Here is a 72,089-nt window from a genome sequence, read left to right as displayed (position 1 = left end):
CGTGGCCCGATAATGCAACAGCGTCTGGAGGAGGCTGGTGGTGAGCGTGCACTCTTGTGCCAGGTGGGCCCTGATGCCATTTTTCAGTGTTTGGTTCAGCCGTTCCACCCCCCCGTTCGCAGCAGGGTGGTAGAACGCTGTGCGGATGTGGTGGATCCCTTTACCCACTAGATAGGAGGACAGTTCATGGGAAATCATTTGAGGACCGTTGTCAGTCGTGATCCTCTTGGGCAGGCCCCAACGTGCAAACATAGCGTCGAGAATGCCGATCAGCACCTTTGCTGTGACCGAGCCCACAGGTGTCACCTCTGGCCACTTAGAGTGGAGGTCGTAGGTCACGACGAGAAAACGCTGGTGATGCTCGCCGCAGATATCAAGTTGATAACCAACTTATGGTTCTTGTGTTCAGTTGTATTTTCATTATTTGCCAAATATATATGTAAGTTGTTAATTAATTTAAATGTTTAGGACCAACAAAAAAAACCTACTAACTGTAATATGTTAGCATTTTATACTGCTGGATAAGGGATGTATTTCTTCTGCTTTGTAGTCAAATGGTTTGTACTTCTACTAATGATACATTTGTGGTAAGGATAGTTTTATACTCAACAGATGTATTCAGTATTTCTTTATTAAAATGTGTATACTGTAGAGTTGTTCTGTCTCTGATCCTCTCAAAGTCACAACCATAGTTTTTTTTTGTGCTCAAATTTTTCTTTATTTTCCTTTAAAACACACATAATGACAAAACAAGACAACAAGTTAATGTCTACCTTCTCTCGTCTCTTTCCTATTAGCTATATCAATTACGACACATCCTGGAGTCACTTTTTCATGACCTTTTGTTGTCCAATGTCCATTTTGTGTCTCTACAATTTAGTTTTTTAAGCATTCTTTAATTCATTATAATTATGCCACCTGTTCTAACAGCCACTATGTGTGTGTGTGTGTGTGTGTGTGTGTGTGTGTGTGTGTGTTGGGGGGCTGTCTCAGTGGTCTTCTTGTTCTATGCAAGAGGAGCACTTCATCATTTTGAAAATGCGGCTGAAGAACCTCCGAACTCCTCCCTTCTTCTTCTTCGTCTTCAGTTTGATGGCTTCCTTCTGCAGCACCTCCTTCTGCAGCACCTCCTCCTTCTGCAGCACCTCCTTCTGCACTGCCTCCTTCTGCAGCACCTCCTTCTGCACCTCCTCCTTCTGCAGCACCTCCTCCTTCTGCACCTCCTCCTTCTGCAGCACCTCCTTCTGCACTGCCTCCTTCTGCAGCACCTCCTTCTGCACTGCCTCCTTCTGCAGCACCTTCTTCTGCACCGCCTCCTTTTGCAGCACCTCCTTCTGCACCGCCTCTTTCTGCAGCACCTCTGCCAGGAGAGCTGTGGTGGAGCTGTCGTCGTCTCCGATGAGCTCGAAGAAGATGATGACATCCTCCATCGCCAAACAACTCACCCGGTGCTCTTCTAGGCTGGATGCGTACCTGTCTGGGACACACTTCCCTACGGCGATGCCTACCAGAAAGGCGGGGGGGGAGGGTGGGTGGGTGGGGGTGTGTGGGGGGGTGTTTGGGTGTGTGGGTGTGGGGGGGGGGGTGGGTGTGTGTGTGTGTGTGTGTGTTGGGGGGCTGTCTCAGTGGTCTTCTTGTTCTATGCAAGAGGAGCACTTCATCATTTTGAAAACGCGGCTGAAGAACCTCCGAACTCCTCCCTTCTTCTTCTTCGTCTTCAGTTTAATGGCTTCCTTCTGCAGCACCTCCTTCTGCAGCACCTCCTTCTGTAGCACCTCCTTCTGCACTGCCTCCTTCTGCACCTCCTCCTTCTGCACTGCCTCCTTCTGCAGCACCTCCTTCTGCAGCACCTCCTTCTGTAGCACCTCCTTCTGCACTGTCTCCTTCTGCACCTCCTCCTTCTGCACCTCCTCCTTCTGCACTGCCTCCTTCTGCAGCACCTCCTCCTGCACTGCCTCCTTCTGCACCTCCTTCTGCACCTCCTCCTTCTGTAGCACCTCCTTCTGCACCTCCTCCTTCTGCACCTCCTCCTTCTGCACTGCCTCCTTCTGCAGCACCTCCTCCTTCTGCACCGCCTCCTTCTGCAGCACCTTCTTCTGCACCGCCTCCTTTTGCAGCACTTTGCAGCACTCCTTCTCCGTCCTTTGCTCCTCTCTCTGCTTTTTTGTTCTAGCAACCTCTTTTAGTTTTTCTTCCTCTTCCTTCTGTCTCTCCTTTTCCTTGTGTATTCTCACTTCCTCTACCTTTCTTCTCCTCTCTCTTTCAATTTCTCTAAATTCCAGGAACATCTTCTGTTTTGCAGGCATCTCGTCTCTTACCAGGGTTACCTGGTTTCTCTTCTCTTTCTGTTCCTCATCCCCTCTCTCTCTTCTCTTTTGTATCGGTCTCTCCCAATAATTCGTAACTGCCTCTTCAGGCTTTTTGTCTTTCTTCCTTTCCTCCTCCTCCTCCTCCTCCTCCTCCTTTCTCTTCCTCTCCATTTCTTGCTCTGCCTCTCTCTGCATTCTCTCTCTCTCTAACTGTTTTTCTTTCTCTAGTTCTTTCCTCTTTTTCTTCAGCTGTTCAGCAACCTTCTTCATCTCCTCTTCCTCCTCCTCCTCTCTCTGTCTTGCAATCTCTCTCTTCCTCTCCATTTCTTGTTTTGCCTGGATGGTCCCCCTCTCCCTTCTCTTTTGTATCGGTGATGGTCTCTCCCAATAGTTCGTAACTGCCTCTTCAGGCTTTTTGTCTTTCTTCCTTTCCTCCTCCTCCTCCTTTCTCTTCCAATCGTTCTCGATTGCCCTGTTATTTTGCTCTTCCAACTGTTTCATCTGTTGCTCCTCCTCTTTCTGGATTCTCTCTCTCTCTAACTGTTTTTCTTTCTCTAGTTCTTTCCACTTTTTCTTCAGCGGTTCAGCAACCTTCTTCTTCTCCTCTTCCTCCTCCTCCTCCTCTCTCTGTCTTGCAATCTCTCTCTTCCTCTCCATTTCTTGTTCTGCCTGGATGGTCCCCCTCTCCCTTCTCTTTTGTCTCTCCCAATAGTTCGTAACTGCCTCTTCAGGCTTTTTGTCTTTCTTCCTTTCCTCCTCCTCCTCCTCCTTTCTCTTCCAATCGTTCTCGATTGCCCTGATATTTTGCTCTTCCAACTGTTTCATCTGTTGCTCCTCCTCTTTCTGGATTCTCTCTCTCTCTAACTGTTTTTCTTTCTCTAGTTCTTTCCTCTTTTTCTTCAGCGGTTCAGCAACCTTCTTCTTCTCCTCTTCCTCCTCCTCCTCTCTCTGTCTTGCAATCTCTCTCTTCCTCTCCATTTCTTGTTCTGCCTGGATGGTCCCCCTCTCCCTTCTCTTTTGTCTCTCCCAATAGTTCGTAACTGCCTCTTCAGGCTTTTTGTCTTTCTTCCTTTCCTCCTCCTCCTCCTTTCTCTTCCAATCGTTCTCGATTGCCCTGTTATTTTGCTCTTCCAACTGTTTCATCTGTTGCTCCTCCTCTTTCTGGATTCTCTCTCTCTCTAACTGTTTTTCTTTCTCTAGTTCTTTCCTCTTTTTCTGCTGTTCAGCAACCTTCTTCTTCTCCTCCTGCTCCGCCCTTAGTTGTGTCTCCATCTCTATCATTTGTTCTTTTTCTCTTTTCAATCTAACGATCTCTCTCTTCCATTCCTCCTCCTCCTTCTTCTCCTCTTCCTCCTCCTCCTCTCTCTGTCTTGCAATCTCTCTCTTCCTCTCCATTTCTTGTTCTGCCTGGATGGTCCCCCTCTCTCTTCTTTTTTGTATCTGTTTCTCCCTATAGTTCTTAACTGACTCCTTTCTATTCCTCTCCATTTCTTCCTCTCTCTGCATTCTCTCTCTCTCTCTAACTGTTTTTCTTTCTCTAGTTCTTTCCTCTTTTTCTTCAGCTGTTTAGCAACCTGTGTGACGTTAGAATTATAAGGTTCTATCTCAATTTTTTTACATTCTGGTCCATTAGGTGTTCATTAATAACTGTGTGGTGTTATTTTTAAAATGTTGAAATTTTTGAGTTAGTAATTAATAAAATACAACAGTTCCATCTCACAAAACATAATGGAATGTAAAAACTTTGACGCTCAATATATATGTTTATGCATGTATACTGTATGTATTATATATATGTATATGCATGTATACTGTATGTAATATATATGTATATGCATGTGTGTACATACATCTACTGATGCCTCTGGACACATCTTCAGTGATGTTCCTGGAATCATCGGGCGTTTCGGGTCTTTCAACATCATACACCCTCCTCCAGGTGACCCAGCCGGGGCTGATCAGACCCCAGCTTGTGTCCAGATGGCTAACTAGCTACCATGACTCCATGGCTCTCCTCTTTTGAGCCACAGCCATCTAGAGGCTCTCTCTGCCGCATTGGTGGTACTGCGGATGGCTCTCCTCTTTCTCTCTCCATCGATGCCCAAACTGCTGAAGGCTCTGGCCAAGGAACGGGCTGCAAATCCTCTGCAACCAACCTCTACTGGGAAACACCTTGCTCTCCAACCAGCCTGCTGGCAGTCACTGACCAGTCCCGCGTACTTGGAGAGCTTCCTCTCAAAGGCTTCTTCCAAGCGGTCTTCCCACGGGACTGTCAGTTCCAGCAGCACTGCTTGCCTGGTGGACTCAGACAAGAGAACAATGTCTGGTCGCAGGGTGGTGACTACAATGTGGCTGGGGAACTTCAGCTGATGTTCAAGGTCAACCAACAGCTGCCAGTCTCTTGCAGAGGTCAAGATGCCTGCAGATGTTTTCCTGGCAGGGGTTGGCTGCTCCCCAGCTCTGACAAAGGCGATGGTTTTCTTGGAGGGTCGGAACTGCTTTGCCCACACAAGTCCTGCGCTGATGGCTTCAGCAATGGTCTTCAGGACTTGGTCATGCCTCCACCTGTACCGTCCATCTCCAAGGGCCCTTGTACAGCAGCTGAGGATGTGTTCCAGGGTTCCTCGCTTGGAACACAGTTGGCATGCTGGTGTCTCTGCTATGCCCCATGTGTGCAGATTTGACGGGCTTGGAAGCACATCATAGACTGCCTGGATGAGGAATTTGATGCGGTGAGGCTCGGCTTTCCAAAGCTCAGCCCAGGTCACCTTCCTCTCAATTGCATTCTCCCATCTCGTCCAAGCTCCCTGTTGCTTCATTCCCACTGCCTTGCAGGTTCTTGTCTCCTCCACTGCTGCTCTCACCTCCTTCTGAACAAGGCGGCGCTTTTCCTTCCCCCTGGTGTTCATTTGGGGAGTTGGAAAGGATCCAAGCCCAGCTCGACCTCGTGTGACCACTCCCACCAAGCTCCTGTGACGCAGCCTCGCCTCTGCCTCTTGAACAGCTTCCTCTGCCCTCCACTTCCTGCCAGTCCTCACTTGGATCCCTGCATTAGCCACCTTCGGATCACTTGAGTCCCTGTACTGAACCACTTCTCTGGCTCTTGTCACCTTGAATTCCTCCTCCAAGGATTTGAAGGGCAGTTGCAGTTTGTTGGTGTTCCCATAGAGTGCGGCAGGCACGTGCCGTGAGCTTTTAGATTGGGTAAGCATAAAATATAGAAATACACGTAATTACACATACACGCTATCAGTGAACGCAGTTTCAAGGAAATGCAATTTTGATGCCCTAGAACCCGCTAATAAACGGTAGTGTCACTTTGTGATCAGATTACCAAAAACAAAAAAAACAGTTGCCAGTTTCGACTATATCAGGGGTGCTCATTGTTCAATCTTTTTTGAACCAAGATATTTTCAAGTAGCCAGCCTGCTAAAGATCGCCACCAGCCTCGCGAATCATATAAATCATATAAACCAGCAAAGTAAATTTAAAAATGATATCTTACCTTTACTTGAAAACGAGGTCCATTCGCCTCTCCTTGGGAAGGAACACCTCTGTCACTTTAGTGTAGAAGTCACTCGCCTGTTGCAGTTTTGAAAGTCTCTCTTTTTCAATTGAGATCAGGGCCAGTGATGAAAGGCGTCCTTGTCCAGTGCGATTTCGAGTGAGGGTCTTCACTCTCTTCAAAGTTGAAAATGACCTCTCAACAGATGCCGTTGTTGCTGGTATGGTTAGGACTAGTTTAATCAAATTTGTTGCCTCTGGAACTGTTTCAGCCAAGTCATGCTGAATGATCCATCCAAGCATCTCCTCAGGTGTTTTCTCCCTCACCTCTTGGATTTGGTAAAGTCCAACTAAATCTGCCTTAAGTCTAACGAAATCGAAATATTTATGATACAAAGCCAGGCTCTCAAATTTGGCTTTGTCAAATTATTTTGACATTTGGTTAAATTGCTTGCAGTCAATAAGGCCAATGAAATTCAAACATTCGAAGTTGCTAAATCTAGCCTTCATCTGTGTGAGCGTGTCAAAAAAAATCCTGTTATAAAGTATCTTCCTCTGGTCTTTGATGGGTTGGTTGGGTTTCGCTCGCCCCTCAGTGAGATTTAGCTGGCTGCGTTTCTGGTCAAATTGAGCGTAGCGCGCATCGAAGTCCTGAAGTTTGTTTTCCAAAGCGGTCATTGTATCTTGGATCCTAGAACAACAATAACCAATGTCCATTCCCTTCTTTTGCAGCACATTAAACAGCACATCAGTGATGTTGAAAATCTCCTCATAAATGTCTAGGAGAAAGCACGTCGAGGCCTTTGCCAGCCATGCATCATAGCCTGTAGCCATCATTAGGGTTTCATTATCCCAGTTTGTAGGATTATCGATTATCGACTGAAACATGGTCCGCAAATCCGAATATTGATTCTTGCTTTGCTAGGAAGCAGGTGGCATCTATTAATTTGTTTAGAATATCTCTATTCTCTTTTACCTTTTGGTTGTGAATTTCTGTGGCCAGTCTCGTCTGCTCATCCAGAGCTGAGTCGATGCGCGTCGTGGTGCCAAAGGTTTTCAGGGCTACTTGGCTTCTGATGTGTGTTGCCGTCTTCTCGTGTTTATTGAGCGCGTTGGTAAGATTGTTAAGGTCCTCGTAGCCTTTCTGAATCCACACACTATAACCTGTAGAAAACAGTGTACAGGAGTAGCAAAAGAGGCGATTGGTCTCTGCACAGCCACATAGCCATTTCTTCCGCTCATACCAGACTTGTTGGAACCCCCTAGCGACTCTCCCTTTCTGGGTGTGCAGATCGTTGAGCGGTGGCTTTGGCCGGCCTTTAGCCAGTAGTTCTGTTTTTGCAGTCCAGCCCAGTCTACAAAATCCCTTTAGGTCGCTGACACTGACAGTAATGTCCATATTCGCAAGTTATCCTTTGTTTGAGCTAGCATTAACTATTCTGCCGGGAAGAGCAGAATAGTGTGAACTTGATGAACTTGTGACCTTGTGAACTTGAAAATGATAGCCAATCAGTAGCTCTTATCGGAATGAAAGAACTACTCTGATTGGCTGAAAGCATGCTTACCCTGGTCACGTTACACAGCGGGCTGAGGCATCGGGAAAAAAAATAAAAAGGACATTTTCACGCATTCGAATGTACGCAAGGGAAAGCAAAGAGAGGAGTGCTTGCAGAGTAGGAAGTGCTTTACTCCTACAGGTGGCGCTAAAAATGCAACATCAAAATGAATGACTCCTGCTGCCCTGGGACCTAAAATACGACTCTTTTAATGAAAACAAACAAACGGTTACAAGCACTTTTATTTTAATATTTTCACGGTTTTCTTTTTTTCTTTTTTCGTTGGGTAAGCACTGCTTACCCTGCTTATATGGACGGCACGTCCCTGGAGTGCGGTGCTGCTCAAACTCCTTGGTAATCCAAGCCATCTCCGGAGGTGGTTGCTGACCCTCCTCTCTAAGGTCTCCACTGTTGAGATAGGGACCGCATAGACAAGGAGGGGCCACAGGATCCTGGGAAGAATGCCATGTTGGTAAACCCAGGCTTTAAACTTCCCGGGTAGGCCTGACTTGTCCACGGATTTCAGCCAGCCATCCAACTCAGTGCAGGTCGACTGGATGGATATTGTGTCTCTCAGAGAGCAGTCAAAAACCTTGCCCAAGCTCTTGACTGGCTTCTCTGTGATAGTTGGGATGGCTGTGCCTGTGATGGTAAACCGGAACTTGTCCTCCACTTTCCCTTTCCTCAGCACCATCGATCTTGATTTGGCGGGTTTAAAACGCATCCGGGCCCACTCCACTAGCTTTTCGAGTCCCTTCAGAATCCACCGGCAGCCTGGGACTGATTCTGTCGTGACTGTGAGGTCATCCATGAATGCCCTGATGGGTGGTTGCCGTTGTCCGGAATTCGTTCGGGGCCCTCTGCACTCTGGCTCAGCAGACTTGGTGAGCATGTTCATGGCTAGGGAGAACAGTGTCACAGAGATGCTGTGCACCCTGTGATGATACCGATCTCCACCTTGTGCCAACTGGATGTTATTGCTCCTGAAGAGACCCTCATCCTGAAGTTGCTGTAGTAATCCGCGATGAGGTCTCTACACCTGCTGGGGACATGATGCTTCGTCAAGGTGAACTGAACCAGCTTGTGTGGAATGGAGCCGAATGCATTTGCCAGGTCAAGCCACAACACTGACAGGTTGCCTTTGTTCTCTCGGGCCTCCCGAATGAGCTGTGTCACCACGCCAGTATGCTCCAGACAACCTGGCATTCCTGACACACCGCCCTTCTGGACGGATGTATCGATGTAGGTGTTCTTTGCCAGGTAGGTACACAGCCGTCTGGAAACAGTGCTGAAGAAAACCTTTGCCTCAACATACAGCAGGGAGATGATGCGGAACTGGTCTAGCTGAGTGGAGTTTTCCTCCTTCGGGATCCAAACCCCTTCAGCCACTCTCCATTGTTCAGGTATCCTCCCCCTTCTCCAGAAGACTCGCAGGATTTTCCACAGACGCAGCAGGAGTTTGGGACAGTTCTTGTACACTTTGTATGAAGTGCCACTCGGTCCTGGAGCAGAGCTTGCCCTTGCTTTGCGGACAACCTCCCTGCTCTTCCGGTTCAGGGGGGTCTATGAGGATGTTGCACTCTCCCAACTCCTGCTCTCTTGCGGGATCGCTGTACGTCTGCTTCAGATTATCGTCTATCTCTTCCTGCGAGGAGGCCAGTTTGCCACTGCGCTTCTGCCCGAGCAAATCCTTCATGAACTTGAAGGGGTTGGCTATGAATGCAGCACGTTTACGTGCCCTCTCACGCCGCCGCCTCCGATGCCACTCAGGCCGGCGGAGAATCCTGATGTTTTTCCGTAGGATGCACATTAGCTGGGCCAGGCCAGTGCGTTCCTCCTCTCCTGCCACCTTGTACTGGGACTTCAGCGCTTTCATCTCCTGCCTGATGTTATGGATCTTTGCAGCTCTTTGGTTCTTTACGTAAGATGTTCCGGAGCTTTTCTTCTCCTCCACGCCGAACCGTTCAGCTGCAATGCTGACAATGATTGTTGTCATCGCCTGTAGCTTCCTGTCAGCCTCGCCCTTCACCGTTACCTCCAGAATTTGGTCGACATCGTCATCGAACTGCTTCCACAGTGAAGTCATGCTAGCTGCTGGCCATTTGATCCGCCTCCGGTCGGACTTGATGCTCGAGGGGTTAGACTGCAACACTTGGAGGTTCTGGGCGCTATGGGGTGACTCCGGGCCTGGCACCTCCTGCGTCTCACCAGGTTGAACACCTGTGCGTTGTGTTACTTCTACTCCTAACGGGCATTTCATCCTCGCTCGGTGGATCTTTAAGCCATGGATGTTCTTGCAGATTTTACCGCATGTACACTGCTTGCTCATAGTCGTTTGTCCATTATCATGTATACTGTATGTAATATATATATGTATATGCATGTATACTGTATGTATTATATGTATATGCATATATAGTGTATGTATTATATATATATGTATATATACAGGGGTGCACATAACTGGTGCGCCAGTGCGCATGCGTCGCCAAAATTTATGATGCGCTGCAGATCAGCCGCTGGAAGGCGCTCGTGCGCACCAACAGCTGGAAGCAATCAAGCTGTCAAAATCCATGCTGACTGCTGCATCACTGAGGCACCCGACGAGCCGTCAAAATGTCCAAGAAGCAAGCCCCGCTAAGTCATTATTTTGGTGTTCCGCCACCTCCTAAAAAAAAACACCAGACTGAGCCATTACCTGAGCCGCACAGAAAACGTGGATTTGTTGAAAAGTGGCTGCAGGATGTCGGCTGGCTAATGGCTAATGATGAGCGCACCGTGATGTGGTGCAAAATATGCCGTGAGCATCCCAATCTGGCCGATAAAAGCAACGCTTTTTATTTGGGGACAAAGAATTTCAGTCATCCACCGTTTGATAAGCATGAGAAAAGCAAAGAGCACGTTAAGATAGTTGAAACTATTGATAACAGGAGCAGCCAGGATCGCAGTCGCCCGCTTGACAGGTGGCAGGACAAGATTAGTGAAGAACAGCGTCAAGGACTGTGTAATATATTTCTCCTGGCCTTTCACAAAGCGAAACATGCACGCCCAATGCGTTCATTTGAAGAGGACATTCCTCTATTCGAGAGGCTTGGAGTTAATGTCGGGAGTGCATATCATACACGAGAAGCAGGGTCCCGCATCGTGCAGACTATCGCACAGACAATCAGCTCGGAACTGTTTAAGAAATTAAAAGCAGCAGAATTCTGGGGTCTGCTCTTTGACGGATCAGAAGACATCAACAAAACCGAGCGGGAAATCGTGTACATTGTGTCGGTGTCGAGCAACGGAGAGGTTAGCTCAGATTTCCTTGGATTAATTAATCTGGGGGTGAAGCGATCAGCACAGGACATAGTGGATGGACTTGTGCAACTATTCCAGGAATGTGGTCTCGCGGAGGAGTGGCAGACGAAGTTAGTCTCTGTGTGCACCGACGGAGCGGCTGTCAACGTGGGAGTATACAACGGCGTCATTCCCAAATTACGTCAGAAGGTGGTCATCGGGGATTCCCTGGTGCACATATTGTGCACGGCCCACACCCTGGAGAACACCGCAAAGTCAGCTGATCGCATGGTACCATACTGTGAGTCATTCAATCGTTCTGTTGTCAAGTTGCTTAGCTTTTATTTGCAGAAGGGGGGTGCAAAAAGAACAGCACAACTACAGAAACTGTGTGATGAGAATGGCATTGCCTTCCTAAAACTAGAAAGTTTCACAATATTAGATGGTCTGCATGGAGACAGAAGACTCTCTTGAAAATATGGAGACTATTACCTGCCATCAAAATTCAACTGGCTACAAGTGATGACAGTGACCTGAAACATGTCTGCACTCAGCACTTTCACTGTTTCCTAGCCAACATGCTCGACACTGGAGGAATCTTACAGTTCCTCTCCCTCAAGTTCCAGCAAAATAAGTTGAGTATTGGTGAATGCAAAGATGAGCTCATGGTAGCTATTGGACAGCTGACACTTCTGCTTGACAGTGATGGCAAGTACAGGAAAGAGGCTGTTGCAAATGCAGATGCTGACAGGGACAAGATTCATGTACTGAGAGGTCTAATTGAAGAGTTTGAAACCCGATATGAATCCCTCAAGTCATGTGATCAATTTCTAATTTTTGATCCTTCAACTTGGCCTCAGGAAATGAAAGGCCTCCACAGTTTTGGCAACACCACACTTGATGGCATCCTCCAGAATTATGAGGCCAGCATGTCTGTTGACAAAGACTCCACTCTAAGAGAATGGATGAGGTTAAAGCAGTCAGCAAAACGGTTAGCAGCCTCCTCAGTGTATGACTTGGTCAACATAGTGAAGACAAGCAACCCAGAGACTTACTCCAACATTTGGAAAGTCATTCTGTTGTCCCTTACACTGCCCTTGAGCAGTGCTGCATGTGAGAGGGGATTTTCACACCTCAATATCATAAAAAACAAGTACAGATCCGCCTGTCAGACTCTCGCCTCTCATCCCTGATGCACATCCACCTGTCTGAGATGACAACAGAGATGTTTGACCCAAAGCCAGCTGTTGACCTTTGGATGCAAACAGCTGATCGCAGGCTCAACCAGGGGGGGAGGAGTAAGCCTACAACATCCTCTACCATGGTACAGGTAGAGGACAGTGATGATGACAGCAGTCAAGGGAGCAGTGATGATGATGAGCTTGTAGCTGCAGCATAAATAAATGCTTAGGCTGTAACTTTTTGTTGAAAAGTTTAATTGTGTTCATTGTGTTTAAAGGAGTCTGACAGACTTTCATGCTTAAAGAGCAGTCATTTGATTTTGCATTTGTTTCTTTTGTTTTGCACACAATCATTTGTTCGTTCATCTTTATTTATGAATAAATGTCGTTTTGCTATTATAAGTTATCTATGTATCCCTTTTTTATCCATCCTGTGGGACGGGTCGTGACTCGCGAGCTCATGGAGCACCAAGCAGCATCCCTAGGTGCTCCTCTGAGCACTGGCCCCAAAAAGTTATGTGCACCCCTGTATATATACTGTATGCATTAATATTCAACAGTTTGACACATTGTTTACAATTTCTATAAACAGTTCACAAGGCATATACAGATTACTACAACATTGTATAGCTGTATTATAGAACATCAAGCATCTTTACAGTTAATTTACATTAAACTTCACTCAAGTGTCAGTCTACACGCCATGCAACAGCATACTTCAAGACAATATCTTCATTAAGATGCATTGCTCTAATAGCTAACAATAGCTATTGTTGTTGTTGTTATTGTTGTTATAATAGCTGTACAACATACCGTGTCACTGTCAGAGTGAGACATGGTGGTCTTCTCACAGTATTTCTCACTGGATTCCTCACTCTTTTTTGAACATGTGAACATAAGAACATGTGAACATAAGAACATGTGAACATAAGAACATGTGAACACGTGACGTTAGAATTATAAGGTTCTATCTCCATTTTTGACAAAATTGAGTTTTTTACATAATCTGATCCATTAGGTGTTTATTAATGTCTGTGTGGTGTTATTTTTAAAATGTTGAAATGTTTGAGTTAGTAATTAATAAAATACAAAGGTTCCATCTCACAAAACATAATGGAATGTAAAAACTGTGACGCTCAATATATATGTTTATGCATGTATACTGTATGTATTATATATATGTATATGCATGTATACTGTATGTAATATATATGTATATGCATGTATACTGTATGTAATATATATATATATATGTATATGCATGTATACTGTATGCATTATATATGTTTATGCATGTATACTGTATGTATTATATATATGTATATGCATGTATACTGTATGTATTATATGTATATGCACATATAGTGTATGTATTATATATATATATATATATATGTATATGGGATGACCTGGCCTGGAAGGACAACACAAAAGGCACCATCAAGAGGGCACAACAGCGGCTATACACCCTGAGATGCCTCAGGAAACAACACAACAAGCAGGAGATACTGGTGGCCTTCTACCACGGCGCAGTGGAGAGCATCCTCACCTTCGGCATCTCCAACTGGTTCCACAGCTGCACAACAGCGGAGAGAAACGCGCTACAGAGAGTCGTGAGAACAGCACAGAAGATCACCGGCGCCCCCCTCCCCTCTCTGGAGGAGCTGTACAAAACACGCTGTCTCAGGAGTGCCTCCAAGATCTCCAGGGACCCGACCCACCCTGGGCACGTACACTTTGTCAAGCTGCCCTCGAACAGGAGGTACAGGACCCCGGCCGCTAAGACAAACAGACTGAAGGACTGCTTCTACCACAGGGCCGTCAAGGCCCTGAACACAGAAAAGGCCTAAGTTCTGGGCCCAGGACAGTCCGGACGGATTGTATGGCAGCTAGTGCTGAGGCACAAACATGTACATTTTCAAGCCTGCAAACTGTGACACTTTAAAATAATGTGAAAAAATACTCTTTGTGCAATATGACAACCCTAGTTGACTATCTGTGCAGTATAGTACAGTGGATTGTGTACATAGCCTTTATTGATGTAAACCAGCTCCTTACCTTCTTGTGATTTTATGCATCTATGCTTTTTCTATTTTATTTTTATTTTTTCCCTTTCCTAACACCAGGGGAGCCACCCCTCCTAAATTTCGTTGTTTGGTACCTGTACTGTAGCAATGACAAATAAAGTCCATTCCATTCCATGTATATATACTGTATGCATTAATATTCAACAGTTTGACACATTGTTTACAATTTCTATAAACAGTTCACAAGACATATACAGATTACTACAACATTGTGTAGATGTATTATAGAACATCAAGCATCTTTACAGTTAATTTACATTAAACTTCACTCAAGTGTCAGTCTACACGCCATGCAACAGCATACTTCAAGACAATATCTTCATTAAGATGCATTGCTCTAATAGCTAACAATAGCTGTTGTTGTTATTGTTATAATAGCTGTACAACGTACCGTGTCACTGTCAGAGTGAGACATGGTGGTCTTCTCACTGTATTCCTCACTGGATTCCTCACTCTTTTTTGAACATGTGAACATAAGAACATGTGAACATAAGAACATGTGAACACGTGACGTTAGAATTATAAGGTTCTATCTCCATTTTTGACAAACGTTTTTTTTTTACATAATCTGATCCATTAGGTGTTTATTAATGTCTGTGTGGTGTTATTTTTAAAATGTTGAAATGTTTGAGTTAGTAATTAATAAAATACAAAGGTTCCATCTCACAAAACATAATGGAATGTAAAAACTTTGACGCTCAATATATATGTTTATGCATGTATACTGTATGTATTATATATATATGTATATGCAAGTATACTGTATGTATTATATATATATGTTTATGCATGTATACTGTATGTATTATATATATGTATATATACTGTATGCATTAATATTCAACAGTTTGACACATTGTTTACAATTTCTATAAACAGTTCACAAGGCATATACAGATTACTACAACATTGTATAGCTGTATTATAGAACATCAAGCATCTTTACAGTTAATTTACATTAAACTTCACTCAAGTGTCAGTCTACACGCCATGCAACAGCATACTTCAAGACAATATCTTCATTAAGATGCATTGCTCTAATAGCTAACAATAGCTATTGTTGTTGTTGTTATTGTTATAATAGCTGTACAACATACCGTGTCACTGTCAGAGTGAGACATGGTGGTCTTCTCACTGTATTTCTCACTGGATTCCTCACTCTTTTTTGAACATGTGAACATAAGAACATGTGAACATAAGAACATGTGAACACGTGACGTTAGAATTATAAGGTTCTATCTCCATTTTTGACAAGATTGAGTTTTTTACATAATCTGATCCATTAGGTGTTTATTAATGTCTGTGTGGTGTTATTTGTAAAATGTTGAAATGTTTGAGTTAGTAATTAATAAAATACAAAGGTTCCATCTCACAAAACATAATGGAATGTAAAAACTTTGACGCTCAATATATATGTTTATGCATGTATACTGTATGTATTATATATATGTATATGCATGTATACTGTATGTATTATATGTATATGCATATATAGTGTATGTATTATAAATATATATATATATGTATATATACTGTATGCATTAATATTCAACAGTTTGACACATTGTTTACAATTTCTATAAACAGTTCACAAGGCATATACAGATTACTACAACATTGTATAGCTGTATTATAGAACATCAAGCATCTTTACAGTTAATTTACATTAAACTTCACTCAAGTGTCAGTCTACACGCCATGCAACAGCATACTTCAAGACAATATCTTCATTAAGATGCATTGCTCTAATAGCTAACAATAGCTATTGTTGTTGTTGTTATTGTTATAATAGCTGTACAACATACCGTGTCACTGTCAGAGTGAGACATGGTGGTCTTCTCACGGTATATCTCACTGGATTCCTCCCTCTTTTTTGAACATGTGAACATAAGAACATGTGAACATAAGAACATGTGAACACGTGACGTTAGAATTATAAGGTTCTATCTCAATTTTTGACAAAATTGAGTTTTTTACATAATCTGATCCATTAGGTGTTTATTAATGTCTGTGTGGTGTTATTTTTTAAATGTTGAAATGTTTGAGTTAGTAATTAATAAAATACAAAGGTTCCATCTTACAAAACATAACGGAATGTAAAAACGTTGACGCTCAATATCTCTGAACTGTCCTAAACGGAGATGGAACCTTCTCATTCTAAACGGAGATAGAACCTGATCATTCTAAACGGAGATGGAACCTTCTCATTCTAAACGGAGATAGAACCTTATCATTCTAAAAGGAGATAGAACCTTATCATTCTAAACGGAGATAGAACCTTATCATTCTAAACGGAGATAGAACCTTATCATTCTAAACGGAGATAGAACCTGATCATTCTGAGCTCACGAACATAAGAACATGTGAATGGCTCATGAATAAAACTAGCAGCAGCCTGTCCTTACAGACAATAACACACCATTGAATCTGTCTCATTAGACTTGAAGGGGCAATCTGGGATTGGTACATGCAGAATTATTATTATTATTATTTTTTTCTTCTTTTTTTTTTTACATAAAACTTCCAATGAGTCCCAGATTTAATTTAACCTTTATTTTAGCAGGGAGTCTCTTTGAGAGCAAGGTCTGAGTTTACAACCATACAGAATACTGACCAGGGTCTGAGTTTACAACCATACAGAATACTGACCAGGGTCTGAGTTTACAACCATACAGAATACAGACCAGGGTCTGAGTTTACAACCATACAGAATACAGACCAGGGTCTGAGTTTACAACCATACAGAATACAGAGCCCAGGGTCTGAGTTTACAACCATACAGAATACAGAGCAGGGTCTGAGTTTACAACCATATACAGAATACTGACCAGGGTCTGAGTTTACATCCATCCAGAATACAGACCAGGGTCTGAGTTTACAACCATACAGAATACTGACCAGGGTCTGAGTTTACAACCATACAGAATACAGACCATGGTCTGAGTTTACATCCATCCAGAATACAAAGCAGGGTCTGAGTTTACAACCATACAGAATACAGAGACCAGGGTCTGAGTTTACAACCATACAGAATACAGAGACCAGCGTCTGAGTTTACAACCATACAGAATACAGAGACCAGCGTCTGGGTTTACAACCATACAGAATACAGACCAGGGTCTGAGTTTACAACCATATACAGAATACAGAGACCAGGGTCTGAGTTTACAACCATACAGAATACAGAGCAGGGTCTGAGTTTACAACCATACAGAATACAAATACAAAATGACAACATTATAAAACAATCAAGACAAAAACAAACACATAGAGGTCCTCAATCAAAACCAACTGAAACGCTCTCTGCAGATTGGCCCAGCAGAGGGGCATAGATATCCATACTATATATACATTATGTTACGGTACATGTGGGAACAGTTTTATAATACGGTACATGTGGGAAAAACTAGGGTTAGGGTTAGGTGCTACGTAGACTTGGTACATGCTGGCATGTCTAACCGTACCCCTAGTTTTCCCACATTAGGGTTAGGGTTAGACATGCCAGCATGTACCAAGTCGACGTAGCACCTAACCCTAACCCTAGTTTTACCACATGTACCGTATTACCGTAACATATACATACTAGCCTACATATTAAAACTAAACCCCAGGACACCCGGCGTTAGGTAATTAGGTAATTAGTTAATGAGGTAATTAGCTAGGCACTTGATCAATTGATCATTGATGCAAATAAGCGCCTTCCCCTACTAAATGCTGGGTCAAAATTAATAGTTTAACGGTATGCATGTATACTATATGTATTATTGACACTGGTATTTACAGATCGTTTATAATTTCTATAAACAGTTCACAAGGCATATACCGTAATACGGTAACCGTATACACCTTACTACATTGTATCCACTGCGCTTTGAGTTGCATTCATGTACGAAAGGCGCTATATAAATGAAGTTGCACTTCACTTCACACTTCACTTCACAGTAGAACATCAAGTATCTTTACAGTTCATTTATATACATTAAACTTCACTCAAGTGTTAATCTGCACACCATGCAACAGCATAATTCAAGCCAATATCTTAATAATAATAATAATAATAATACTCCTTATAGCAGACTTATATAGCGCTTTTCTACACTGTAAAAAAAAATGTTATTTCACAGAAATTCACTGTATTATTTTATAGATGTCTTTTGTTTTTCTACATTAAATGTAAATGCCATAAAAATACAGTAAACTACTTTTATTAAAAATATTAACCATTAAATAAATGTTGTAATCTGTAAATTGATTTAATAAGAAATTGCCTTTTTTTACAGGATTTTTCTATTTTTTAATTGTCTTGAATGTTAATTTACATTGAATTCTATGTAAAAACACATAAAATACACATACTTTTACTGTATATAAAATGAAGGCATCTTTCTGTTTTTTTGCTGTAAAACTTTAAATTGACTGTTAAATCATGTTAAAAAAGAAAAAAATATAATTTAAAAAACAGTAAAAACCTTCTATTATTCTACCGATAATTTATTTTTAAATACTGGTATTTGCTTAATTGTCTTGAATGTTAAATTACATTGAATTCCATATAAAAAGACATAAAATACACATAATTATACTGTATACATACTGTCTGTATCTATGTATACATCATGCATGCATTGTGTGTGTGTGTGCGGGAAGATGTCAGAATCAGTGTGTATGTTTGTATGTATGTGTTACGTTTTGGTATAAAGTTCTAGAGGTAGCTTTGTGTTGGATCCATGTGCGGTGCAGCTCGGATGAAAGGAGGTCGAGACAGTGATAAAAGGGCATTGAAGTCTGCTGAGGAAGCCCTCTCCAACTTGCAGGCAGACTTCAATGCCCTTCAACATGCTTTGTTTGGACTTAAACTCTGCCTCAACTCCTCAAAGACAATGTCTTTCACCTCCGGGAGGAAAAAGGCCAGTGCCTTCTTTGGTTGACATGCCTTGTGGGAAGAACAGACTCTTTCCTTTTTGTAGGATATCATCCATCCCACAGTTTACATCCATTACTACACTCCTTGTGCCCCCACCTTGCTTTGTTCGAATTTGCTTCATTTCATAATTTTCTATGTGTAGCCAACCGATTTCTATTTTTCGAGTACTTGCTCTTGATCTCTGGCTTCTGGTAGGAGTTGCTCTTGATCTCTGGCTTCTGGTAGGAGATGCACTGTTGGGACCAATGGGGGGATTGAGATCACCTTCATCCTGGTTTGCCCCCTTTCTCAATTTAAGCCTCTCACGCAACCTCTCAAAAAGTCCCAATTTCCTTTGAGATATAGGCTGCTGGTTTTTGGAGAAGTTGAACAGTGCTAGTCTGTCACCATACGAGGGAATGTATTTTGCCAGGTCTCCATCCTCCATGAGCAATATAACATCTCTGTCTATCTGTGGAGTGAGCACAACATAAGTTCAGTGAATTTCTTCATAGCCTAAAGGTAATCTAACAATTCTATATCATAAATGCTTCATGATGTATCTTCTTTTTTCTATAATCTATTTTACAGATTAGCTTGGTTAGGTGACTGTTAGGTCATTACATTACACATACTGTATATTGCACATACTTTACATTACACATACTGTATATTGCACGTCACTTAATACAGCTTCCTTATACCCTGCACATTAGATACGGTACATAAACTACCACATTGCACAAGCTACCTAACTGTATATCTTATAACTAGATATAGCCTAACTGTATACTACTGTTTACAATACCACTTATAACTAATTACCACTGATGTTTACAATACTACCTCTGCACTTACTGTACATTGCATAGTTTTGTTTAAACGTTTCATCTTTCATGATTATGGTTAAAATCCTGAAGAAATACCATGGACCTTTTCCTCCTCCAGGCGAGAGATGGCTTCGTCAGTGACGCCACGGTCACGAAGGAAACTTGCCACATCAATGTGTGATGCTGTAAAGAGCAGTAAAACAGGATCCTCTCATCCATTTCGCTAGGTTGCTGATACAACATTGGCTGCAATTAGATAACTAACTAGCTATTAACCTTCGTTAGCACACTTGTGTGGCCTCATTGTGGTAAACACTGAGTACTGCACAACACCAGTCTCGCAAACACTAATGAACCCATGTTGATAGCTAATCCAACTGGCTCATTTAGCTGTAACGTTGTAGCCAGCTAGCCTAGTCTTACTGTAACAGCAACAAGAAGAGAGTGACAGACAGCAAATTGTTATTATACAAAAAGTTATTGTAACGTCCGTTCTATTTTATTCGAAATACTGTAAAGGAAATGTTGTAGAAACGTTAACGTCCAGTCAAAAGTGAGAGGCAGAATCTGATCTTGAAACAGAAGTTAAGCCTACATCGTATTGGTGAAAAAGCAAAAGGGCTTCAGATGGGGGAGGTGAGGAAACTACAGAAGAAGTTGAGACAGATTGCGAATCTGGACATCAAAATCACTCTCACACCAGAAGAAAGAGTTAAGGTACAGAAGACGACGTCTTCATGATCTTGTTTTAATATTAGCTGGCAGCGAGAGCCCCCCACCGCTTACACCACAATCCAGAACAGAATAGATTTCCCCTAGGTATAGTTCCCCTGGATATCACTGTGCTAGGGTTCCCAAGCGTGGAGACCTTGATTTAACACCCTAATTCAAAACAGTGTAACTTCCTTCTTTGAAAAATATTGCTGTTAACTTCATTATTGCACCCTCGATCATACAAGTTTGTGCCACTCTCAAACTCCAATTGAGAAGAATGCAATTCTACCATTATAAGCGAAGAGCAGTATTGTCCCACTTAGTGATATCTGCAGTTAAGGCCAGATATTAGTAGGCCTATATAAAAGTAAAATCAAAGAGAATAAAGAGAACAACAAAATAAGAATTTAAATCGAATTGACTGATTTGTGTCTTTTTCCTAGAGATACACTAGCTACGAATCATACCATTAAGCCATGATAACCTCTTCAAAAGATAACAGAAGTGTGTATCAGGGTAGAAGACATTAACATTTACAGTAGATATCACTTGACATTTGACGATTTCAGTGACATTACCATCAAAAAAGGGAGGGACTACTTTGTCAATCTGAATCATAATCTAACCCAGAATATGTTTTTCATTCATAATAGGCTTATCATTCATTCATATATCTTCAAGTACAGCCTAGATTTAGTACAGCCTAGACACGAGCAGCGTCATTCGAACGTAGCGTTGTAACCTCCTGAATTAGCCTAGTCCATGGAGATTCCCATGGTCATGCATGTTTATCAGCCAAAAAGATGTTCTGGCATGTACAACCAGAAGCCCTCCTCCCCTCCTCTTCCTCTCCCCCTCTCAGATCTCCAGGAAGGCGGAGCTTCGCAGCAGATTGGCTGAGCTGCAGCTTTCTGGCCCCCAGCAAACTCCGGGGATTGTGGGAGAGGGAAAAAAGACGAAGATGAAAAGACAAGTGTAAGGAAGTGAGGGGAGAGGTGTAAAGGAGGGAGGGAAGTGAAGAGAAGAGAGGGAGGGGAGGGAGGGAGGAATCACTCTTCAGAAGCTGTAACATTGGCTTTGATCCTGAAAGGCTTTGATCTTATCTTGTGTATGTCTAGCCAAAATACTGTCTTTTAAGGTGGGAGACATTTGTGCTTTCAAGAGATTCTAACTTCTTTCTGGTAGAGGATTAATAATACGTCATGTAGGGCGTCACTCATTCCGTTCCTCCGTAGGCGTGTCTGTATAGTGACAGTCTGTCCCAGGGGGTGTCAAACCTGCAGCCTGATATGTCCTATTAACATGTCACAATGTTCAATAAAGAGAACGATCATGTGAACAAACAAACACAATCTGTTTCTCACCGCTGATTACTTGACAGCTTGCATGACATGTATGCTTGTATATCGTGGTCTATCTTGGCACTTAGTAGGTTAGCGTTGATATACAGTATGTGGTGACTGTTTCCTCCTTAGTCACCGCGACTGTTGAACTGTAAACTTTAGTTGACTCGTGATACCAATACCGACGACTTCTGTACGTTGCAATCATTTGTTTACTTTATTATAAATTACATGATGCACTACAAAGTATCGCGTGTGGCAACACCAGTTCAATCAGTAACACCTGTAGCCTACCGGTGAGCTCACCTATATACCTATGCCCTCGCCACTCAGTGGTCAACAGTAAAAATGACATCCAGCACAGACATAACGGCTGCAACACAGTATATTTGCATGAATGTGATTCATTCATGCTAATTTCTGTTTTTGGGTACAGGAACAGTCAGGAGGAAAGCTCGGAGGCTGTTCCATCGCAGTCCCCTCGGGCCACTAAGATCCCCAGAGGAGAGCCGGCGCAGGCAGCCCAACAGATGGAGACAGTAACACTGGCGGAGACAGACAGACGTGATGAGACACAGGTGCGGGGAGGAGGGCGGGGAGGACCGCCACCAGCCAGCCCCTCCTGGTGCCCGGTGGTGACCCACACCAAGGAACAGCGGGAAGGTGTGTGTGGTGTTTACCGTGAAACTCTTCTGGAGTTGTGGAGATCTGTGATCTGTGTACTCTGAGATTGCTAGCAAATATACATGAATTTTAATGGAAGGCAAAACCTGGCACAACTACTGTAGCTTTTCAAAATGATTAAGTAAAAAAATAAATAATGTCACTACCTTCGTCTGACCGTGGCTGGTCCTTGAGACAGAACGAGGTCCGTAGACAAGAGCTGACTAATGACAATTATTGATAAACAAAAATTTGGATAAATGAGGAGTCAACAACACTACTAATTGCAATTTGTCTCTTGGCCAAGACGCTGAGTTTGCATCTCTCAAAGCATCATGGGAAAAAGCCAAGTTTCGCTTGATACCACTGGAGGGACACAGTGACATCATCACCTGTGTCGTTGCCATTGACAACATAGTGATCTCAGGCAGGTAAGTGAGTGAGTCTGTCTGAGAAAAAGCATAATAGACTCCATCACTGTGAATAATTAATAATTCAATCCATTTTCATCCATTACTCCTTCTTCTTCCTCTCTCTCTCCAACTCTCTCTCCATGTCTTTATGGCTGACATGCCAGCTGCTCCACCCTGCACTGAGTACTCTGTTTTAGACCGTGTCTGCACTCAATCTGTCTATATCTGTCTCACACACTCTGTCTCTCTGATACCGACTTTCAGTACACTCTCTAACCCACCTCTCTCTCTCTCTCTCTCTCTCTCTCTCTCTCTCTCTCTCTCTCTCTCTCTCTCTCTCTCTCTCTCTCTCTCTCTCTCTCTCTCTCTCTCTCTCTCTCTCTCTCTCTCTCTCTCTCTCTCTCTCTCTCTCTCTCTCTCTCTCTCTCTCTCTCTCTCTCTCTCTCTCGACACAACAGTGAAGGTATGGTACGTCCCCACAGCCACAGAGAAACGGAATCTGGGGGGTCATAGTGGCGCGGTGACCTGTCTGTCTGCCCCTTCTCCTGAATACTGCAGCCAGGCAACTGCCCCTGCCCCCAGCAGGATGCCCCCGCCCTTCGCCCCGCAATATGGACTAACTACAGCACCTTATATTTATGATAGATGTTAGTATATTCACTATGCGAATACTAGGGCTGGGTATCGCCACTGATTTCCCAAAACGATTCGATTCCGATTCACCAGCTCAGTGAGCTCACGATTCGATTCGATTCACGATTCGATTCGATTCGATTCCGATTCGATCTAGTTAAAATATACATTTTTTGCTTGAATATGAAAGAGATTCTCAGAATTAATGCTATAAATGGTTCAAGGAACCCTATAACATGTAGCATTGTTAAACATATCAATGAATTGACTCCAAAGCAGTTACATGAATGTACTTTTTATTGGAACACATTTTATTGGAACATATGAACATCATTGACCAACATTTTGCAACTACAAAAAGTGTTTTTTAACGTGCTTTACTGCAGCCGATGTAAATAAAGGGGCTACAAACATAGCCTACCGGTAATAATCAACAAAAAAAGCGTTTCCGAACGTTTTTTGAGGGGTTTATATATAAAAAATAAATTTTTTATTTTTTTTTTTTTTTTTTGAAAGATCGATCTCGGGACTTATGAATCGATAAATCGCTCATTTAATGAAGATCGATTCAGAATCGGGAAATCGATTTTTTGAACCCAGCCCTAGCGAATACCCATAATCTGTACATAACCCATCATCTATACACTATGCTTATATCCTGTAAATCATTGCTATTTATAAAACTGTATATATTGATTTCTTTTTTTTTTTTTCAAGTATTTTTATTCAAAAGTTACACAGTACAATATGATTAAACATTTTACAAAAAAAATTTTTTCCCATACATTTCTGCCCACCCCCCCACCCAACCCCGAACATTTCCTGCAGGGCCCTAAAGTTACATTGGCATAGTAATAACATTAAAAAAGGAAAAAGAAAATAGATTAAAATAAAAGTTCACATTAGACAATGATAATGTTGTTGTATCACAGCTGCAACCAGGTAACTACCAAGACAGTACATATAGGATCTACAGAGACATAGACAGGTCATCGCAACATTACATGGACCAACACTAGAGAGGTGACATGTCAGAAGCCTGCATCCCTTAGGTTGGAACTTCAGGGAGAGTCTTAAGACCATCAAAATATGCCAACACAGAGCCCCATGTAGAATACAATTTGCTTGTGGAACCTCTAATTGTGTATTTAATTTTTTCTAATTTAAGATATAGCATTAGGTCTCTCAGCCATGCTGAAACTGTGGGCGGTTTCGGTGATTTCCAATCAAGCAGTATTCTCCTCCGAGCCAATAGGGAAGCAAAAGACACGCTATACTTTTGGATGTTAGTCAGTCGGTCGCTCTCTGAGACCCCGAAGATGGCAGTCAGGGCATTTGGTCGTACATCAATACCCAGTGCCTCGGACATAATTTTAAAGAAATTTGACCAATATCCAGTCAGTTGAGGACAGGTCCAAAACATATGGGTAAGGTCTGCTGGGGCATTGTGACACCGATCACAAATATCGTTAAGCTCAGGGAATATTTTGGATAGTCTGTGTTTACTGAAATGGACACGATGAAGAACTTTAAATTGTATAAGTCCAAGTCGGGCACAAGAGGTGCTCCTATTCACTCTGTCTAATGCATTGTTCCATGTTTCATCTGCTATTTGTTGACCAAGTTCTTCCTCCCAGCTTGTTCTAATCTTATGAATTGACTCTCCTTTAAGGGACATTATGATGTCGTAGAGTCTCGATATATGACCTTTTTGACTGGTGGGAGTATCGAGGATTGTGTCAAGTACAGATAATGGAGGCATGTTAGGGAAGGACGGGCATTGACTTGGGATGAAATGACGGATCTGGAAATAGCGAAAGAGGTTCGAGTTAGGTAGATGGAATTTATTTGAGAGGTCACGAAAGTTTGCAAATATGCCATCTATGTATAGGTCTCCAAATTTTACAAGGCCCACCTGTCGCCAAAGAGAAAAAGTTACATCTTGCTTTGCTGGAATAAAGAGGTGGTTGTGACATATTGGACTCTGGATTGAAAAGCTTTGAAGTTTGAAATGTGCTCTAAACTGGGACCATATTCGGAGAGTAGAGACAACAACTGCACTGTTGGTGTATTTAGAGGGAGATAATGGCATCTTAGATGTGACCAGGGCGTGAAGAGAGGACGAGGAACAAGACTTTGCCTCCATCAGGCACCAGCCCGCATTTGAAGAGTGAGTCCAGTGGACGACTTTCTGTATGTTAGCGGCCCAATAGTAGAAAAGACGGTTTGGAAGGGCTAGGCCCCCCACCTGTCTATGCCTTTGAAGTATTTCTTTGCGGACCCTCGGAGATTTACCACCCCAAATAAAAGATGATATAAGCCTGTCTATAGAATTAAAGAAGGATTTTGGAAGAAACACGGGTAGACATTGGAATAAATATAAGAATCTGGGTAGGGCATTCATTTTGACCGAATTTACTCTGCCTGCCAAGGACAAGTGGAGAGCATCCCATCTCTGAAGGTCAGATTTAAGTTTGTTTACGAGAGGTTCGAAATTATGTTTGTAGAGGCCTGTGAAGTCCCGGGTAATATTAACTCCTAAGTATTTAAAACCAACTTTGGATGTTTGAAAGGGCAAGCTGCTCTGGGGGATCTGAAGCGCCAAGGCGTTTAACAGGAAGCATTCGCTTTTAGAGAAGTTCAGCTTATATCCAGAGAAGAGGCCAAAACTGGAGAGTAGCTTCGTGATGTCAGGCATACATGACACAGGGTCGGACATGTATATAATAACAGGTCATCCGCATACAAAGATAGCTTGTGTTCCGAGCCCCATCTCTGTATCCCATGCATAAAGGCTGCAGATTTGAGTGCTATTGAGAGGGGTTCAAGTGCCAAGACAAACAACAAAGGGCTCAACGGACAATCTTGCCGTGTTCCCCTTGACAAGGGAAAGTACTGAGAGCGGGTCCCATTTGTGACCACCGATGCCCTAGGGGAGGAGTAAAGCAACTTAATCCAGGAGATATATTTGGGCCCAAAACCAAATCTTTGTAAAACTTCAAACAAATATGTCCACTCAACCCTGTCGAATGCCTTCTCAGCATCCAGTGAGACAACTACTTCTGGTATAGTATCAGACGCAGGGGAGTGTATCACGCCTAAGAGACGACGAATATTCGAATAGGAGTGGCGGCCTTTGATAAAACCAGATTGGTCTGTCGATATTATATCAGGTAGGATGGGGTCTAATCGGGTAGCCAGAGCCTTCGCTAGTATCTTGGCATCCACATTCAAAAGTGAGATAGGCCTGTAGGAACCACAGTTAGAAGCAACCTTTCCTGGTTTAAGCAGAAGTGTAATAGATGCCTCTGTAAGTGTTTGTGGTAAGGTTCCTCTGTCCATGGAGTCCTTAAACATGTCTAGAAGCAAAGGGGCCAATTTAGTGGTGAATTTTTTGTAAAATTCGATTGGATAGCCATCCGGGCCTGGAGCTTTCCCACTCTGCATTCCCCTAATTGATTCAATTATTTCCTGCATTTCCACGGGTCTATCTGAAATTTCTTTCTGAGAGTGATTCATTTGGGGAATATTTAATTTATCAAAAAACTTCAGCATAGGTGAACTGTCAGAAGGTGTTTCAGAGGTATATAACTTTGAGTAAAAAGTTTTGAAAGTGTCATTAATTGCAGTTGGATTAACTATGTGTTCGTTTGAAGTATTTATAATCTCTGATATATATTGAGTGGCAGACCTGCATTTGAGTTGATGGGCCAGAAGTCGTCCTGCCTTTTCTCCATGTTCGAATACTAAACCTCGTGAACGAAGTAATAGTCTCTCAGCCTGATCAGTAGAAGACAAATTATACTGTGTTTGAAGACCCAGTCTTTCTTTGTATATCTCTGGTGAAGGGGATATAGAATATTGTCTGTCCAGTTCAGATATGGAGTTCAGGAGGTTAATCTGTTCATTTTGTTTTGCCTTCTTTAACTGGGCCGAGTATGCTATGATCTCACCTCTAATGACAGCTTTTAGTGTTTCCCATAATAAAGATGGGGATGTTGAATCATTTTTGTTTGTTTCAAGAAAATTGTCAATTGTCACAGAGATTGTCGAACAGAAATATTTGTCTGCAAGTAAGGCTGTATTTAATCTCCATGGAGGCCGTTCTCTTCGGTTAAGAGAGAAGGAGAGATCCATCAAGACAGGAGAGTGATCGGATTCAACTATGGTTGAATATTTAATTTTCCTTATTGAGGGGAGAAGTGATTTGTCTATAAAAAAATAATCGATCCTGGAGTATGTGTGGTGTACATGAGAGAAGAATGAAAACTCTTTGCTTTGGGGAAAGCTGTATCGCCAGGGGTCCACACATCCTATCTGGGATATAAAAGTGTTCAAAGCTGCAGCCATTTTTGAAGGGGACCTAGATTTAGGGTGAGACCTGTCTAAGCTTGGGTTGATGGCACAGTTAAAGTCACCTCCCAGGATTAATGTTTGTGACTGCACATTAGGCATGGACGAAATAAGCCTTTTGATAAAATGTTCATCATCCCAATTTGGAGCATATACATTCGCAAGCAAAACTCGTGTGTGAAAGAGGGAGCCAGAAACCATAATAAATCGACCTTGTGGATCAGAAATGATATCTGTTGGAGTGAATTGTATTTTTTTGTTAATTAAGATTGCTACTCCTCTCGCCTTAGCACTAAAATTAGAATGGAATACTTGCCCCACCCAAGATTTCCTAAGTCTATTGTGATCCTTGACTACCAGGTGTGTTTCTTGCAAAAAAGCTATATCAATTTTATGATGCTTAAGATGGTTGAAAATTCTAGTTCTTTTAACTGGTCCATTAAGGCCTTTTACATTCCAGGAAGCAAAGCTCACTGGTGATCCAATATCTGTCACTGTGCTATTTGGTATATTAGCCATTTAGCATATTTGGTACTGTATACAGGACTTGGAAGGATATAGGCTGTATACCGCATTGAAGGTAAAAGTGCAAAAAATTATGAGAAATAATAAACGTTAACCAATGATAACCCCATAGGACCCTGCACCCCCTACCCATTGAACTAAATCCCGATGACCCCCCTCCCACCCCCACCCCTCCCATCCCGAAAAACACCCATGTTCCTATGCTCGCCTTCTGAACACTGACGAGCTGCAGGACCTTAAACTTCTCTTGTCTCTCCCGGTAGGACATCCTACCTACAAAAACCTACAAAAACCTCCCTCTTCTAAGAGGTTCCCGACATAAGTATATCAATTGAAACATGTAGGCTAGTAACTTATATGAAGTGTAACAATACACAGCAATTAAACACACAGTTTAACCTAAACAAAGCATAAACATATTTGTATTATTAACATGACCAACTTGGCAAAGGGCATTGTTAACTATGGTAAACATAAGACCGTGGGCAATAGAACAAAAAACAAATCGAATCACATCACCGTACTCCTCCGTGTGTGCTTTGCTGCCCTCTGGTGTTGAGCAGCTGATCGTCAGTACACAGTCTGTAGTTCGCCTCCTCCGTGTCTGCTACGCTGCCCTCTGGTGTTGAGCAGCTGAACGTCAGTACACAGTCTGCAACTCGCCTACTCCGTGTCTGCTATGCTGCCCTCTGGTGTTGAGCAGCCGAACGTCAGTACAAAGTTTGTAATTCGACTCCTCCGTGTATATGCTATGCTGCCCTCTGGTGTTGCGCAGCAGCTTGTAACAACAGTTCTTGACATTAAACTTTAAACTAGTCTTCTCCAGCTGTTGCAGTGTTGATGCGACGATCATAGAACTCTTTAGCCTCTTCGGGTGTCTGGAATTCGAATGTTTTGTTCTGAAAGGTGACGCGGAGTCTGGCCGGGTGGAGCAGACTGAACTGAATCTTCTTGTGATAAAGAGCTGATTTGATGTCGTTAAATGCTGCTCGTTTCTTGGAAAGGGCCGCGCTCAAGTCAGGGTAACATCTGATGGTTCTGTCGTGGTAGCGCAATTCGTGCTGCCTGGCCCAACGCAGCGCGCGTTCCTTCTCCTGATAGCGAAGGAAACACACCACGAACGGCCGTGGCGGAGCACCCTCCCTGGGCTTGGGACGGAGCGGTGCGCTCTCTCCAGCTCCGGTGGTTTCTCAAATACTTCCCTTCCCATAACCTCCACAAACATCTCAGATATGAATTGGATCGGGTCCTGGCCGTGTTCGCTGCCCTCAGGTATGTTAACAATGCGTAGATTAACCCGGCGAGATCTATTCTCAAGGTCTTCAATTTTATCCATAAGGGACGTGTTGGCTGTTTGTAGTGTCTCCACTATTTTCTCCATGGCATTGACCCGTTCGAAGTTTTCACCTGTTATGGCTTCCATCGAGACCAAGCGGCTTTGGAATGAGTTAACAGTGGTTCGCAGGGAATCGACAGAGTCTTGTAATGGTTTCACAGAGTCTCTGATCAGAGTGGACATATCTTCATAAAGGCTGGCACGTTGTTTTGCCAATTCCGAAATTAACTTCGTCATAGAGAGCGTGTCTTCATTGTCCTCCTCCGCCTGGCTAGCATTGGTTGTAGATGCAGCGGCCATTGTTGCTAGTTTGCTGCTCAGAGATCTAGTTTTTGTCGCTGTATCTGGTTGTTTTCCTTTATAAATCGGCATTTCTTGTTTGAAACTGAACTATATCTTTATGCCCACAATTCGGGAGTGCTTCGTAATAGATTAGCTACATGTACAAGTTAGAATAGAAGTGAATTGTCGGGAGCTCCTCTTTCAACCGTCTTCCTTCTACATAGCCAAACCGGAAGCCGTATATATTGATTTCTAAATTGACCTGTACACACTGTTGCATCTCTATATAGTCCAACCTAATAGTATAGTTTTACCCAACCTGCAAATGTCATCTGTGCATACCCACCCCCCCCCCCTCCTCCCTACTGTACATATCCTTTGTTTTTCTGTGTGATTTGAGTTGGATTTTGTGTGATTTGAAACCTGCTCGTGTTATTTGTAAATTGAATTTTTGTATTCCACCTTCTTACTCTTGTAGCACATCTTAGGAGCCGGCAGTAACATTTCACTGTACATTGTACCTGTACGATATGCACGTGACAAATAAAATTGACTTTGACTTTGGATACGTTCTTTGATGATTATATATGGTGAAGTCATGTGTTCTCATATATGTTCTCATGTGTGATGTCACCAAGGTGCGACTAATCTATAAATAAGCATGTGCAAATAAAGTAAGCCTCTTTCCGGTGTTAGCTAAACTGAAGTGAGCAGTGTGTGTGTTTTTCCTCCGCGAAATGGTTAGCTGTTGCCGGTGTTCCTGCCCTAATTAACGCAAGCTAGAATGGCAAATCTCACAGTTTGTTTTTACTATTAAATCTTACTATGAAATCAGAACCATTTTTTTTCTGACATAACAGGTATAATTATATTTAACAATTCCATATGTTGGTTTAGAGGGGATCATGTGTGTAGTAAAAAAACTAAATTGTAAAGAAATAAGTGCAGGTGCAAAAATAAGTGATACCCAGGTTGCATTGGTTAACACTTAATCAGCTTGTGAGTAAAATAAATGTTTATATCTTTGCACTCCATCATATTTCAGGACCCTCCTTTCATGACTTTTCCTAGATATGTGAGTTCTACCACCCAATATCCTTACATTTTCAATATCACTTTAGGATAATCTAGTTTAAAGCTATTTTGCAGTTTTTCTGTGTAGGAAGCAGGCTAATTTACAAGCGGCCAACTAGTGGTCGTTGTGTGTAAATAGCAGGATAGCATTTTAAAGAGGCGGTTCTTTAAGCAGGTAAAAAGGCACGGCTGTTCTAGTGTTAAATCAAGTAGGTAAGTAGAATCTGGTGGGTAAATAATTGGGTACCAAATGAACCAGTTGAAGGAGAGATCTTTAGGAAAGAGTTTGGGTGGGAGATAAGAAACCTGGTCAGTTTTGTGTTATCCATACAGGCAAAACACACCATGCCGAGAGGAAAGGAGATCTCAGAGGACATCAGGAAGAGGTTAGAACGAGCACATCAGTCTGCGGAAAGCTATATAAGATATGAACTCCATATCTGTGAGGCAAATCCACTGTGAGGCAAATCATTTACAAATGGGTAGCATTTAACATGACAGCAACTCAGCCTAGAAGTGGACACCCTTCCAAAATATCCCCAAGAGCCACAAAACACACAATATGTGTACACACTTAGACAGCTTATGTAACAAACTACAGCAGAGGCTTTATCACCTGAGGCGACTCAGACTTTATGGGGTGAGAAAGCAGATCATGAGAATTTTCTATCAGTCCATTGTTGAAAGTGTAATCAGATATGGAATAATTGTGTGGTTTGGCAACTTAACTGTACAACAAAAAAACAGACTAGTCAGCATTCACAAAACAGCTATGAAAATTGTAGGTGAAAGAGACTATGTGATCCTAAATAAACTATATGAAAAAGCTGTCCTGGACAAGGCTAACAAGATAATCGCAGACCCCCAACATCCGCTCTCCACAGAATACGAAGTTCTCCCCCTAGGTAGAAGGCTTTGCATGCCAAGATGTAACTATAAGCTCTTAAAACTATCATTTGTCCCATTCTCCATTAAACTAATAAATTCTCTCAAGCAGAAACGATGATTAGGACATGATCACCAGCACCTGCACTTTATCTTAGACACCACTTGAAGGGCCATGTGCAATATTCGAAAACACCACTTGAAGGGTTATGTGCAATATATATTTATACCAAATGATGCCATGTCCAGGTGGAAACTGCTGCCAATGTCACTCAATGTTTGTTGCTGTCCTGTTGTTTACTTTGTCTACTGTATGTTGTATGTATCGTCACTGTTGCACTTGAAGCATGAAAGTACCATGCCCAAGACAAATTTCCCCTCGGGGACAATAAAGTACAATCAATCAATCAATCAAACCCCCCCCCCCCCCAAAATCTGGTAAAAACCAACTCAAACATAATATTTTGCTGCATCTCAGGTAACTGTGCATGCTTAAACAATGAGAAGAACACGAATCAAAATGGCATTCGTGGGAGGGTTGCTAGGAAGAAGCCTCTGCTGTCAAAAAATAACCAAACTGCCCTTCTTAACCTTGCTCACGTCCGGCCCCATGGTGGTCTTGGAGAAGACTCTCCTGGGCCATGTAAAAGCCCAGCTTTCCCCCGGACTAGGGGCTGTTCCTCCAAGCACGATTAGAGCTAAGATAGACTAGTTTTGATAATTCGCGATAATTTCAGCTCGAGTTCCGTTCCATGAATGTGGCTCAAATAATTTGCTAGCGACCAGGTTTTACGGTCTGGTTTAAGTAAGATGTGTGTCAAAAATGTCTAACAGGCGGAAACTACATCCCGAACAACAGTTCGGTCAAGTGTCTTTTAGGAAATATTAGTTCCCACCTTTTATGAGATAGATAGATAGATCATTTTATAGTGTGCTAGATAGATAGATATATAGATAGATAGTGTGCTAGATAGACAGATAGATAGACAGATAGATAGACAGATAGTTGGACAGACAGCTCTAACTCAGATAGTTAGACAGACAGCTCTGTCAGACAGACAGATAGATAGATGCTATGTATTGAATGAATGAATGAATGAATGAATGAATGGTTTAATGACCACACGACCAAGGTCGTGGAATTTGTTGTCAGTACAGATGGAAAGCTCAATACAGCAGTGTCAATTACATCAAACATACACACATTACACATGACTATCACAATGGACAATGTACACACATAACCACAAGACAAAATCATAGTCAATATTTACAACATAAAGTGCAGTACATGTGGCAGGGTTAGTGCAGTGAGTCAGGTGTTGAGAGTCCTTATAGCAGAGGGGACAAAACTGTTTTTGAAACGGGATGTTTTGGTGGCCAGGGATTGGTAGCACCGTCCAGAGGGCAACAGTTGAAACAAGTGGTGAGCGGGGTGGGAGGAGTCAGCAGGGTGGGAGGGGTCAGAGATAATTTTACTTGCTCTATTGGTAGTGCGTTTGAGCATTATAAATGTATATGCACAGACAAACTGGATAGAGATTGCTGTCTTTTCACTAGAGCCTACCCATATGCTATCAAAGGCCCACATTTATTTTCTTCAAAAACAAAATGAAAAAATTACAGTATTGGCTGCTATATATTACAGCATTATTCCATTATCAACACAATGTTTTTTTTTAATACACACCTTTTTGCATGCAGTTACATTCATCGTAGTGGTAGGCTTATAGGCTAACACGTTTCCTCTAATTACATTTATTTGGGCTGTTACATTTAAGATATTATTTTTTGATTTACTCGCCATGGGGCCCCTTCGATACGAAAATAACCCACAGGAATAAAAGTGAAATTACACCCGCGGCCCCTGGATAGATCTGTCTTTTCACTAGTTGTCAGATCTCAACTTGGCAGGTGCTAAATTAAATTCAGAAAACTTGTGTTTTTGCCTCATTGTGTTTAACTGGCCTAGTCCTACTGTTACACACCCGAAGGTAGTAACAAATAAGGGAGTCCACACATGCGTTTAAATGATACAATTAAAGTTTTATTTACTTAAATGAACTAGGGCTGCAACGATTAGTCGACATAATCGACGACGTCGATCATAAAAACTCGTCGACGTGGAATTTTAGTGTTGACTAATCGTTTTTTTTTTTTTTTTACGGTAGCCATGCAAGAATCAGCTGGGTAAGTTTTAGCTAACGTTGTTAGCCAACTGGCTAACGTTATATTGTTAGGGTCGTAATGTTTATGTTAGCTTTACTGTTACATGTTGGAAAACAACATCTCATGGACAGGGCTGTACATGCTATGAGCGTTTGTGCTATTAATTTATTTGCCCTGTGGCACGCGTGTGACAGACAGAGGCGCTTGTATGTAACGTTACGTAGCAGGGGTTTTCCATGTTGAAGCCAGGAGAACGCGAGATGAAATGAAGTGAGGGGTGGTCGCTATTAAAATACCAGGTAGTCATGGTGGATGATCATGAATGATGCTTGATAAGTGAATGCTATTTCAATTATGTTGAGTCCACCAGCGAGCTGTCTGTAAGATAAACAGCGCCAAGCGTAGCCTACTAACGTGAGCTGTCTGTAGTCTAGCCAGCAATGCTAGCTAGCCAATCAACTAGCTCTGTGAGCAGCTGTAGCTTGGCGTAACGTTAGGTTAGATAGCTAGTTAAGCCGGATTTATGCTTCTGCGTCGCCATTTATGCGCAGCGAAAAGCCACACGACTAATCTAAAAAATAATCGACAGATTAGTCGACTACCAAAATAATCGTTAGTTGCAGCCCTAAAATGAACCAAAATAAACTAAATAACATGTATATGATTATGGATAAGAATCAGTAGTGTATGCCATGAGTGAATGGTTGTATAATGGATGTTGTATGTGTAAGGTGTAAGAACGTATGTAGTGTAAAACTAAAAGGCCCCAAAAACCAGGTACCCAGAGACCTTACCAACGGAACCCAAATCATAAGGAAGAGAGAGAGAGCTGAGGACACCCCTCTCATAGGGCTTTCACACCGGCAAAGAACCGTGCCGGTTCGCGTTCGGAAACCTCTGAACCTTGGTGCTGTCTGGCGAACGAGCCCGCGTTCATACCAGTGTAACCTGAACCATCCGCGTCATCAACGCTGGGTGATGAAGGGGCGGGATAAACAAAACAATTCACAACTAGATGGCAGCTACTTCACTGGAAAAGAGGATAATATCTTCCAATACAGTATCTGAAATAAACACAATTTTCTGTGAAACAAAACAAAAGACACTTTCTATTATGCGTTCTTTTACTAATCAGCTGACCCATTACTGGCATTACGAAATTCGCGTTCGCGCATGTCCGCGAGCGTGTGCGTGTGTGTGTTTGCTGAGCATGTGAGGAAGATAGAGAGAATAATGACACTTTTGATATTGTTTTTGATCACTAATGATTAGATTTAGATTAGATTAGATTAGTAGATGTTGTCTACTTCCTCCTTGCTGGTCTCTGCAGCCTAGAATATGACACACCCTCTGACGACGTCACGGTTCGCGTTTTTGGTTCACTTGAGAACCACTATTTTTTGGTGCCCGCTGCGAACCAACTTTTCAGGTTCCGAACCAATTGAGCTTCGGTCTGAACGCGCCGGCCGGTTCCAGACTTGGTTTGCGAACGCGAACCGGCACGGTTCTTTGCCGGTGTGAAAGCCCTATCATATATATATCCCCAGCTCCCCAAACCCAGGTGACACCACTCAACCTAACGACCCACCCACTCTGCCCAGGCTCCAGCCACAGCCAATATGCAGGCAGAGTGGGAGGCGTCACACCCCCCCCCTAAAAAACATGGTTCCCCACTATACTAATCAAATAACTATAAACTTTGTCCCCACCCCCCCACAATAAGTAAACCCAAAATGCATCAATAATGCCATGTCCTACTCCTTCTCCTCACCACCCTGCTTCCACTCTCAGCAACCTCGGACCCCAGGAGCCATTTAAGAGAGTCCCCACTCCCACTCTCAGCAACCTCAGACCCTAAAAGCAATTTAAGAGAGTAAACAAACCGGCTAGCATGAAAAGGAAAAAAACAGGCAAATCAACAAAACACAAGCAAAACATTTAAAGAAATTAAGGCTTCATAGTACACAGCGTCTTATCTTGTGCACCTCCTATGGCCACAAACAACCTGCGTCGAAAACCATCGACATAGACACCAATCTCATCCGGCGACATAGATATAAATTGTTCAAGTAACATACAATTAACCACACCAATTACCCCCTCTGCCCCCTGAGTGGTACTTGGCGCGTCGCGCGCCCTGGTAATTTCACCGGTAACAATACTGGCTGGACACGCCATGCCAGCCCCGTCCAATCGAATTGGACTCGGCGATTCTTGAGTGACGGACCCATCTGCCCACACTCGCACCCCAGCAATATCGTTACCCAAAATGATGTCTACACCTTCAACAGGCAACTCAGCGCGCACACCCATTTGTACGTCTCCATTCCCCAACCCTGAAACGAGAGACATATTATGCACGGGCACCGGGAACACAGACATACCCATCCCTCGAATCAAACTAACGTCCCCTGTGTCAGTTTCCGATGAAAAAGGTAACACCGAGGCACGCACAAACGAATCTATCGAACCAGTGTCCCGCAGTATCTTTACCGGCAGCCGATGTTCACTGCCCTGCAACGACACAAACCCATCAGAAATAAACGACCGATACTTTTCCAAACACGGTACCGACGGCAACGCCACTGGATCGAATGAATTGGCCAGTAACGCCGGTTTCACCTGTGTGTTAGGGAATCTATTTTTTGCTTTTAATACTGGACATTCCCGTACCCAATGCCCAACCCCTTGGCAATAGTGACACAGTGCGCCGTCAACATTCACATCAGAGTAAAAATTCGGACGAGGAGAAAAACTCTCCCTTCGAACTCTCTCCGTACCTGGCCCACTACAATTACCTTTGCGAATCAACACATATTCATCGGCCAGGACGGCTGCGTCACTCGCCGTCTTCGCCTTCTGCTCTGTAATATAAGTTGCCACATTATTAGGTAACGAGTTCTTAAATTGTTCCAATACCATCAGGTCACACAGTTGCTCAAAAGTTTCTACCCCAGATGCCGAACACCACCGGGCAAACGGGATAACCAGATCACGTGCAAACTCCACGTGAGACTGCTTATCTCCCTTTGTCCATGTTCGGAACCGCTGTCTATATGCTTCCGGTACCAGCTCATAGGCTCTAAGCACCGCTGATTTAATACGTTCGTAACATTTACAATCAGCGGGACCCAACGCAGAGTAAGCTTTCTGGGCTTTACCGGTAAACACACATTGTAACAGTATTGCACGATCCTCATCAGGCCAGTTTCTACCGTCCGCCAAACGCTCGAATAATAAAAAGAATGTATCTAGGTCATCTTCATTAAATGGTGGAAGCAGACGCAACCGTCTCGTTAAATCACTCCATGTAGCTGCCCCCAACAGGTCGACCCTATCCTCCGATGACCTGGGCAGCCTACCCTCGCTGATCATACGTAGTTTCTCGTGTTCTAAATCTACTTTAGCAAGCTCAGTCCTTTGTTTGATTTTTTCAAGCTCCAACTGTGTCTGCGTAGATTCCAACTGTAACTGCGTAGATTCCAACTGTAACTGCGTCTGTGTTTGCTTCAAAATCAAAAGCTCTTTCTGTTGTTCAAACGTTAACGTGGTGAACACACCAGACTGAACTTCCTCCGTTGGTTTGAGAACACCTCCCACTACCAACCCAGATTTTAAACTGGCCATGACATCTTCCTTTAGTCTTTTACTAGGAATTCCAATCTCATAATGTTCCGCAATAGACAACAACTGGTCCTTAGTACACCGATCCAATAGTTCTACTGATGGGGACCTCACAAACTCCTCTATAATTGAGGCCATAGTAACCTATGCAACCAAAGAAAAAAAAACTAAATCACAAACCCTAACACTGAGACCATCAAACTGCGATAACCAAGTATAAGACAGACAGCCCACTTTACCTGGAACTTCCCCAGCCCTAACTTAAAAATAACTACCTAACTAACTAACTCAAACCCTAGTCTTCATGCCGCTACTGGTGGGAGGTATTTACGCACTAAATCCCAGTGGGCAGAAGAGAACACCGCAAAACAGCGCCCCCTCCTGGACCATGGACGTGCCCCTGAGACAAATGCTCTACCCACGGTTGCAGCCACACTAAACCACCCAAGACAAATTCCCCTATTGGGAACAAGCCTATCTATACCTAACAGGGGATTTAACGGTTCCTACCAAGTACACTGACTATCCCAACCCAGTATCGCAGACCAACAACCTCAAACCTAAAGGAAATCTGGGGACAAACAATCTACTCTTCCACAACCAAACTCCAACAAAACAAACAGAGGAGAACAAATGAACACATGTGAAACTCCCAACACTGGCAACCAATTAACCTACTAATTAACCAATCAGCAAACCAAAACCAAAGAGAGCCAAACAGCTCTCACAGTAACCCAAACCAAAATTGCCAGTAAGAATCAATCAACAAACCAAGCAAACCATAAAAAGGTCCAACACAAAATGACGAGCCCCCAATTTGTTACACACCCGAAGGTAGTAACAAATAAGGGAGTCCACACATGCGTTTAAATGATACAATTAAAGTTTTATTTACTTAAATGAACCAAAATAAACTAAATAACATGTATATGATTATGGATAAGAATCAGTAGTGTAGGACCCCAATTGAAATAAGCCAGTGGCTTTCTTGGGTTTTTATCCTGTTAGTTGACCTTGTATGTAATATGTACTTTCATGTACCTACTTCTGCAAATCTTCTAATAAAGTTTTCAATCAATCAATCAATCAATGCCATGAGTGAATGGTTGTATAATGGATGTTGTATGTGTAAGAACGTATGTAGTGTAAAACTAAAAGGCCCCAAAAACCAGGTACCCAGAGACCTTACCAACGGAACCCAAATCATAAGGAAGAGAGAGAGAGCTGAGGACACCCCTCTCATATATATATATATCCCCAGCTCCCCAAACCCAGGTGACACCACTCAACCTAACGACCCACGCACTCTGCCCAGGCTCCAGCCACAGCCAATATGCAGGCAGAGTGGGAGGCGTCACACTACTCATTGTATTAATATTTTTAAATGGATCATGTCGACCTCCATGTCATGTTACCGGTTATATCAATTAGGTGGTATCAGAATAACATAGAGAGCAAGGCACCCGTCTAGGCTGGGTGACAGCTGAAAATTGTCCGCTTACCTCTTTCGTTCTCAGGAAACCGAGTTACTGCCGCCGGTCGCGAGTCTCCAATGAACATGATTGAAAACACAGTACTCAACCAACAGCTGCACTAAATCGGTGATCCCGTGATCCCTAAATCGGTGCTCCCCATAAGCGACTTTCGCAGCATGGTCTGGTCCTGACGTCATATAAATGCGCTCACGCAACTTTTACAACGTAAACATACTTTACCACAATCGTACCGTAGTGTCGTGTATTCTTATTGATTATGAATCAAAGAACAGTTAGTTTAAGACAATTTATTCAGTTACAGGCAGATTCATACATTACATGCGTTCTCCATGGACCTCGGGTGGGAAGAGAGCGCTCCTCCCTGTCTCTCTCCCCGTTCCCCTCCAGAGGGGAGGGGCCAGCGTGCATGTGTGTCCCTGCCCAACCCCCAAAGGTCCCTGCTGGTCATCTGTGTCCCTGCATGCCCTGACATGTGTGTGTGTCTAAAACATACCCCATATTCATACATAGATCATACATACTACAGAAATATACGACACATCCCCCCTCGGACCACCCAGAGGGTGTTCCGAAACTAAACTACCATAAAACAAAAACAAAAACACAAAACCCCACAAAACATTCCCAAAAAATTTTTTTTTTTTTTTTTTTTTTTTTCAAATAAAATTAAAAATTAAAAAATAAACAACAACAGACAGAAAAACTACACCAACACACAACACAAGAAGCACAATAACACAGACCAACCCAGGACCAGTATTAGGAACCAAAGATATCATAAACAAAAAATAGAAAACAACCAATAATAAAAAGAATTTTGAAAATAACAATCACAATTAAACTAAACACAGTTCATCATGCACAAATCAATACAGAAACTTCCAACGACCGATGTTTTCTTTGTCCTTGAAGCGTCAGGGTCAGAGGTTACTAGCACTTGTACCCAGTTGGAGAACAGCCTTTACCGCTGTCTCAGATTGATATCCTTTCCCAGTCAAGAGCGTTTTCTTCGTTGTGCTAGGAACAGAACCTCTCTCCTAGCTTTGTATAACCACCACATCACTTCTCAACTGACCTCAATCACACGATATAGAAACAAACAAACAATACACAAATAATGACATTCAGTTATCATAACACATAATTCTCCAACAGTAAGCATAGGACAAAGGGAATGCATTAATGCATAGATCTTCACCTCAGGTGAGGACTAGTCTTCTGAAAAGTTCATTAACGTGGACTGAGTGACTGATTTTCCAAAAACAGTCAATGAGGCCCTGCCTCCTAAGAAAGTCAAAAATCATGTCTGCTATAATAGGTGCTCCTATCTTGGCAAAATAAGTTTCCCATGCCCCTAAGACCGTTTCCAGCCATGCTATCATCTGCTGTCCATTCCCGTCGTTCCCTTTGATCTTCTGCTTCACTACCCTATTCATAGTCTTCAATCTTTTCCTAACTGGTCGTCGTCCGTCAGTGTCATTGAGGTTAAGGCAGCCGCCTGGTCCCCTCCCACGCTGATCAAGGTCTGGGGAGTCGCCCTCAGCATCATCTGAAGCATGGTGCAGGCACTCGCCAGCATCCCCAGTAGCACAGGTGTCCAGGCTTTGGACACCCCCAGGCTGGACCTCCAGACTGTCAACACTCTCTGCTTCGTTGGTTTCTGGTTCATTGGCATCTGGACAGCTTTCCACTGTCCCCTCGGTTTCAGGCACTGCCGGTAATGTCACTGGCTGTAACACTGGCATTGCCACTGGCTCTGGCAACACCACAGCATCTCCTCGTAGCTCCTCCTTCTCAGGTTCTCTGGGGACCTCGGCACCTGTTGGCACAACATCCTGCCTACTCTGTACATCCACCCCCCTGTCCACCACCCGTGGCCCTATTGGGGTAGGGATATGCCCAAACACCACTGGTGTACCCACTCTGATGTTGTTTCTCCAACAGACCCCACATTGACCTAAAGCATGGTCAATCTGTTCCATCAAATATGGACTCCAAAACCCATATTTCTTGGTGATCTTGCGTCTTACCTCCCCCCTAGCCACATGTGCTAATCCATGAGCTTCCTGTATTAACATGCCTAATAAATCTGAGGGTGCTACAACCAACCCCTCATGATTCCTCCATAGACCTGTGTCATCCTGACTTGCCCCCCTTGCTAGCCAAACGCTCTTGTCTAACGTAGTTACTCTACTCTGTAACATCAATAAATCCTCAAGTGTGACCATGCCCTGTAATTGCTTTTCATGTGTGACCAGAAGACCTTTACCTGCCTTGTCTGCTCCTGTAATGGCTTTGGCTGCATCCTCTGCAGCCCTGTTACCTTGTGTGACATGTGATGAGTCAGACCTGTGTGTGGCACACTTCACTATAGCTAATTCCTTTGGCTTCATCATGGCTTGTAACAGCTTCATGATCTGTGCGTGATGCTGTATAGGCGTACCATCAGTTCTCTTAAAACCCCGCCCCCTCCATACAGCTCCATTAAAATGACAAACATTATGTGCATAGGCAGAGTCGGTGTACACTGTCACTCTCCGTCCGGTTCCCAAGTTGCATGCTTCCGTGAGGGCAATCAATTCAGCCAACTGGGCTGAGCAAGGCTGAGGAACTGCCTCAGCCTGTTCTACAATAAACTTTGAATTCTGTGCTTTAACTAAGGAATACCCAGCGCACAACGTTTCTCCTACCCCGTAACAAGACCCATCAACCCAATATTCTATATCAGCTCCCTTTAAAGGCAAAGCTTGTAGGTCTGTTCTATGCTTAATCACTTTGGCTGTCGATGGAACCTGAGCACCGCTGTCAGGTGTGCATTTTACTGTACAGTTCAATTGGCATAGAGCATCTCTCCCTAGCAGCCCTGTTGGCGTGTGTTCTGACACAAGCGTTGACAGAGTTGCTCTCTGTCCCTTGTACTCTAAGTCTACAAGCTCAGTTGTAGGAATCAGCTGTTTAATTCCCTCAAATCCGATTGTCTTCACATATTCTCTAGACATAGGGAGGTGCGTGGCGCCTTCAGGCTTCTGTGTCACCACCAGCTGGCACCTCCCACTCGGATCTTCCGGGCACCCCTATAGGCCAGCTGCTGGGCCTCCGTAAGGGTTCATCACTCCTGGAGCAGGTGTAGTAGGGGGCCAATATCCTCCTCCTTGGCTCCCCCCTGCGCCCCCCTGGGGCCTGTTGCAGCAGGCACAGGCTAGATGTCCATTCTGGTCGCATTGGCATAGTTCTAGCACCTCCTTCCCTGCTGCTGTCCATCCCCCTGGTGGTGGTCCTTGGCCAGGCTGTGTGTACATCTGGTATGGAACCGCTTGCACCCCTGGTGGCCCTTGTGGGTATGGATACCCCCCTTGTGGCCCCTGTGGGTAGGACTGGTAAGTAGCAGGATACCCCCCTTGTGGCCCCTGTGAGTAGGACTGGTAAGTAGCAGTCTGCACTCCAGGTGGCTGTTGCTGTGGGGCTAAAGCCTGCACTCCCTCTATGTTCCTCTCGCTTTCAGTCAATTGCAAATGAGTCAATATTCTGAGGGATTCTTCGTCTCGTGCCTTCTGTATCTGAATGTTCTTTCGATATAACTCAACTTGATGAGATACGTGGTCTATATAAACAGCTTTGTTCATGTGTCGTAGCCCCACCACTTCTGCTAGCTTATCCTTAACTGGGGTAGGAAGCCCTTCTTGTATTTTTTCCCTGATTATGGATTTTTCTAAGGGGTTATCTTCAGCGTCTTTCCCTGTCACACTTCTCCATTGAGAGTGCATACGGGCAATATAACCCCTAGGATTCTCATCCCCCCCCAGTGGCTTCACAATGATATTGTCTGGGTGAATGTGAGTAGGGTAGGTCTCTCTGATTGCTTTCCACAGCCTGCCTCTGTTTGCTGCGAAGAGCTCTGGATCATAAACTGATGTATTGATATATCTATGAAGTCCTGCCTTCATCAATATTTCCTGCATTGTATCCAATCCTGCAATAAAAGCTAAGAGTCTTTTCAGGTCTCCCATCGCGGCCTGCGTTCCTATCAGTATCACGTCGACCTCTCGCGTCCACGAATGTCCTCCCTCTTGAAGAACTGGGAGTTTCTCGATCACTTCAGACAAATCTGTATGATGCCACGGATGATATTCCATCTTGTTACCCCGAATCAGCACTGGACAGTTCTTTAATGTATTTGATGACATTCGGTGACAATCTCCCTCTTTCTCCGGGCGTCTTCTCCCACCTTTCCTTTCGGCTGTGGCTATCATCTTCCTGACCTGCGTGTTGTAGCCTCCATCTGCATTGTCGTCATCACTTGAGTCTGCACTGCCATCTTCGCTGTCATCTTCCTCGTCACTCCTGTCGTCCCCTTTTCCCCTTGGCTCCTTCTTCTTCTTCTGGGAATGATCCTCCAGTGCCTTAGCATATGGAGGGGGACTGGAGGCAGGACACTGAGCTATTTTCTGTCCCTCTACCTTAAATAGATCTAAAATAGCTAACTCTAACTTGCGTTTCTCTGATCTAATCTTTCCTCTTTGATGTGCTTTGTGCCCATTGATAAGTATTTCCAATGTTGCAATTAATTGTAAATTAATGCTGCCCTCTTTCGGCCACGGCTGTTCAATGTATGCCCAACGGCTATTCCATTTCGTAGACATTTTGCTAATTTCCCTAACAAGAGGATTCATTTTTTCCACTACAGCCATAGGGGATAACGTAGCCAACATTCCACGATGTTCACTAATATCTTTTAACAGCTTCGTGGAATTCGACCCCATTCTACTTGTTCAATATGCTGACAATATTCTATATTAGATAAGGTGTACGCTTCTTACAACCCACCTTATTTTGTCTTGTTTGCTAAACAAATGCTAGTCCAATATAACTGTATTAACCATCCCCACAAAAACCCTGCAACTCCAGAATAACAGACTTGCCTCTTGTGTATGTCAGTGCAGTATTAACTTAAATCTAATCTCTGTGTAAGTACTTTATACTTAAATGTGTTTCCTAATTGTTTATGAATGTGTCACTTAATTACTCATTCAATACTAATTACAGTTCTGGTCAACACAATTATTAAATCACAAAAGCTGGTCACACCTAAGTATTCACCGATCCACAAAAACCCTTTTACTGCTCAACTATCAAATATGTACTATTCTGCTATTCCTTAATCAAACACTGTGGAAATGACCTAACTAAAATAAAAGATGTAAATTACAAATATTAATTATAACCTGTAAAGAAATCGACTTGTTATTTGGAAAAGAATGAATGATTAATTATTAATTACACACTTAAAGAAATCGACTTGTCATTTGGAAGGAATAAAATGATTAATTATTCATTACAATCTGTAAGGAAATCGACTTGTTATTTGAAAGGAACAAAATGATCAATTCTCAATTACAATCTGTAAGGAAATCAACCTGCTACTCGGAAGGAATGCACAATCAACTAGACTTAGTCATTTACACTTCATTGATGAAATCCTGTGGAAGAAAACGTCATCCCTAGACCACTATAAACCAATTGATCAAAGTTTTGTGAAAACTGAAAATGAAATAATCTGAATAATTAATTAAATCAATTTGTAATTACTTAAATTAATTGAAGTAACCCTCCATTTATCATTGTAAAAGACTATATCGTCGACCTCAGGCGGATGCACTGATGGAGAACCAGTGTTCCAGTGTGATTCGTATTCCGTCCACTGGAGAGCAGCAAACAATTAAAAATGTCTTATATTGTTTCATCCACTAGAGGGCAGTACACAATTAAAAACGTCCTATCGTGTCTCTTCCACTAGATGGCAGTAAAGAATTAAAAACGTCCTATCGTGTCTCGACCAGTAGAGGCCGCCACACCGAAGATGTCTTTACAGAATGACTATATCTTATCTAAAACTCTCAATCTATCTTTTTTACTTTTACAATCTATTCCTAAATCAATTGTTAAGTGAAAGGAATGAATGATTAGTTAGAATTATTCACTATATCATCATATACATTGATTTAAAACTTATGGAATCAATCAATTGTTTTGGGAAACAGAAAATGAATGATCTGAATAATTAATTCAACTGATAAGTAATTAATTAAATTAATTAAAGTAATTTACTATAGAACAATCAATTAAAAACATCAATCTATGAGTGATCTCTACAGATCTCTCGTCAACATTCTATGCAAGCAGGCAGGGCCGTTTTATTGGGGTCTGTGACCCTGCTGTGATTCTGCTCAGGGAAAGCAGCCTTGTCTAGACTCACGCACAAATTGCCTCATATGTTTTGAATCTAACCTAAAGTCACAATCTATCTTTACTTTTAACAAACTATGACAAATATCTTTAAACTACGTTAAATCTATGTAATGCAACAATCACACGCAACGTGTCTGTATGTTTGAACAACAGGAGAAGAAGGAAGAGAGGGAGGGGCTAGCCTTTGTCCTTCTCTGTGGGGAAACCCCCGCGTGTTTGTAGCCTGCTTTAAAACAATCTTTTTAACACAACTTGTTTTCATAAACGATTACTTTTCACGACACCGCAATATCAAGATTATTTTTCAATGCAGTTCAACGTATTATTTGCCAAGATAATCTTATTCAAATACTCTACGTTCACGTTTCCCTCATAAAGATGGCGTCTAAGAATAGACTCTCTGACACACTGCAAATGGCGTCTAAATGCAAATGGCGTCTAAACTCCGCTGAAAGTACACTGCAACACAATGGCGTCCTTCCAAACAGACAAAAGAGCCTCACATGTTCTCCACTGCTACAATATAAAACAGACTACCGAGTCCACCCACACTCCAACACATAAACACAACCTCACCGAATTTTACACAAACACACACGATATTCCAATACCGTACAAACAAATCACATACCATCAAACACTATATTTTACAAAAAACGGGCTTCCAAGTCCGGCTCTCACCACCCACCCATCAAAGATTTATGAAAAGTTTGCTTCTATTCCAACAAGATTACCGTTACACAGATTCTTTTGACTATAACTTATCTGAGATTTACAGCCTATTTTAAACACACCAATCGACTAGAGAGAGATTTCTGCAGAAAATCTACCTTCTTCGTCGAATTGAAGAGTCCGCACAATACTGTAAATTAAGTTATATTAAACTCCTGGCTAGCTCGCCATTTACTGTCGTGTATTCTTATTGATTATGAATCAAAGAACAGTTAGTTTAAGACAATTTATTCAGTTACAGGCAGATTCATACATTACATGCGTTCTCCATGGACCTCGGGTGGGAAGAGAGCGCTCCTCCCTGTCTCTCTCCCCGTTCCCCTCCAGAGGGGAGGGGCCAGCGTGCATGTGTGTCCCTGCCCAACCCCCAAAGGTCCCTGCTGGTCATCTGTGTCCCTGCATGCCCTGACATGTGTGTGTGTCTAAAACATACCCCATATTCATACATAGATCATACATACTACAGAAATATACGACAGTAGCTACAACAATGCTAGCATAGCTAACAAACAAAAGCGTTGCCGAGCTTAGTCCAGACTGAACATTGTGGTTTCAGTTAGTTGCTAGTGGGTAAATAATAAAGAAATGTCTAAATACACGAACACACTGGTTTCAACTAACTAACAAAGGGGCTATGTAGATACATAGAAGACCCTTACCTTATGAGATCGCCGTTGGTAGAAACTTTCTTTGTGGAGTCAGAGTAAACGAAGAGCATGCTGCCTGCTGCCTCCTATAGGTCAGCCGTACACACATCTATCGACCAATGAAACAAAACAATGAAACCATTCTCCCCCTCCCCCAAGCCGGGAGAAATCAGGCTAAAAATAAGCTTATTTTGCTGATCAAGTACACATATAATTATCGTGAAATTGTTTTTAAAAATATTGAGTGGGTACTTCAAAACGTTGTTGTGTGTTGTAAAAAAACCTGAAAATCTGACTTTTAGGTCATAAATAGTTTGACGACCGATTTGACCACTTTATATTCTGCGCCTGTAGCTCCAAACACTGCCATCACATTGATTTCTTTTTGTTTCTACATTCGTCAGACAACTGCAGGAGGAATTTCACTTGTCCGAACATAAAATGCACTAACAAGCCTTAGTGTGGGACCCTGCCCAAACCCCCCAGTACAGTTTCTCTACTGTAATCATTAAACAAATCTTCCTTCCTCCAGCATTATGACTGCCAATGGCCCCTGGCCCGAGCAGAGATGTTTTTGTCTTGTGATGCTGATTGATAGACAATTCACTTACTTAGACAAATGTATTTATTTGTAAATGCAACTCACTTTAGATCAAATAAAATAAAATAAATCATGTAAATATAAGTACATCTCCCAGTCACAGGATCAGTATTTGCAAATATGCAACCACTTGGATAGCCCATTCAGATTGTGTCCATGCTGAAGCTAATATTCACAGTATTAAAAGCTACAGTAATTTGATGATGAAACGGTAATGCATTATGGGTATACAATTGAATACAAAACCACCCAAAGAAAAGTATCTTTTTCAAATATAAGTTATTGTATTTTTTTCATTAAAGATGATCATTTTAATAACAATCAAGCAACATTCCAATGACTAGTCATTCAGGGTAGACAACACAGTGATTTTTGACAATTACTTCAAATTCACCAAGCAGGTCTGCTCTGTGGTCAAAAATAGCTTTTTTCACCTCAGACTCCTCGCTAAGACAAGGGCCTATCTTCCGGAGAAGGACCAAGAGAAGGTGATCCATGCCTTCATAACAACCCGTCTGGATTCCTGCAACTCCCTGTATGTTGGCATCGACCAGCCTCTGCTCCGCCAACTGCAGCTGGTGCAAAAGCATGCACCAAGAAGCGTGACCACATCACACCCATCCTGACCTCCACTGAATCCCTGTCAGCTTCCGCATTGATTTTAAATCACTAAGAATTTATTTGAAAAGCACAATTCATTGTGAACGAAAAGAAAAATACATAAGCTTCAGCAAGTTTCCATTAAACAGAAGCTGTGGAACCTGAACAGCAATTGGACTTAATGCAATGCAAAAGCAAAGCACATGGGTAGGACATCCACTGTTGGAAAAGCGAGCTTGTGACTGTTCAAAGTGATTTACCCAATACACAAAGTAAGAGATGAGAACAAACCATGTGGGGAGCCCTGCAAAAAAATAAATACAATGCATATCATACTATATGCACAGCAAAAGCTTTGTATGGACAAAGAGCCTATACATTAATCAAACAAATAGAAAAACTACGTTAAGCATATTTACAAATAGAACCAAACCACCTTTCACTCTTGACAGAAATCTGGTACGGTTTCTCTCCTGTGTGTGTTCTCTGGCATGTATTTAGGTTTCCTGCCTGCTTGAAACTCTTCCTGTGTGTGTTTTCTGATGGCCCTTCAGGGAATCTGCTCGATTGAAACTCTTCCCACACTGGGAGCAGTGGTATGGTTTCTCTCCTGTGTGCATTGTCTGATGATTCTTCAGGTTTCCTGCTTGATTGAAACTCTTCCCACACTGGGAGCACTGGTATGGTTTCTCTCCTGTATGTATTCTCTGGTGTATCTTCAGGTGATCTGCTTGACTAAAACTCTTCCCACACTGGGAGCACTGGTATGGTTTCTCTCCTGTGTGTATTCTCTGGTGCTTCTTCAGGTCTCCTGCTTGACTAAAACTCTTCACACACTGTGTGCACTGGTATGGTTTCTCTCCTGTGTGTATTCTCTGGTGTATCTTTAGGTGATCTGCTTGACTAAAACTCTTCCCACACTCGGAGCAGTGGTATGGTTTTTCTCCTGTGTGTATTCTCTGGTGCTTCTTCAGGTCTCCTGCTGCACTAAAACTCTTCCCACACTGGGAGCAGTGGTATGGTTTCTCTCCTGTATGTATTCTCTGGTGAACCTTCAGGTTTCCTGCTTGACTAAAACTCTTCCCACATTGGGAGCACTGGTATGGTTTCGCTCCTGTGTGTATTCTCTGATGCTTCTTCAGGTCTCCTGCTTTACTAAAACTATTTCCACACAGTGGGCAACAGTAGGTCTTCTCTCCTGTGTAAGTCTGTGGGTGTGTTTTATGGTGATTCTTCCGCCTTGAGCTCCTGTGTTGTTTATGGTTTCCTGATGTGGTGGAGCTGGGCTCGCTGTCTGAACCTGGGTTGGAGCTCTGCTGGTCTGTAAGAATAGGAACATATACAAGGTTACATAGGCAAGTTTAACTTTAATATATAAGTTTAGGCAAGGCAAGTTGATTTGTATAGCACATTTGATACAACAGGGGCAATTCAAAGCGCTTTACATACAGCATTAAAAAAAATACAGCAAGAGGAGGATAGTAACAACAACAAAAAATAGAGAGAGAAATTAAATAGATAAACATTTAACAAGATAATAAACAATGAATAAAAATATATAGATAAAAGTGTTCTCTATCTAAGTATGTCTCTCAGAGAGATAAACCCCTGCACCTTGTACAAGTATCGTGCCCTGATTAGGGTTGGGTACCGAAAATCGGTACCGGTAGGTACCGGTTACTTTACATTCGGTATGTACCCGTACCGAATCGCAAAGGAGATTTCGGTGCCTCATTTCGGTACTTTTCTATCTCGCGACGTCACATCGCCTGTTAAATTTCCACTCAGTGAAAGCAGCGAGTACGGAAGGATAACGAGAAGGTTGCTAATAGCAACTTCCGCTAGCGGGTTGGCGTAACGCGACGCTCGACTTATGGGTGCGTTCCGTAACTCGTTCTGGAATTCTGATCACCACTCGTGGAATGCCTTCTGTCCAATCAAATGACTTGCTCCCCTTATGACGTCGGGCCCAGTGTGCGCTGAGACGCTCTCAGAGCGAGTTTACGAACGCAAGCCTTTGATTGGACAGTGCACTCCAGGATTCGACGCGTCTGTTGATGACGTTGTGCGGATGTGTGGCTGCGTCTCTGCGAGGAGGACAACATGATCGGGGATCTCTTGATATTCGGGTACTGTCCTTATCCTACTACTGTGTCTGAAAAATGAATCGTCATGTCAACATGGACCAGAGAGGGGGAGGGGAGTAGTAGCTGAGCGGCAACAGAGTTTGGATTTTGACGAGGCGGAGGGCTCCAGTTCATCAGAGTTATATTTCCTCTCGGTCTTCTTGGTTCTGGGGGCTATGCAGGCCTCTTCACTAGATCCCTTTTCTAAGAATATTCTGATGTCCTTGAGGGGCTGCCGAACAAGTGTGTACTCGTATTCGACATCAGTACCAACGATAGGCACCCCCAGCTTAATGGAGTCCCCAAGGCTCAGGAGTTTTATTTTCATTTATTTTAATTTGAGTGTATATTTAACTAATATATATTGTGCCTCAGCAATAAAAAAGTGAAAAGCTGTTTAATGTTGTCGACCGTGTTATTATTATATATATATATATATATATATGTCATTTAAAAAAATAAAAAGTACCGAATTAAGTACCGTTTTGGTACCGGTACCGTTTTTAAAGTATCGGTTAGGTACCGGTACCGGATAAAACCCAAACGGTACCCAACCCTAGCCCTGATACAGGATTAAGGTCGCAGATTATCACGGGTAGTGGCTGCATGTATGATGCAGAAGTAGTTGATTATCATTATTAAAAAACAATAGTCATGAATATGCAAATATTCCGGGTGCGTGGAACGCTATTTCCATACACCCATTCACCCATGTGTCGCATTCGATTGGAACAACCCACCATTTGCATCCCACCCCTGTTAGATTCCCCTGGCCCTGGTAAACACGGGGATGTGTGTATTTTGATGTTAGCCCCCTGGGAAGTGAACCTATACTACCTACTAGGGCTGGGTTCAAAAAATCGATTTCCCGATTCTGAATCGATCTTCATTAAAATGAGCGATTATCGATTAATAAATCCAGAGATCGATTTTTTATTATTATTATTATTTATTTTTTCTTGCAGCTTCAACCCGCAACGAGATCTCGTGGCCAGATCTCGCGCTACAAGAATTTATCATATCTCACGCAACGTGAGGTCTCAACACTAAAATCTAAAAACATGGCGATGGCAGGGACACTCAAGTCACCACCAGGCTTAAAGTCAGATGTCTGGGTGCATTTTGGATTTAAAAAATGTGACGTTAGAGATGAGCTGGACAAAAGCAAAGTCATATGTAAATAAAAAGTACATTCATGTAACTGCTTTGGAGTCAATTCATTGATATGTTTAACAATGCTACATGTTATAGGGTTCCTTGAACCATTTATAGCATTAGTTCGGAGAATCTCTTTCATATTCAAGCAAAAAATGTATATTGTAACTAGATCGAATCGGAATCGAATCGAATCGAATCGTGAATCGAATCGAATTGGGAGCTGTGAATCGGAATCGAATCGTTTTGGGAAATCAGTGGCGATACCCAGCCCTACTACCTACATACCTATACTATCTACATGCCTATACTATCTACATACCTATACTATCTACATACCTATACTATCTACATGCCTATACTATCTACATACCTATACTATCTACATACCTATACTACCGTATTTTCCGGACTATAAGTCGCACCGGAGTATAAGAAATACGTCATGAAGAAAAAAATGCATATGAATCACACTGGACTATAAGTCCTACCTATACCTATACAATCTACATGCCTATACTATCTACATGCCTATACTATCTACATGCCTATACTATCTACATGCCTATACTATCTCCATGCCTATACTATCTACATGCCTATACTATCTACATGCCTATACTATCTACATGCCTATACTATCTAAATACTAGGGATGCTCCGATCTGGATTTTTGGGGCCGATACCGATCACCGATTTCTTTCCTCAAGATCAACCGATACCGATTTTTAAAAAAATACATAACTGTAGGCCTACTGACTGGATAGCCTACATATTTTTTGCTTTTTAGACAAAAGTTTTGATCCATTAGGCACCAAGCAAACGCAGACCCATTTTTATGGCATAGTAAAGGTCTGGCCTATCACCCAGTTAGGGCCTGAAGCCCAAGTCAGTCGATATGGCTGTATAAAAGACATCATAAACGTTGCCTTCATGGTTTACATACTGTTACGTCCTCCTATGTTTTCTGTTCAGTTATCTGTCTTCCCCAGGAAAAAAAAAAAAGATCGGTTTTTGCCGATCACCGATCGAGTCATTTGGAGTGAAATCGGCCGATTTAAATCGGTGGCCGATAAATCGGAGCATCCCTACTAAATACCTATACTATCTACATAACTATACTATCTACATACCTATACTATCTATATTAGGGATGGACGGTTTTTCGGTTAAACCGAAAACCGGGGTTTATAAAAATAGAAACGGTTTTTTATCAAAACCGTCTGAAACCGTTTTTTTTTTTTTTTTTTTTTTAGAAGAATAAAATAGAATAAGAATAAAACTGGAACATGTCACATGTTTGTCGTGTGTGAAAATAACAATGATACAGTCTGAATCTGCCGCGCAATGAGTGAGAGGTTTGGTCAGTTGTGAAGAATAACTGAGGATTAATATCTAATTGGGATTATATTTAAGGGTAACGAATCACTCTATGGGAAAGATAGTTGCCTTCAGTTATTGGTAGATAGGAAAGTTTTTTTACAATTACTCGCTTACATTTAATAAGATCATTTTCGCTGCTCTCTGTAAAGCGCATTGGGTCACTTTTGTGAGAAATGCGCTATAGAAATAAAATGTGATTTGATTTGATATCAATCAATCAATCAAACTTTATTTATGTTCTATAGCACAAATCATGCATTGAATGTAACTCCAAGTGCAGTATTTACTAAACCACAATATAATAAAACAAGAGCTATACGGATCAAGAGTGTTTGTGCACAGCGCCACTGTGTGTGAAGGCGCGACTGAAAGTGATGACAGAACGCATGTCTCAGAAGATACGCGGTCACTTAGTGACGCAAAGGTAGTTCTGTATTTATCTCTATCTGTATTAGTACATTTATTTTGAAAGCTCTATTTTGACAGCTCTACCATGGGCACTTTTATTTTGATGGGGCATTCTTTGTTGATTGACTTACGACAGTTCAGGACGAGTCAGTCTCGCGGCATGTGGTTTTTATGAAAAGCTTTAAGTATGTTCACTGCATAATTCTAAGTCTAATATTTCAGTGATTATTGAGCAGTATTCAAATATTTAAATACATTGAGCAGCAGCTGAAACTTTGTCTAAGAACCAAGATATTGAGAAAGCAGTTCATTCAATGAAGACGCTGTTCCAAGAGATGATCTTCCGTGCAGGCGTGCACCCTGGATCAGCGGAGCTGGTGTGTTAAGTGTTCATGTGTTTTCATGTATGGTGTAGCTTACAAAAGTCTGCCTTTCCACTTATATTTGTGAAACTAAGTAGCCTAAATGTGTTGCGACTGTGCTTACGGTGTTTTAATGGTGTTCGACATGAGTGTATTGTAGCAGTAGGGCTCAATTATTTGAAATTGGCGCTCTTTTTTTTTTTTTGCAAATTTTTTTTTTTTTTTTTTTTTTTTTACTGTATTTTTCGGTTAACCGGAAAACCGCGGTTTTACTCTCTGACGGTTTTTCGGTTTCAATAATTGGAAACCGTCCATCCCTAATCTATATACCTATACTATCTACATACCTATACTATCTAGCGGAACAGGCTTACTTCCCGAACCTTGTTGACCCGACAACCTGTCATGTTGGAGCGGGGAGGTACCGGGGAAATCGTTTGAAACCCATGTCAGACACACACACGCACGCGCACGCAGGCACGCACACACACACACACACTCAAGCTGCGAAAATACACTTGATTACATGATACTGTATAATAAATGGAATTTTTTTTTTTCCATGTTGCATGGAAATTCGTTGACGATTACAGACAATCAAATGTAGGTTGTTGCAATTACTTTGCTGCGGTAGCTATAGCGTGCAACACTCAACTGGGAGAGCTACTGTACAGTCTCTCATTCATTTTTGTCTGTACATAGACATACAATATCCTATCACTATTGCGTATGTAACTTGGGTAAACCCTGTTGTAGAAAGAGCTTTATAAAAGGTAGATTTAGAAAATGTAAGGATACTGGGTGGTAGAACGCATCTAGGAAAAGTCATGAAAGGTGGTTCCTGAAAAGGTGAGTTTAATTATTTGTTTACTTACTAGGTCAAATGAGCCCACCCATGGCTGTTGTAGTGTTAATAATCTCATCTCCCTGGGGGAGTTCAAAGCTCTGATTAATTGTGTGACAGTAGAGTGCAGTAGAGTGCAGTAGAGTGCAGTAGAGTGCTAGTAGACAGTTAAAATGGATTTTCTATCATATTTATCTCTCGTCCCTTTTTATTATGTTTTATTTTCCAATCGTGTAAACTTGTACTTGAACTGGTGTGCTTTTGGCCAGGTCTTCCTCGAAAAAATTATTTTAATCTCAAGGGACCTTCTGAAATAAAGATTAAATGAATGAAAATGAATAAATATGCTAAGCCTGCCTGCGTGGTGCTAACATTATTAGCATAGTATATTTGTGCCAGCGTGGCAACATGGAATTCCTGTAATTTTAGCCCATGTTGCGTCGAAAGATAATAATAATAATAATAATAATAACTTTAATTTATATAGCGCCTTTCAAAAAACCCAAGGACGCTTTACAATTCAAGGGAATGATCAGACAGACAAAACAGAAAACAAACAAAGCAAAACTGAAACATTGACTAGGGGCCAAAGGCCTTGGAGAACAGATGTGTTTTGAGGGCTAATTTGAAGGAGTCCAGGGTGGGGGCATTGCGGATCACTGTGGGGAGGGAGTTCAAGAGAGTAGGTGCGGCCACGCTGAAGGCTCTGTCCCCAAAGGTCCGTAGGTTGGTGCGGGGGCTGGATAGCAGGCCCATGTCTGCGGACCGCAGGCTCCGGGAAGGGGTATGCTGGGGGAGGTCAGTTAGGTACTGGGGGGCGCAGGCGTGGAGGGATTTGTAGGTGAGGAGGAGGATTTTGTAAGTGATGCAGGACTTGACCGGGAGCCAGTGGAGGTGAATGAGGGTGGAGGTGATGTGCTGCCAGGGCTTGGTGTGGATGAGGACCCTGGCAACTGAGTTCTGCACGTACTGGAGCCTGTCCAGGGCATTGTTGGGAACCCTGAACAGGACTCCATTACAATAGTCCAGACGGGAGGTGACGAAGGCGTGAATGAGGGTTTCGGCAACGGAGTCAGTGAGGGAAGGTCGTAGTCTGGAGATGTTTCTGAGGTGGAAGAAGGCGGATTTGCTGATGGATTTTATGTGGGACTGGAAGGAGAGGGTAGAGTCCAGGATGACGCCCAGGTTACCGACTTCGGAGGATGGGGAGATGGAGCAGCCGTCAAAGTCCCAAACCTTCCGGAGCAGCGCCTTGGGTGCCACAACCATGAGCTCTGTTTTCTTGGTGTTAAGTTTGAGGAGGTTAGATGTCATCCAGGTTTTTATTTCGAGCAGGCAGTTGATGAGGGACTGGGGGGGAGTGGAGAGGATGCGGTGGAGCTGAGGTAGATTTGGGTATCGTTGGCGTAGCAGTGGTAGTTAAGGCCGTGACGACGGAGGATCTGGCCGAGGAGGAGCATGTAAATGGTGAAGAGGAGGGGTCCTAGTACAGAGCCTTAGGGAATGCCTTGGTTGACTGGGGCTGGGGGGGAGCTTGAGCCTGAGGGCTGTACCAGTGACACCCAGGTGGGTGGAGAGGTGGTTGAGGAGGATGGTGTGGGAGACAGTGTCGAAGGCAGCAGAGAGGTCCAGGAGGATGAGGATACTGAAACGGCCCGAGTCAGCAGCAATGAGGAGATCATTGGTGATTTTAATGAGGGCGGTTTCCGTGCTGTGGTGGGATCTGAAGCCGGATTGTAGGGGCTCATAGAGCTCATGGTTGGACATATACTGATGGATTTGGCCGGCGGCTGCTCTTTCCAGGGTTTTACTCAGGAAGGGAAGGTTGGAGATCGGCCGGTGGTTGTGGAGGTCATCAGAGTCCAGACCAGGTTTCTTGAGGATGGGGGTGACTGAGGCAGTTTTGAAGCTGGTGGGGCCTATGCCAGATAGCAGGGAGGCATTAATAATATCCACCATGTAGGGGCAGAGGGTAGGTAAGCAGTCCTTGACCAGGGCTGTGGGCATGGGGTCCAGTGAGCAGGTTGGGGTCTTGGCCAGGGTGACCAGCTTGGCGACCTGGGCAGCGTCCACTGGAGAGAAGGAGGAAAAGCAGCATTGGGGGGGGCACGGCGCTGGGGCGAGGTCATCGTGTGGCTGGGGTGCAGGAGGAGCGGGAGGGGCTGGTGCCCGGAGCTGCTGGTGGATGGAGTCAACCTTTGAGTGAAAGAAGGAATTTGGAGCAGCGGTCGGGAGCACCAGGAGGGTGGGGGGCGTCGGGGGGGCGGAGTAGACGGTTGATGGTGGTGAATAGTGTTCTGGGGTTTTGCTGGGAGCCAATGAGACGGGAATAATATAGGGTCTTAGTGTGGGAGAGAGCATCCTTGTAGGCAGTCATGTGACGGTCTCTGTAAGCCAGGAAATGGACTGTGAGGCCGGTAGTTTTGGACAGCCTCTCTAGCTGGCGACCAGTGGCCTTCATGGTGCGGAGTTCGGTGTTGAACCAGGGGGCAGGGCGGGTGAAGGAGACGGTCCGAGTTTTGAGGGGGGCGAGGGAGTTGAGGCTGAGGGATAGGGCAGCGTTGTAGTGGGCTACCAGGCCGTCCACCGTGGTGTCAGGGGGAGCCGAGGCCATGTGGGACACAATGAGGTTGGATAGGGCCGGTGCACTCACATATTTGATATTCCTAAATGAGATGGTGCGTTTGGGATGCTGCCTGGGCAGGGAGCCCGGGACAGTGAAGAGGACGGCATGGTGGTCAGAAACAGCCAGGTCCAGGCACTGTAGGTCGGGGGGAGGAGGTCCAGTGGAGCACACCAAGTCCAGTGTGTGGCCTTTGGTGTGGGTGGGACTTTGGACATGCAGATGTTTTAACATGTGTGACAGCTGCTGGTGTTTTGGGGAACCAGTAGCCAAAGTTGATTACATATTCTGAAAGGACAGATTGTAATTGTTTAAATGATGTGTCATACATTGAAATCGGAAAAAAGTTTGAAAAGATATGCGTATTTGAATTAGGGCTGGGTATCGCCACGGATTTCCCAAAACGATTCGATTCCGATTCACAGTTCCCGATTCGATTCGATTCACGATTCGATTCCCATTAGATTTAGTTACAATATAAATGTTGCTTGAATATGAAAGAGATTCTCAGAACTAATGCTATAAATGGTTCAAATGGTTAAGGTGCATTCATTCAGTACACACGCGTACCGAACTGAACGACTTAGTCCAATTTCAGTACAAATACGTGTTACACCCCTACTAAATAGCTAGCTTTGTGAGTGTAAGCTGACACCACTATGTTCAGTGTGCACTTAGCTAGCCAAAGCTTTTGTTTGTTAGCTACGCTAGCTTTGTTTGTAGCTATGGTACGTTTACAGGGTTTTTCCTGGTGAATTGATATGCACCAATTTGTGCCTTTTCTGCATCAATTTATGGTGGAAATGTCATTATTTATGTAAAGGAAAACACAATATTCAGGCACCAGATGACCATTCAAAATATAATGCAATATAAGGCTCTCAGGCATTCTGTACTTCCAAAGTCGAGAGCTGGAGAAAATAATATTAATAATTTAATTTGACAGCATACATGCTACTGAAAACAGCTGGTTAACGTTGTAGGCATGTGATACGGGGATGACGCTGTTAAAAAACGTGTCCGTAACGTCCGTAACACTTTGCGGAGCTCCTGTAAACAGCTGGTGGGGAACAGCGCTGGACCGGAAGCTAACCAGCCGTATTAGTAGAAGTGAAGTGATTGTGCATGTAGTCTGATTATCATTATTCATGATCGCAGAGAATTCAGCTACATTTTCAATTATTAGTTCTATTCTGTCATGAGCATCAGAGAATGACTGACAGGCCGGTAGAATATGAGAATGGGATCATTTGAATAATATATTCTAATATATTAGCCTATAAGCGTGTGTGTTTCATGCAATACCATTATTGCATGAAATGGTCAACATTTGAATGTTGTCAGCTACGAAGCGGATGTGTTTACTAGAACATGGGAGGAGGACTTTTTTACACGATGTGATATTGGAAGTGCGTCAGTCTGATCTGCAAATCTACGATGGCTGTTTCGAAGAAGGGAAATGTGGCAAAAGAGTGAAAACGTACGGCTGCAACGATAGCTTCTTATCGCGTCAGTCACGTTCTTGTTAAACACAAGAAGAAAACAAAGACGGCGAAATTGTGAAAAAAGCGTTTCTCGAGGCTGCAGATTGCCTTTTCGATGACAGATCCACAGTGGCTGATGACACCTTGCAACCAGCTCCTACAGCCCTGACTACTAGAAACTAGCTGCCTCCTCCCAGTGCCAGGTCTCCCACTAAGGTAGAGAAATTACTTTATTTCCACCTTTCAAACTAGGGAACTACCTGTTTTGTATCTGGTTTACTTTTCTGTTTGTTGGATCAGTAATTGGCTATGGTACTGCAGACTGGCTGTCAGTGTGTGAGTGAGAGAAAGTGTGTGTGTGTGTGTGTGTGTGTGTGTGTGTGTGTGTGTGAGAATAGCAAAGAGGGAGGGTTTATGATGGTCTTCTCCTGTGTGGCTGTGTGACAGAGAGAGAGAAAGTGTATTGTACTATGCAGGCTGGGAACTGTGTGTGTGTGTGTGTGTCAGGGTTTCCGTTAGAAAAATTTGCCGTCGGACATCGTGTCCGGTAAGAATTCAATTTACCGGACAAACGTGATATATTCCGGTCATCATATTAAAATATAATATTTTTTTTTTTTTTCAAAATCATATTTTTTTTCTTTCTTCCAAATCTAATATAGCTGTTTGTCGCGGTGATTACTGTTGTGTAGCGGCCTATATATGCCATTTAATGTCTATTTCTCATCCGATACGATTAGATGCGAGCTATATAATATATAATAATATAACATGATTTGACGCATGCGCGCTATGCCATACGTCAAATCCAGCACTGAACGGGTCCAGCGCTGAACGGGCGCCTCACTGGGAACTGAACAGACAGCATCGATCAATGAACGGACTCCACATTACGTTAACTGAAGTTTGTTAAATTGTTTGGGATTAATGTGAGTTTTCTATTTTCTCTTTCCAGTTTTACCCTTTTTTTAAAAATCAATAAAACAACGTCATTTCTATAACCAGGTCTCGCTGGTTGGGAAGGCATTTCGTTTAGCTCGGGAGTATGACAATGGGGAGAACATAACTGTTTATTGAGAAACAATTGATAGGCAGTCTGGGATACGTATATAAAGAAATACCACAATGTCTAGATGTATAACATTTTATTGAACAGTAACAGTGCAAGCATGTAGGCTTCTGGCGTGACACGGCTAGCCTAATTTCCGTTCATATGCCTTTTATCAGATAAAATAAAATAGAATAAAACTCTTTGAAAATAAATAGGCTTTAAATTAACTTGCAATGCGTATGTATAGGCTAATTTCCGTTCGATGTTACAGCCTAGGCCTATCGCCTATGCCTTTTCTCAGATAGATAGGGGATAGCCTTAAATAAAATAGCCTAGAGTAAAAACTCTGAAAATAACAATGGCTGCTCATATAATTCAGCTACTTATTAGGCCTACGTCGCTTTTTGGCAGCATTGAAGCGTGCAGCTGCGGACTTGAAATCAAAGCTGCAAAGTGTCTCTCCGCAACTTGCAATGCGCATTAGCCGTGTGACCTTGCCCCTCCCCAAGGCGACTTCGGTCCGCAGTTTTAATTCGGTTCTGCAGAGAGAATCCTCTCTCTGCAGGCACACTGGAGACGGGAATCAAGCAGGCTATCTTGGCCAACGTCTTCAGAGTCAGACTTCTCCTCAGGCTCAGACTCATTGTTGCTTGGCTTCATGAAATAATTGCTAAGCTTACTTTGTTTTGCCATCTTTCCATTAATTTAATCGCTCGCTATGGTGCACTTTGAGCTGCAACGTTTGCGTATTACTATGGTGGACGGGTTGGCAGGGTTGCCAGATAGGCATGGGTTACCGCCGAATGGGCTACTGTGTTTAAGCGGTAATAGACTGGTTAAGCTGTAATCCCATTTGGCATCAATCCCATGTGGCACCTGTGCGCTGTTTCGCATAGGCCGGCCTATACATTAGGAGTCATCATCATGCCGGTGTCAAATCATATCATAATAAAAGAAATACATAGCCTATATATTCGTCTTTTTTAAAATAGAAGGAATCAGAATGTGAACTAGCGAATTGTATTCAAAGGGAATTATTTTCACCGGACAATATGTCCGACGACTTTTCAATTTGTCGGACTTCAACAACTTTTACCGGACAAAGACCGGTAATTAACGGTTAACGGAAACCCAGGTGTGTGTGTGTGTGTTTGTAGTACGTGCGTGTACGTTTGCGATGTTTAAACTAGACTGGTAGATCTTGGCAGACTGGCTACTTGAAAAGTAGATCTTGGTTCAAAAAAGTGTGGGCACCCCTGCCTTATACCATACCACCATACCAGAACATCACAGCAGGAACAACCCATCTCAAAAAAGCGATCGTATTGTAATAAACCAGTCCTGAAAGTTCTCTGTCGCTTACCAATAATCTAACCTGGAGAAATCAGCTACGAATGTCCCCTCCCCTCGCAGGTTCATCACAGTATATTACATAAATGTATTACTGTTAAGTGTTGTTGTGGATGTTATCCCTAGTGCCATTCTGAGGTTAGCATTGCGATGTGTTCGTCTTAACGTTTACAAACTAAAATATACGATCGCTTTTTGTGATATGTTGCTCCTCTGATGTCCTGGAAAAGAACACATAAGCACTCTGAACAGCTGTCGCACTACTCTGCTTGCGATTGATCAGCTGTCAGCAGTGTTATTATGGGTACGTTCGTAAATGCACCGGACATGTGTGAAATCGCTGCTGTGTTATTGTTGTTCTGTGATATAACACAGAATATTAGTCAGCATTAATATTCAGGGAAGAAAATAAGCCTACTTTTTTTTTGATGGGGGGCGGGAAGAGACCTGGATAATGGACAGGGGGGCGCTGGCCCAAAAAAGGTTGAGAACCACTGGTGTATATGAAGATGTTATGACGTACTTCCAAAGTCGAAAGCTGGAGAAAATAATATTAATAATTTAATTTGACAGCATACATGCTACTGAAAACAGCTGGTTGACGTTGTAGGCATGTGATACGGGGATGACGCTGTTAAAAAACTTGTCCGTAACGTCCGTAACACTTTGCGGAGCTCCTGTAAACAGCTGGTGGGGAACAGCGCTGGACCGGAAGCTAACCAGCCGTATTAGTAGAAGTGAAGTGATTGTGCATGTAGTCTGATTATCATTATTCATGATCGCAGAGAATTCAGCTACATTTTCAATTATTAGTTCTATTCTGTCATGAGCATCAGAGAATGACTGACAGGCCGGTAGAATATGAGAATGGGATCATTTGAATAATATATTCTAATATATTAGCCTATAAGCGTGTGTGTTTCATGCAATACCATTATTGCATGAAATGGTCAACATTTGAATGTTGTCAGCTACGAAGCGGATGTGTTTACTAGAACATGGAAATGCAAACGCTAATCACATTATTGCATTACAATTGTCATATTGACTCAAGTAATGCAGGAAAAAGTGGAAAATGCTATTGTGGGATTGCATAGTAATTTTCAGTTCAGAATGAACTTTTTTCAGAATGACCTTGCATACCAGCTACATGAAAATGAAAATGCAAATCATATGATTGCATTTGATTTTGAATATTGACCGAAAGAATGCGTGCAAAAGTGGAACATGCAATTGCAATCTCAAATTGCATTAACATTTGAATTAGGTCCACTATATGCTTCCTTACACTGGTAGCACTGATTTTACAACAGTGCAATTACACTCACCAATAACAAAGACTTACCATCCATCTCACTGTCTTTCATCTCCACTCTTCCTCTGTCCTCTTCTTTTACCATCACTCCCTCCTCTCTCATTTGGTCTCCTCCATCCTCTTCTTTTACCATCACACCATACTCCTCTACATCTTCTTCCTCCAGCTTCACTGCCACCATCTCTGGACCCCACTGTGGGCTTTTCAGGGATGGAGAACCACAGCCAGATCCGGGGGACTCGGTGCATTCTGGTTCATACATGGTTACCATGGTTACATGAGCTGAAGAGGACCTGCGGCTAGAAACACTGGAGGAACAAACAACGCAGGGTCGATTAGAAATGACAGACAAACAGTTCACTGAACTCCCATCTAGACTGACAGGACACGTCCTGCAAATGCAATAATCTATGGATTACTGATTGCATTTGTTGTAATTAAAGGGTCTGGAAAGTAGACATTGAATGGTTCCAATTGTATTTTGTGTCCAGGAAAAATGTTAACACAAAATAAACTATGGAAATAAGCTTCTTGTTAGGCTCAACTTCCTGGTCAGACAGTTCCGAGGGCTGTATGGTTGTGGACTTTGCACGCTTGACTGGCAGCTCCCTTTCAAGCTAGCTTTCTGCGATATCATACATGACATTCATCCATTAGATGTGCTTATAGATCTGCCCTTTAATTACCAACTGTTTAGCTACTGTTGAAATGTGTTACTAAGCTATTACAAATCGACTTATTAGTCATGCAACTGGCAGTATTATTCACCATATCAATTCAATGACCACCATTTGCATACTTGACACCTGGCACCCTATGGTGAATTATTGAACACAATACTTGTGGACAGGATTCACAGCATGTGTGTGACTTACTGATCAGTTGGAGCACAATGGTGTTGCTCTCGTCTTCTAACTTGCTGCTGTATTGTCACAATATCCGCCATATTTACTTTCTTCCCACACTGGACGTAGCACTGGCGCATGTCGTCATGACCACAACCATGTTTCGTTTGCCCAGAGATGTGCCCTGCCGCTGTCCTTCTCTGCTGTTCCTGTAATCCAATCACTGAGCTGCTCTTGTGACCACCTGACTCACATCCAGGATGTGATTGGTCCGCCCTAGCGCGGCCTGTGGTTGGCCTTTGTTGAGAGGAATTCCTACCATAGCACTCTTCGATCTTGACCTCTTGACCTCTAGTCTTGACCTCTGAACTGGCGTTACTGTCACTATCCATGTCATTCGGTGCTTCAGAGAGTCGATGCCCCTCTTTAAGAGCTGCATGTGCATCTTGCCCTGAGGCATTTGTGCTGAGCATCTCATCTTTGGCCTTTTGGGTTTTGATGTAGTCCCGTAAAAACCTATCCCACTGTGTATCGTACTCTTCTTTAATGTTGGGAGAGTGATGGTTCCTACTGTGGGTGGGAGTTGGTGGTAGTGGTGGTGGCTGGAGCCTAATAAGATTGTCCTTCCGGTGGTTCTGTCCTTCTGTCTCTGCATCAGGGGACCCAAGGTGTGTCCTCTGGCTCTCTGACACTGAATAAGCAGAAGCATCCATCTCACTGCCCAGATGGAGAGTTAACAGTGCAGGGAATCCTACGAATAAAGATGATCAACATATTAAAACAAGAGTGAAGAAATGTATCAAAAGGTCTATCAGCCATCAAAAGGTTTGTGGACATTTTTAAAAAGACATTTAGGCCGAGGCCTCTCTTTATCAGATGCTCTAAATGTTAAATGTCTCATCCACACTCATTTTTGTTTTTATTTTGATTCATATTTATTTATTAGCCTATTAGTATTAGGCTATTATTTGATCGGTATGGGCAGTAGCCTATATCGGTCGATATTGCTCATAGGTTATAGGTGATCCATATCAGTCGCAAAAAACGGTATGTGGGCATCCCTAGCCTGTCTGTTGTTTGGTTAAATCTGACCATGACGCGTATCACAGCCTGAACACCAGAGGATAATCGTGATGGCAGTGAATTGTAATAAATCCGCTACAAAATATTAGTATGAAGTTTGTGCCATTTATTAGGGATGCACGATATGCATTTTTCCCAACCGATACCGATACCGATATTTACCCGCTTCTCGTGGCCGATACCGATACCGATACCGATATTATTATTATTATTTTATTTTTTCTTTCCTAGCACCAGGGGAGCTCCCCCTCCCAAATTTCGTTGTTTGGTACCTGTACTATATCAATGACAATAAAGACCATTCAGATATCATTTCACAGTTGATAACCTGTAGTTCATGCACACCTGAAGGTAAGAAAGGCTATGTAGTGAGCAAAGATTGATGATTTAATATTCCATAGTGATCTCACCAAATCTAACTTACATCACTATTGTTAACACAACAAAGAGAACACTTCTGAGTCTTCAAATGTTCATTTATTATTTCCTCTAACAAACAGAATCTGTTATACAGTGCACAATGCTTTTTTTAGCCAAGATCTGGCCTCCTTTTATGAAAACAAAAAAGGCTCACCTAAGAGTAATTAGATCAAAAAAGTGTCAAAAATAAAGTGCACCTTGTGCATCAGTCAATACAAAAATAAAGTGCACCTTGTGCATCAGTCAATACAAAAATAAAGACTTTTAAAGAACCAAAAGTTGTATAGAACTTGTACAGAAACTAGTGCCAAATGGCTGCTTAGTCTGCAGATAAACAGAATGATACAAGGCACATAGTCATCCAGCCACTGGGCCGTTAAACTAAGCATACTGACTGGACTAACGTCAGAAGTCCATGGTAAAACTTATCTGGCTTACGCTAGTATCGATCAGACTATGGATGTGTGTGGCGACTGTATCATACAGAGCCGGCAGGCACACGTCTGCAAAATAGCGGCGACTTGGGAGTACATACCGGGGCTCTAAATGTGAAATTAGCTGGCGAAATCCTTTATCTTCTACTACAGAGAAAGGCTGGTCGTCGAGGGCCATCAACTCCATTATTTTTTCATTGATGGCTTGAGCCTTTGAGCTGTCTCGAGTGAACTTCCTGCTGTTTTCAAATGCGTTTTCAATAGGCACCGCGGATTTTTTTTCCGTGGCTGGGCTAACGTGTTCTGCTACGAGTGCTTGATATTCCTTCCATACAGCGTGCTTGCAATGGTGATTCTTCAGGTGACTTATTAGATTCGTTGTGTTCCACACAGGGGAAGGCATGTTTCGCTCGCGTCTCGTCTATACAAACTGCGTGCAGAGTGCGGAAACCGGAAACCGGAAGCAGAAATATTTCCGGCTTCATATTATCGGTTTAAATATCGGCTAATTTTATAATAAATACCGATACCGATAAACATTAATTCCTCAATATCGGGCCGATAAATATCGGTGCCGATAATATCGTGCATCCCTACCATTTATCTATCTTACATGGAATAGTACTGCTCTGCTGTTGTCCACTAGTTGTTACGAAAACAACCATTGTGAATTTCTAGGAACAACTAACTAGATTTGACTCATTGTATTTGATTGTAATTAATAATTATCTATTATACAACAGTTAGATCCGACCAAGTAATTTGATTGGACAAGAGGCATTCCATGAGTGCCGATATACAGTATAACAGCACTGGGACTTTTAACTATATGTATCACTCCTGTGACGGCCCTGGCCCCATATTGTGTCCTGGCCTGTAATAAACATCTGTTTCCCTGTCTGCAGAGAGTACTCCTGCTGGACAGGGTTACTAATCAGCAGAATGCAGGTCAGCTGGTGGACAGCTGATTGTGCCCCACCTGGTTCCAGGATCCAGGGCATAAAAGATCTATGCAGGCCTCAGTATTGAGGCCCCCTTCTAGGCACCATTATTTTCTATTCTTTGTTTGTTCCTTGTTTCACACCATGCAACACTCACCTCACCACTTTCCACTACACTCACATTACACCACTGATTTACTGACTACCACACCTCATCTTATTATTGGCCTCATTTAGTTTACAATAAACATTTTCTTATCATTACTTACTAAGATCGTGTGTGTGTCTCCCGTTTTTGTCATGGTCATGAGCCTGGCCGTGACAAATTGGGGGCTCCGTCCGTTTTCGTTTTTCTAGCATTATTTTGATCACCTTTTGGTAAGTAAATATTGCTTTTTTTTCTATTGAATTCTACCCGGTCGTTTGACTTTTTTGCTTAATTGATGGTTAAAACATTGTGGTTCATTACTTGTGGTGCGACTCCCATGGCTTGTTGCCTTGATTGGCAGGGGGTGCCTTGTTAAGTTAATAAACGCGTGTCTCTGTTAGTAGCCTAGGCAGAGATTTTGGTGAATGAACTGCAAACTGGTGTCGTAGTCAATTCCCCACCAGTTCAAAATTATCGCCTGCGGGTGTTTTTTTTGAAAGCCTTGAGTGGCATATTAAGCATTTTGGAGACACACTTATCGCATTTTTGTATATAAATAGCCTATTGTTAATTGATCTGCGCGATCGTTTTGTTTGTAATGGTGCTTAGATAGGGTTTTTTCTATTGGGGCAAGAGGGTGTATACAATTGGCTGTCAGTTGCGCACATGTAGGCTACGGGGCTGCCCTGGTAGGCTTACGGTCTCTCTCCTTTGAGTCTGGCTGAGCGTTTTTCTGTAGTGTTGCGGTACGGCGGCTAGAGCAATTGTCTCGGGGACACATTCTTAGCTGTCAGGTGGGCGACCAGCTTGCTGGGGGTCTAACCGGGCTGACGAGTTAGTGTTTAAAGATCCTCCCGCTAACGCATGAAGACTAGGGTTGAGCTTACTCAGTCAGGTCCTGGGGTAGGCAGTCAGATAGGGGCATGCTCCGTTGCGAGGTTGTCAATTTCCTCTGATGCGCGCTGAGTTGTCAGTGTATACGTCATCTTGGGTCCATAGGCCTACATTGTCCTGTACTTAATATTGTGATTTAATTAAATAAAAATGTCTGGAGTAGAGGGGTTTATAGCAGCTCCATCCTATGACTTATTGTACCGTTTTACTAAAGCTCAATTGTTATTGGTTGCAAAACATTATGATGTAGCGGTGGTAGAACAAAAGAAACATGAGCTTAGGGCATGTTTAGAGTCGAAACTGGTCGAGATGGCAATTTTGCCACAGCCTGTCAAGGGTTCATCTTCGCCTGTTGCTAAGCACCCTTTTACATTTGACCAGGAAAAAGAATTGCTCAAACTGAGATTAGACCAGGAATTTGCACTTGAGAAAATGAAATGTGAAATCCAAATGCAAACTGTGGAGTTAGAGAGACATAGGTTGAATTTGATTGAAGGCGGTAAAATCAGTAGTGAAGTCTTAAGTAGTGGGGGTTCTTTTGCTTCCAGGGGAGCAAATAGAGGCTTATTTGATATAGCAGGAAACTTGAAACTTTTACCTAAATTTAATGAAAGGGATCCTGACTTGTTTTTTTCGTTGTTTGAGCGCGTCGCTGACACTCGTGGTTGGCCAGATGCTGAACGCACCCTCATGTTACAATGTGTTTTTACAGGTCGAGCACAGTTGGCATATTCGTCCCTGAGCCGTGAGGATTCTCTGATTTATGAGAAAGTGAAGTCTGCAGTGCTTAAATCTTATGAACAGGTTCCGGAGGCCTACAGACAGAAATTTAGGAATTGGAGGAGAAACAAGAGTCAGACACATCTTGAGTTTGCAAGAGAATTAGTTTTGCATTTCAATCGCTGGTGCAAGGCGTCTGATGTAGATGATTTTGATGATTTGTGTGATCTGATTGTACTGGAGCAATTTAAAAATGCTATTCCCCAGAATATAGCCACTTATATTAGTGAAAAGCAGGTGACTACTCCTGCTGAAGCTGCTGCGTTGGCAGATGATTTTACATTGACTCATAGCAGGGGTAAGTTTGGAGAGCCGCGCATGTTTGGTGAGTCTCGCGCTTATGTGCCAGAGTCTGGGTTTCAGAGGAGTACCTTTGGTTTTGATATGCCACCTGCTGGTCAGTCAGTTGCAACTGATTTTGGTCGTAGAGGTCAGAATAGTTCAAGGAGTTATGAGAATCAGAATAGTTCAAGGAGTTATGAGAATCAGAATAGTTCAAGGAGTTATGAGAAAGTGTGCAGTCACTGCCATAAAAAGGGGCATGTTAAATCTGAATGCTATGCTTTAAAGTCTAGAGGTAAGCCTTGGGCTCCAGTGTCTCATGGGGATGGGGCTAAAGGGGCTGGTTGCGCGGCGCCGGTGGTGCAGCGGGTTAAGTCTGCTGCCCAAGCCTGTGATTCGCTGTCCCAGGTGCGCTCTACACATGTTGAGTCTCCACAATCCTCTGACCTTGAATCTTACTTGCCATTCCTTACAGATGGTTTGGTGTCCCTCGTCGGTGGGGATGAGAAGGTCCCAGTAAACATTTTACGGGATACTGGGGCATTTGATTCGTTTATTTTAGCTTCTGCTTTGCCATTTTCTGATGCCTCTGACACAGGTGACTCCATTCCCATTCGTGGTATGGGTTTGGCTGTATTGCATGTTCCTCTGCACAGAATAATTCTTTCATCTGATTTGTTTCAGGGTGAGATGACTGTGGGTGTGCGCCCAGCGTTGCCCTGTGAGGGGGTGACCATGATCATGGGTAATGGCTTGGTTGGTGCACGAGTGTGGGCAGATGTGGCGCCACCTGTGGTGGTTACGTCTGTGCCAGTATTTAAAAGCAAGCCTGATGAAAGTGAACGGGAGTTTCCTGAGGTGTTCACTGCGTGTGCCGTAACTCGTGCCATGAGCCGTGCCACGCCTGACCCTGACAAAATGGTGGATGATGTGGAGCATGTGATATCACTGTCTGATTTTCCCCTGTCTGTCCCTCACAGTGAACTGGTGAGAGAGCAGCGGGCAGATCCAAGTCTGAAAGAGCTGTTTGAGGGAGCTCTCCCTGCTGGGGGGGTGAGGAACAGCGCCCATGCCTATTTCATTCACAATGAGGTATTGGTGAGGAAGTGGGTTCCCCATGGCGTTGAGTTTGTGGGAGACCCCATTTACCAAATTGTTGTGCCCTCCAAGTATCGCAGCTTGGTTCTGCAGGTGTCACATGATGAGGGTGGACACCTAGGAGTTTCTAAGACCTATGATCGCATCCTCCGTTACTTCGTTTGGCCTCGCCTTAAGAGGGATGTGGCAGCCTATGTAAAAACATGTCATACATGTCAGTTGACAGGAAAGCCGAATCAGAGCATTACACCGGCTCCATTGAGTCCGATTCAGGCAACCAGTCAACCGTTTGACCATCTCATTATTGATTGTGTAGGTCCCCTCCCTCCGTCTCGTACTGGGGCTAAGTATTTGCTGACAGTTATGTGCCAGGCTACCAGGTATCCTGCAGCTTATCCCTTACGCAGTATCACCACCAAGTCTGTAGTCCGTGCCTTGACTCAGTTCATTTCAATCTTTGGCATACCAAAAATCATCCAGTCTGACCAGGGTTCTAATTTCTCTTCCCATCTGTTCGCTCAGGTCCTGAAACAGCTGCGCGTTAAGCACAACAGGGCGTCAGCCTATCACGCGCAGAGCCAGGGCGCATTGGAGCGATTCCATGCAACTTTGAAATCTTTGTTGCGCGCCTACTGTACTGAGCTGGACGGAGATTGGGAGGAGGGGCTTCCTTGGATGATGTTAGCCGCCAGGGAGGTGAGCCAGGAAAGTACGGGGTTTAGTCCCAATGATCTGGTGTTCGGACACACAGTACGTGGCCCCTTGGCCGTTATCCAAGATGATTGGAAAGAGTCCGAACCACCAAAAAACTTGCTTAGTTACGTACTCGGCTTTAAGCATAGGCTTTATGAAGCCGGTGAGCTGGCAAAAGAAAAACTAGCTAGTGCACAAAAGAAAATGAAACGCCTTTATGACCGCCGAACTGAGCCACGGAAGTTTAGCCCGGGTGATCAGGTTCTGGCACTCTTGCCCATGGTTGATTCCCCCTTTTGTGCTAAATTTACTGGTCCACATACTGTAGTAAAGCAAGTGTCTGATCTTAATTACCTGATTGCTACACCTTTGCGTAGGAAGCCTAATCAGCTCTGCCACATTAATTTATTGAAACCGTATTATGACCGTGTGTCTGATTCTGTGGAGCAGGCGTCAGTTCCTGTTCGTCCGGCGTGTGTAGCCAGTACAGTAGGGGATTCCCCTCAGGTGGTGGCAGAGCCTGAGGAGGATGGCCTATCCAGTCCCGGCCAGGAGTTGTTGACTGGAAGATTGAAAAATTCAGAGTCCCTTCGTGATCTTGGGAGTTCGTTGGGGCATTTAACAGAGGTTGAACGTACCCAACTGCTGCATCTTGTTAAGGATTATCCATCCATTTTTGGTGACACTCCCACGCAGACTCCCTTAATCGAACACGATATAGATGTAGGGGATGCTTCACCTATCAGACAGCGTTTTTATAGAGTTAGTCCTGACAAACGTAAACACGTGGACTCCGAGATCAGGTATATGCTTGAGACTGGTATTGCAGTGCCTACCTCGTCCAGCTGGGCGTCCCCGTGTCTCACAGTTCCAAAGCCTGATCACACACTGCGGTTTTGTACAGACTTCCGCAAAGTGAATAGTGTGACAAAGCCAGATTCGTATCCTCTTCCCAGGATGGAAGATTGTATTGACCAAGTAGCCTCCGCTAAGTTTATTAGCAAATTTGACTTGCTCAAAGGATTTTGGCAGGTGCCTTTATCCAAGAGGGCTCGTGAAATATCGGCGTTTATAACCCCCTCTGGTCTTTATGAGTATACTGTCATGCCCTTCGGTCTTAGAAATGCTCCAGCCACATTCCAACGGCTGATGAACATGGTTGTAGGTGGTTTGGAGGGGTGCGCTGTATATCTAGACGACGTCGTCATCTATTCTGACTCGTGGTCCACCCATCTTCAGCGTGTGCGTGCCTTGTTCGACCGCTTGGCTGGTGCGTGCCTCACCGTCAACCTGGCAAAGTGTGAGTTTGCCAGGGCATCGGTGAGGTACCTCGGTCGAGTGGTTGGTCATGGTAAAGTCTCTCTGGTCCAGGCTAAGGTGCAGGCTATAGAGCAGTACCCCAGACCTACCACTAAGAAAGAGCTGCAGCGTTTCTTAGGGCTAGTAGGCTATTATCGCAGCTTCTGTCGCAATTTTTCAACGGTAGTCACTCCACTTACTAACCTCCTGAGAGGTGACGCAATGTATGTTTGGAGTACAGAATGTCAACAGGCCTTTGTTAATGTTAGAGCTCTTCTTTGTGCTGCTCCAGTGTTGGCTGCTCCTCTTATGGATGAACCCTTCAAGTTACAGGTCGATGCCAGTCACGTGGGAGCAGGGGCGGTGCTTCTACAGACCGATGAATTTGGCATTGACAGACCTGTTAGTTTTTTTTCAAAAAAGTTCAACTCTTGTCAGCTCAATTATTCAGTAATTGAAAAGGAAGCCCTTGCCTTGGTCTGGGCTCTCCATCATTTTGATGTGTACATTATGTCCGGTCTCGCTCCATTGGTAGTCTTCACGGATCACAATCCGTTGATCTTTCTCAATTCTTTAAAGTGCCCTAACCAGAGACTGATTCGCTGGTCATTATTTTTACAATCGTATACTCTGGACATACGTCACATAAAAGGGAAGGACAATGTAGTGGCAGATGCATTGTCCAGGGCCCCTTGTTAAAATTGTTTTTGTGTTAACTAATTTCCTGTTTTTACCCTTCTACTGTTCCTGCTCCTCTTAATTATGGCTTCATAGGTACCTGTTGCCGAGGTTGGAGTAATGGTGGTTGGTCCTGAATACAGGTGATCTGGGTTTGTTCGTTTATATATTATTTTACTGTGGTGTGTTTCCCTGTTGTTCAGTGTTCCCTTGGGGACCCTGTTTCTATGGGAGGGGGTGTGACGGCCCTGGCCCCATATTGTGTCCTGGCCTGTAATAAACATCTGTTTCCCTGTCTGCAGAGAGTACTCCTGCTGGACAGGGTTACTAATCAGCAGAATGCAGGTCAGCTGGTGGACAGCTGATTGTGCCCCACCTGGTTCCAGGATCCAGGGCATAAAAGAT

Source organism: Nansenia antarctica (genome assembly GCF_963989245.1).
Source record: "Nansenia antarctica genome assembly, chromosome: 1".
In the NCBI taxonomy this organism is placed as follows: domain Eukaryota; kingdom Metazoa; phylum Chordata; class Actinopteri; order Argentiniformes; family Microstomatidae; genus Nansenia; species Nansenia antarctica.
Note: the sequence above shows the minus strand (reverse complement) of the source record.